This window comes from Rutidosis leptorrhynchoides, chromosome 1 (assembly GCF_046630445.1).
Source record: "Rutidosis leptorrhynchoides isolate AG116_Rl617_1_P2 chromosome 1, CSIRO_AGI_Rlap_v1, whole genome shotgun sequence".
In the NCBI taxonomy this organism is placed as follows: domain Eukaryota; kingdom Viridiplantae; phylum Streptophyta; class Magnoliopsida; order Asterales; family Asteraceae; genus Rutidosis; species Rutidosis leptorrhynchoides.
In genome coordinates, this window is record NC_092333.1 from 685,131,938 (window position 1) to 685,204,026 (window position 72,089).

At 32.3% G+C, this 72,089-nt stretch overlaps 1 protein-coding gene across 1 annotated transcript; it reads right to left on the reverse strand.

Moving 5' to 3' along the window:
• Positions 1-44,474: 44,474 nt before the first annotated feature.
• On the reverse strand, positions 44,475-45,074 carry LOC139852249 (uncharacterized mitochondrial protein AtMg01250-like). Its single transcript, XM_071841489.1, has one exon. It carries the CDS (start codon positions 45,072-45,074, stop codon positions 44,475-44,477), a length of 600 nt encoding a protein of 199 aa, XP_071697590.1.
• Positions 45,075-72,089: the final 27,015 nt, after the last annotated feature.

Sequence of the window (72,089 nt, forward strand, 5' to 3'; positions counted from 1 at the left end):
CGGCTAGAGTTTTATGAGCTAGGGTTTTAATATTTTCACTTAAGTCCTTGTATTTTAATTTAGCTTAATAACCCTTAATTATTCAAGTTTATTCATTTTAATTACACAAGTCTTTTTAGTTATTTATTTACTCACAAAAGTTTATTAACTTATTATTTTTATTAACTTGTCAATTAATGTACAAAGTTAATTATTGTATTTTATAATTCTTAACGCTTAACCTTTACCGATTAAAGTTTACTTATTAAGTTTAATTATTTTATTGGGCATTTAATAAGGAAAAGTATTGAATAGAAAAATGAGAAATATAGAATGAAAAAATGAGAGTCGTTATATATTTGGGTGGCATGTAGTACTGTTGAGGTGGTTGATTTTGTATTGAGTATTGGAATTGAGTCTGGTTCATGTTGGGTACTATTTGGGATTGTGCTGTCGGAAATCCAGGTGGTGTATCATCATTTCCCGCAGGATTTACCAACTCAAGCTCAATAATTTTATCCTGAGCTTCTTTTAATTTACTTTCTAACTCATGAATATAACTCTGTTGATCATCATCATCGGACTCAACACCCTTGTCTGCTGCTCTGTATGTTTCGGGGTTTGTCGGGCCGGTAGCATTTGCATCTCTGTTAGCCATACATGTGCTACAAAACAGCTCACAGAAAAGCTTAGTGGATAACTGGTTAGCTCAACACAACTAACGTACACGTATCCCTGCATTTACTTAGCCCCACCCACAGACATGTTTGACTTCTCTCAAGGTTTGAGAACAAGATACACGCATGTTATAACAACCCGGAAATTTCCAATTAAATTTAAGCTAAAACTTCGACTAATTCTGATGATTCACAAACCTTGTGTGTAAATAAATATGTATGTATGTATATATATATATATATATATATATATATATATATATATATATATATATATATATCTATATATGTATGTATGTATATGTATATACACATATAATTTCTAAACATAATAAATATTATATGTATATTGTAATAAATGTATAAAATGTATAAGTATTAAATATTCAAGATATGTTATATATAATATTAATATATTGCATTTAATTACAAGTTAACATATAAATGTTATATTAATTTCATTATTAACATTTGTATTATTTATTATTATTGTAAAAATAATATTATTATTATCATTAATAATATTATTTTTATAATCATTTTCATTATTATTAATATTACATATTATTAGTAATATAATTATTATTACTAGTATTATTATTATTAATATTATTAATATTATTAATATTATTATTAATATTATTATTATTTCTATTAATATCATTATTATTACTTTTATTAATATATTATCAAATTATTATCAATATATTTATTAATTAGTTATTAATTAATATATTTATTAATAATTAATATCAATTAAAAATAAATTAAAAGTCAAAAGATGTGTACTAAATTTTTTTTAAAAAAAACGTGATCCATTATCTGAATTTACTTTATATTTTTTTTAGATCATGAATCTGCATATCTGCTTTGTTATTTTTAATTAATCATGATATTTTTTTTATATTATCTGTCGCCATTTTTTTTATTTAATCAAATCATGATTATTTTTATCTTCTCTACTGGTTTTTAATTTGTTTGCTGGCTATAAACAATCAAGTAATCATTCAATACTCACTGCTAATTTGGAATTAAAACAAAATTTTTAAATGTATATATATATATCTATATATATATATATATATATATATATATATATATATATATATATATATATATATATATATATATATATATATATATATATATACACGCACCCTGTTCTTGAACTCAAATTATCAACAACTCGATTTTTAATGAATCCTCAAAATCTATTAAAGCAGTCCTGTTAGGAATCATCTAAACAAACTTCCTGTAAACTTTCAAAACCCAATTCTTTCTATCGAGTTGTTATTTCGAAGTCAAAGTTATTTTTTTTAAAAGTCAAACGATTGTTCATCATCAAATTCGAGTTCGATTTTTATGTTTCCGGTCAAATTAATGACTGATAAAGATTATACGAGTGATTTGAAACTTATTTCGTGTTATAATCTTGGGCTAAAACATTCTCAAAAGCAAAAATCAATTTTTTTTTTGAAGAACCACGAACAGTAGCAGTAGCTGTGTTCTTGTTTTTATTTTTTTCTTTTCGTGTTTAATAATTTATAACTATTATAAAATCGTTATGCATCAATTTCAAGTCCTAAAACTAAATATGTAATTAGTTAGAAGCTTGGTTTTGATCTTGGGCCAATATTGATTCCTGGTCGATTTTTTTATTTGAAGAAGGAGATAACAGAAACAGGAGTTAAGTGAATTTAGGAATAGATTAATTCATAAAAACTAAAATAGCGTGATGGTTAAGGGCATTTGCGAGTGAGCGAGTGGTCATGGGTTCGAGTCCTGGCGATGGCATTTTTTTTAAAAGCCTTTTCCTTTGGAGGTAGCTATTATTATTATTATTATTATTATTATTATTATTATTATTATTATTATTATTATTATTATTATTATTATTATTATTATTATTATTATTATTATTATTATTATTATTATTATTATTATTATTATTATTATTAAAAGTATCATTATAAATTATTAGTATTATCATTATTATTATTATTACTAGTATTATCATTAAGTATTGTTATTATTATCATAGTTATTATTATTATTATTACTAGTATCAAGTATTATTATCAAAAGTTATTATTTTTATTATCATTTTATTGTTAAAATGAGTATTTTTATTATTATTAAGAACTATTGTTATTATCATTTTCATTAAAAACTACTATCATTATAATTATTATTATTATTATTATTTTTACTACTAATATCATTATTATTATTACTATTACAATTTAAGATATTACAAAAATTATTAATATTAACATATTAACTATTAGACAAAACTTATGAATAGTACCAGGGGTATTTTTATCTTTTCACCTTTTTTTCCCCTTTTCCCTTCTTTCTTTCAAGTAACACCACAAAAGCCCCCCACACTTTGTTCAAAAATTAAAATCGACCCCCACATATTAACTATTAGACAAAACTTATGAATAGTACCAGGAGTATTTTCGTCTTTTCACCTTTTTTTTCCCTTTTCCCTTCTTTCTTTCAAGTAACACCACAAAAGCCCCCCACACTTTGTTCAAAAATTGAAATCGACCCCCAACACAGGGGGTTAAAGCGTCAAATCAAAATTTTCATAAAATATCTTAAGTAAACTCCACTCAAATATTCAACAGGTCATATCTTCTCACTTGCAACGAGTTAAATTTTTCCGACACCATCCTTAAACTCGAAATAATTTTATGAACACAATGTCACTAACTATACGCAAAACGAACACTTTTAAAAAAACGCTAAATATTTAGGGTACTATTCATATATGTTGATTTTTCACTCGCAGTCTCCGTAACTAAACACAATAAAATACATTAAAAATCAGATCCCGGCGCGAAGCGAGGGTTCGAAAACTAGTCATTACTATTGTAAACATATAACATTTTAATTATTTTTATTATTAGTATTATAAGAACTTTAATTTTTACTTTTACATTATTATGATTATTATCATTTTTACTACTAGTTTTACTATTATTACAAAATAATACAACTCTTTATTCATTAACATTATTAATAATATTTTATTAAATAAATACTTATATGTAGAATATATACATAACAGTATATATATATATATATATATATATATATATATATATATATATATAGAAATAAAACAACTAAAATATATATATAAACGTATTCGATTACGAGTATATGTGTTAATATATATACTTGATATAGGTTCGTGAATCCGAGGTCAACTCTGCACTTGTTCAGTGCCACTCATATGCATAATTACTACGAAATACGAAATAAAGTATCGTGAGTTTTCATATCTCCCTTTTTATATATATTTTTGGGCTGAGAATACATGCGCAACTTTTATAACTGTTTTACACGTTAAACACAAGTACCAACTATTAAACTGTGCTATATCTGGCTATGTCCTGCAAGTCCCCATTCAAACTGACAAGGACAGTACAACGTGTCACGGGGCAAACTTTGAAACCGTTTAGTTTAAATATCACAAACTTGGCATAACTTTTTGATCTGCGAAATCTACTTCTATAAAAATCTTGTGGTCTACATCTATTACTGAAATCATTATTTATGATAAACCTATGAACTCACTCAACCTCGTGTTGACACTTTAAAGCATGTTTATTCTCAGGTACTTAAATATTGCTTCCGCTGTATATCTGCTGCTTTGATGATGATTGCTTGCTATGCTTGGAGTCTTCATTATATATCATATCAATTAAAGACATTTAATGCGTTGTTCATTTAATACAATGCAAATGACTATTTATCTTCTGCTGCAAAACTCAATAAAACGTCTCATATAGAGTCGTTCTCATTTATACAACTGTGACTTGATATAATTAGTCACAAATACCTCAGGCCCTATTTGGGGGTGTGATATAAATTGGTATCAGAGAAGTTTTGTTGTAGAGAACCAGGATTGCATGTGACGACCCGGGAATTTCCGAACAAATTTAAACTTAATCTTTATATGATTTCGAAACGATAAGCAAAACCTATTTAATTGAATCTTAAAATCTTTGAACGGTTTACATGGTTACATTACCCTTTGACGCAGCTCGACGATTCACGAACCTTTAAACGTAAATAGAAATGTATATATATAAATAACTATATATGTAACTAACTATATATTATAAATTAAATATATTAATGAACTATTATGTAATTTAATTATTATGGAAGAAAAACTTAAACTGGTTAATTAAAACTGCTTACTTAAATATTGAGAGTAGATTTGTCAAAGATAACAAAGTATTAAATGTTATACACTGAGATTATTTATTTCAATATATGTATATATAGTTAATATATTTTTCTACTTGATACTATATATATATACACACATATGATATCCATATATAATTATAAATTGTATGTACATTGTAATATATTAAAATGAATAAATATTAGATATTCGATATGTGTTGTTATAATAATATTATTATTACCCTTATTAATATCAATACTAGTAATGTTAATAATAATATTATTATTATAGTTATAATTATAATTTTAAAGTTATCAAAATTTTCTATTACATATTATTATTTGATATTATTATTAATAATACAATTAATTTTATTAGTATTCTTATATATATATATATATATATATATATATATATATATATATATATATATATATATATATATATATATATATATATATATATATATATATATATATATATATATATATATTTATTATAATTATTATTTAATAATTTTAATGGAACCAAATTGATTGAAAATCAATAACAGTTCAATGGTACGAATATGTTATTTTCCCCTATCTACTTTTAATTTTTTTCTCCTTCTGATTATGACCTTGTCGACTTATTTCACTATAATCCAATCCAAGTTTACATATATACACATATAGAGAACAAATATACAGATATGATATATATGAGCATTATATACCACTTTCATATTTCCTTGTCCACTTTCAAGGTCACCACCAGTGAAGCCAACTACTCAATTACTACCTATCTCTGTTTTCTTTTTCTATTTCGTTTTCGATCAAGCTCCATGAACACCCACTTATGTTCACAACCGAAACATTTTTTTTCCTACAAACCCTATTCTTTCTCATCTTTCCTTCTGTTTTGTCAAGCATCAAACATAACCACCACCTTCACTCCATGACCATCGCACCTGCAATCACCAAAGTTATGTTTCTGTTTTTGTTTCAAACACCAAACAACATTACAACGATATTTGCTGCACATACAACTGCTTTGTCTTCATTGTTTCTGTCAAGTAACACCCATGGTGAAACTATTAGAACACCACACTCATATACGATCACCTCCTACAACCTGCTACACCTTCGTTTTATTTATTTATTTCTTTTATCACTGTTCGAATAGCAGGATCAACCACCATACACCACCACCCATACTACACCCATTAGACATCATCCTATTCGATCACACTTTAAATCTCCAACATCACCATCATTTTCCCCTACTAACTAATCCAATTATTTTAATTTTTTCTGTTTCGATTATAATATCAAGCCAACCACTAATACAGCTCGTGTACTGCTACAGCTGTACATCTGTTCCAGTTTCTATAGTGTTTAGACCACGATGAAGATGATTAAAATCGTTCCTGTATCTGCTGTACTAATATATTTTTTTTTGTTCCGGGTTCTGTTAAATAACGAAATAAATAATGAAGAAGATGAACAATGAATATTTTTCTCCTTTTCCTATTATGTAGACGGTTGTGCTGCAATCTCTTTTTGTTTCATGTCCAACAACGACAACTTCAATAAACGATTAATTATTTTAATTCCTGATTGGTGACCGACAACCCTAACATGGGTGATCTAGTGGGTTTTAAGAAATAAAATAATGAAAACTGAATCTTAATATTTCCTTTTGATTTTTGGATCGGTCATGTTGATTGGGCCGTGATTGTTGAGCTGTGTAAAGCCTGTTTTGTTGGGCCATGAATTACTTCGATTGGACTATTATAAAAGCACGATAATAATATGCTGTATTGATGAGCGAAATTAGAAAAATGGCAATGTTATAGGAGGATAATCGAATACTGATGAGATTAGAATTGAGATGGTAATGATGAAATGGTTAAATATATATAGGATGCGAATTATTTCGGAAATACAAAATAGCTCAGGTGGTCTGGGAGGGTTTGTGTGAAAGGGAGGTCGTGGGTTTGAGTCCCGGCTCGGGCACTTTATATTTTTCAAGCCTTTTAAGGTAGTCTTAACATTATTATTATCATTATTAATTTTATCATTTTTTTTATAAGTAATATTATTACTATTATTATATTAATTATTATTAATATTATTATTATCATTATCATTATTATTATTATTATTATTATTATTATTATTATTATGTTAGTTATTATTATGAAGATTTTTATTAATTTAGTTACATTATTATGATTAAAATAGGTATTATGAATATTATTATATTTAGTAGGAACATAGATATTAGTATTAAAGTTATTATTATTATTATTATCATTATTACTTTTATATTAACAATATTATTACAACAAATAAATATTTTCTATATATAAGAGTATATTTATTACAACTACCCTAATATTACATATAATTATATATATATTAACATTATTTATATAAATATTTACATATTACAAATTATTGATCTTCAATATAAAATTAAACTATATAAATATTAACCATTTTAAATATATACAAATTAAATATATAAGATACATAATTTAAGATATGATATATAAAGTTATTTGGTTGCGATTATATGTATTAATATATATACCTGATATAGGTTCGTGAATTCAAGGCCAACCCTACGCTTGTTAAATGTTGTCATATGTATTTTTACTACAAAATACATTAGGTGAGTTTCATTACTCCCTTTTTATATATATTTTTGGGCTGAGAATACATGCGCTGTTTTATAAATGTTTTACGAAATAGGCACAAGTACTAAAACTAATTCTATGTGGGTTTAAACCAGAAATATACCCTTAGCTTGGTAACATTAAACTACTTGTCTATGTACGGTAGGCACGAATCCTAAAGATAGATCTATTGGGCCTGACAAACCTCATCCTGTCTAAGGGATGCTTTAGTACTTCGAGGTTATTTTAAACACACCTGATCTGGTGTACTTCAGAGGGTAAAACATGAACGTTAAGGCTTGTTACCGGGTGCCTACAACTTATAGAATACTTTTATACACTTGCGAGTGTACATATATTTATAAACGGAAATCTTGTGGTCTATTAAGATATTGAAATGATTGTTATGATAAACCTATGAACTCACCAACCTTTTGGTTGACACTTTTAAGCATGTTTATACTCAGGTACGAATTAAGTCTTTCGCTGTGCATTTGTTCATTTCAAAGATATTACTTGGAGTCGTACATGGCATATTTAGGTCAGTACCTCGCAATGGGACCAAATGTTGATGACTACGTCCAGGTGGATTAGGACGAGTCGCTACAGGTGGTATCAGAGCGGTAGTCTTAGCGAACCAGGTCTTGCATTAGTGTGTCTAACCGATAGTTGTTTAGATGCATTAGTGAGTCTGGACTTGGACCTTGTCTGCATGTCAAAAGTTTTGATTATCATTCCTTGTCAAAAAATATCTACCTATCATTTTCAGTCTCGACACGTCCTATTGCAATTATTGCATAAATGATGTACAGACAAATTCATATCTCATCACATTAAACTTTGTCTGACACATTTCCGTAATTCCCTCCGTAATATACGGGATCTTTTGTACTATATATAGATATTCTATGTAAATAGAATATCATCTGATATCCAAAAATCATTTCATATCGAGAACCCTCTAACTGACCGTGTAAGATGGATCCTGCACAAAGTTCGAGTTCCTATACTTCCGAAGGCGATTCTGAAAACTCTGAAAGCAGTGTGACCGAAGTGCCCCAACTGGTTGACTATACTTCATTCTGGAGGAAATGGGGATGGGTTCGAGACATACTCACTCGCTGGAGAAATGAAGAGGGAGAACCCTACCGCGAACCCAACTTACCTCCCGACATCGGAGAACTTGACGCACTCACCGGACAACCAATTCGCAATACCATTTTCACACTCTTTGCCAGAATATTCTGCCTCGAAGAACGCATTCGTAGAGTTATGTTGGTGATTCAACCTCTACTCCCGACTACTAATCAAGTAGGATTAGTAGAAGAAGTCGGGGAGCTTCGTGCTAGGATTGAAGAAAGAATGGAGTCTCTGAAAAGTACAGTACGCAATTTGGAGGATAGACTTACGTCTACTACATCATCACCAACAACACACGCCTCAACACCACAATCTATATCTCGAGCATGATCTTCGTTCTACATATCGTTCTACATCGATTATCTTCGTTTTACATCTTATTCTACATCAATTTTCTTCGTTCTACATCTTGTTCTACAACGATTATTTTCGTTCTACATGACGTTATACATCATTTATCTTCATTCGACATGGAAAATATGTAATCTCTAATGTTTTAGAGATTATGTATCCTCGTTCTAACGGTAAATCAAATGATTTTAATATTATATTGACTCATTAAATCCATGATTTCATCTGAAGAAAATATATATGTACATATATTTTCATAAAGATGGTAATTAAAAATTCTTTTGTACAAACCGTTAATGGTGAAAATATTTTAACGGGTAGGTAATACCCGAGGAATATTTAGATTTCACATTAATAAGTTACACTGTACATTCTTCGAATCTGATTCAACGGTCATTTACTATCCTACTTACACCCACAGATATATGAATATGTTCACCACAGAATAACCATTTTCATTCAATTTCATATTTGGATTTTGACTTACCAGAATCCAACGAGTGGCATAATGAAGAAAACATTGGACAAAATAAAATTTGTTAGAAACAAACGAATTAACTAATTGGAATATTGTTAAGAATCCACGCTAACTGTTCCTAGCTAACTGGTTACATTTTATTTATCGCAATTTAATTATCACAATTTATATTCTCGCAATTTTATTTCTCATCATTTAATTTCTGTTATTTATTTTACGCACTTTAAATATCGGGACACATATACAAGGTTTTGACATATCATATCGACGCATCTATATATATTATTTGGAATAACCATAGACACTCTATATGTCGTAATGTACGAGTTCGCTATACAGGGTTGAGGTTGATTCTACAATAATATATATAGTTTGAGTTGTGATCGAGTCTGAGACATGTACACGGGTCACGATACATATTAATTAATTCGAATATTATATATTAAACTATATATGAATGATTGGACTGTTAACTGTGGACTATCGACTGTGGACGAATAATATTGGACAATTAAAATGAATTAAAATACTGATTATAACATATGAAACTAAATAGTTCTTCAAGTTTATCACTTGATTTCATCTTAAACCTCATTTGTATCTTGACGATTTCAATCTGCGTTCAAACATTTCATAATTCTTGAAAACGCTTCAATCGAGAGAATGAACCAACCGCATTTCATCTACGGAAGAAAAGATTTATGCATATAGTTATGCACCTGAAAAACTTTCGGAAATTGAGTAAACGTTTAGCACATAGCTGTTCTAATTCCTTTAGTATTATTATTACTCAAAATAACTTTGCAGTTCTTTTTCAAAATAGCCAATTTTGTCACAGCTCCAGCAAGACAGCTTCGACTTTTCGTTCGAAACAACCTTATTATAATCTTGATATATATGCGTACTCATTTATTATTACCAGAGAACCTTTTATATTCCACTATACTACCATCAGCGTTTAATCATCTAAAAACACACTTCTCCTGAAAACACCTCGGATTGATAACCGACGATTCAGATATGTCTGCATTAAATGCAGACGAAACAGTAAAATTTTAGATGGCCTAAATGGCCAAGAGTTTGATGATAAAGAATGGAGTGTTGGGAACGCTCGATAGAAAATTTGGTACTGAAAAACGGGTTGAGCTAACCATGAAGGAGACCAAGGACAAATACAAGGACCAAACCCTATATTCAAAGAATCCAGGTAATTCTGGATCCGATAAAATCTTTAGAGAATATCTTGCTCCGAAGTCATGTTAAAATCTTGCGGAAAATTTTTCTTCATCAACCTTCGAACTTAGAAATTCCAAAATATCATCATAAATATCTTCGATATTTCTGAAGATATTTTCATAAATATTCTCGTTCGAAGTTATATACCTCTTCGTGCTATCTGTATTACATTATATAAGAAATTTCTGTAAAACTTAAGTATAATTATGAATGAATTCTGGAGAAGTGTTAAGAATTTGAGCATGAGTTAGTATAATATAATGACACTTGGCCAACGTGATTATATTACAGTAAGTCATGCTGAGTTTCTATTGGAACATGATGATTCACAGACCCTACCGTCATCATGTGCCATGTTACATAACTCTTTCATTCTACTTAAACTCTAAACATATCAAGAGATTATTTTCTTGATAGTTCTATCCTTACCGTAGTTCTAACAGTTTATTAATGAATCGTCCCATTACATTTCCTTTCTGATTAGAAGATTTCTTTAAATTCCTTGAATTCCAGAAGAATAATCGTGACTACGTCAAAAGTCGGGTCAAATCTTATTTTCCTCATTTCACTATTTTGTGATAGCTTCACTCATACGCTGCGAGTAATTGAATTGTGTTATTCATATTACACAACGGTGATAAAACTCTATTTATAAACTCATATTTGTCATGAAAACATTTGTAGTGTTAGCCATGACGACCACACTCAAATTTCGGGACGAAATTTCTTTAACGGGTAGGTACTGTGACGACCCTGGAATTTCGAACAAATTTAAACTTAATCTTTATATGATTTCGACACGATAAGCAAAACCTATTTAATTGAATCTTAAAATCTTTGAACGGTTTACATGGTTACATTACCCTTTGACGCTGCTCGACGATTCACGAACCTTTAAACGTAAATAGAAATGTATATATATAAATAACTATATCTGTAACTAACTATATATTATAAATTAAATATATTAATGAACTATTATGTAATTTAATTATTATGGAAGAAAAACTTAAACTGGTTAATTAAAACTGCTTACTTAATTATTGAGAGTAGATTTGTCAAAGATAACAAAGTATTAAATGTTATACTCTGAGATTATTTATTTCAGTATATGTATATATAATTAATATATTTTTCTACTTGATAATATATATATATACACATATGATATCCATATATAATTATAAATTGTATGTACATTGTAATATATTAAAATGAATAAATATTAGATATTCGATATGTGTTGTTATAATAATATTATTATTACCCTTATTAATATCAATACTAGTAATGTTAATAATAATATTATTATTATAGTTATAATTATAATTTTGAAGTTATCAAAATTTTCTATTACATATTATTATTTGATATTATTATTAATAATACAATTAATTTTATTAGTATTCTTATATATATATATATATATATATATATATATATATATATATATATATATATATATATATATATATATATATATATATATATATTATTATAATTATTATTTAATAATTTTAATGGAACCAAATTGATTGAAAATCAATAACAGTTCAATGGTACAAATCTATTATTTTCCCCTATCTACTTTTAATTTTTGTCTCCTTCTGATTATGACCTTGTCGACTTATTTCACTATAATCCAATCCAAGTTTACATATATACACATATAGAGAACAAATATACAGATATGATATATATGAGCATTATATACCACTTTCATATTTCCTTGTCCACTTTCAAGGTCACCACCAGTGAAGCCAACTACTCAATTACTACCTATCTCTGTTTTCTTTTTCTATTTCGTTTTCGATCAAGATCCATGAACACCCACTTATATATATATATATATATATATATATATATATATATATATATATATATATATATATATATATATATATATATATATATATATACACGCACCCTGTTCTTGAACTCAAATTATCAACAACTCGATTTTTAATGAATCCTCAAAATCTATTAAAGCAGTCCTGTTAGGAATCATCTAAACAAACTTCCTGTAAACTTTCAAAACCCAATTCTTTCTATCGAGTTGTTATTTCGAAGTCAAAGTTATTTTTTTTAAAAGTCAAACGATTGTTCATCATCAAATTCGAGTTCGATTTTTATGTTTCCGGTCAAATTAATGACTGATAAAGATTATACGAGTGATTTGAAACTTATTTCGTGTTATAATCTTGGGCTAAAACGTTCTCAAAAGCAAAAATCAATTTTTTTTTGAAGAACCACGAACAGTAGCAGTAGCTGTGTTCTTGTTTTTATTTTTTTCTTTTCGTGTTTAATAATTTATAACTATTATAAAATCGTTATGCATCAATTTCAACTCCTAAAACTAAATATGTAATTAGTTAGAAGCTTGGTTTTGATCTTGGGCCAATATTGATTCCTGGTCGATTTTTTTATTTGAAGAAGGAGATAACAGAAACAGGAGTTAAGTGAATTTAGGAATAGATTAATTCATAAAAACTAAAATAGCGTGATGGTTAAGGGCGTTTGCGAGTGAGCGAGTGGTCATGGGTTCGAGTCCTGGCGATGGCATTTTTTTTAAAAGCCTTTTCCTTTGGAGGTAGCTATTATTATTATTATTATTATTATTATTATTATTATTATTATTATTATTATTATTATTATTATTATTATTATTATTAAAAGTATCATTATAAATTATTAGTATTATCATTATTATTATTATTACTAGTATTATCATTAAGTATTGTTATTATTATCATAGTTATTATTATTATTATTACTAGTATCAAGTATTATTATCAAAAGTTATTATTTTTATTATCATTTTATTGTTAAAATGAGTATTTTTATTATTATTAAGAACTATTGTTATTATCATTTTCATTAAAAACTACTATCATTATAATTATTATTATTATTATTATTATTTTTACTACTAATATCATTATTATTATTACTATTACAATTTAAGATATTACAAAAATTATTAATATTAACATATTAACTATTAGACAAAACTTATGAATAGTACCAGGGGTATTTTTATCTTTTCACTTTTTTTTCCCTTTTTCCCTTCTTTCTTTCAAGTAACACCACAAAAGCCCCTCACACTTTGTTCAAAAATTAAAATCGACCCCCACATATTAACTATTAGACAAAACTTATGAATAGTACCAGGAGTATTTTCGTCTTTTCACCTTTTTTTTTTCCCTTTTCCCTTCTTTCTTTCAAGTAACACCACAAAAGCCCCCCACACTTTGTTCAAAAATTGAAATCGACCCCCAACACAGGGGGTTAAAGCGTCAAATCAAAATTTTCATAAAATATCTTAAGTAAACTCCACTCAAATATTCAACAGGTCATATCTTCTCACTTGCAACGAGTTAAATTTTTCCGACACCATCCTTAAACTCGAAATAATTTTATGAACACAATGTCACTAACTATACGCAAAACGAACACTTTTAAAAAAACGCTAAATATTTAGGGTACTATTCATATATGTTGATTTTTCACTCGCAGTCTCCGTAACTAAACACAATAAAATACATTAAAAATCGGATCCCGGCGCGAAGCGAGGGTTCGAAAACTAGTCATTACTATTGTAAACATATAACATTTTAATTATTTTTATTATTAGTATTATAAGAACTTTAATTTTTACTTTTACATTATTATGATTATTATCATTTTTACTACTAGTTTTACTATTATTACAAAATAATACAACTCTTTATTCATTAACATTATTAATAATATTTTATTAAATAAATACTTATATGTAGAATATATACATAACAGTATATATATATATATATATATATATATATATATATATATATAGAAATAAAACAACTAAAATATATATATAAACGTATTCGATTATGAGTATATGTGTTAATTGAAGGTATTTCGTATGCCCGAGAGACGTATTAAATTAATGTGGCTAATATGTTTTGATCCAAGTCGGGTCATACCCAATAACAAGCTTACCGACACCTTAATCGTATTTTAATCTTAACGATTGGATCATTGATTAAATTACGCAACACTTGAGATTTAAGAAAAATGGTTTTCTTAAATAATATTACTTGATGTGTATATAAATTATGGTATAATTTATATAATAAGAATTTAATTATTTATAGGTTAAATAATTAATAAAGTTATGTTACATTTTATAAAATTGGTTTTATAAAATAAAGTAAACATAACTTATTATATGGAATTCATAAAAATGAGTTTTATAAATATGTATACATAATTTTATAGAATGCAAGTTTATTAAGTGTGTTTTATAAAATCTAATTTTATAAAAACAACTTTATAAAATGTGCAAGTATATAAAATGTGTCTAGTTTATAAAATCATTTAATAATATTGTGAGTGGCTTTGGAAGTGAAGTGAGCATGCTTGGATTCCTTTTCTTGGTCAATTACAAGGGCCATTCTTCTATAACATGCAAGGCTTGACTTATTCCAAAGGTACTCCTTCACATACACATCAAAAGATCAAAAAAAAAACTGCATAATCCTTTGTAGCTGCTGCTGAAAGCCGTGGCAGTTTAGGGGACAAAAGGGGTTCAAGTTTTGATCTTAGTAAGCCAAATTCAAGTGTTAACAAATCCTAACTAAGGTACAAGGTGTTGGTGAAAAGCTTGGGGTATAACAACTTGAGGTTTCATTGCTTTGAAGCTCCATTTTCGCATCATCTTCATCCACATTCTGCTGTCCATTTTCAGGCCTCAATCTATATTGAGGAGGTAAATTCTTATTCCCTCTTTTAGTTTGTAAGTATATGTTCAAGGCTTGATAACACATAATGGAATTCACTTAAAAGGGTTTAACATATACACTTGTTTATAAATAACATAATGCTTCCGCTTGCTTTAATATTCATAAATTGGTTTTGTGATTATGCAAACTTTAAGAACATGTTGTTAACAATCACAAGGTCTTGGCTATGATTGTGAACAACAACATATGAACAAAATATGAACTAAATCCCAAACCAAAACCATATTTGGAGCCCCAAACAATTCGGCACATAGATTAACCCACCCAAAACCAATAATTTTTGCATTCTATTTTCATGCATGTACATAAAATGCAAAGTTATGGTGAGTTCAAAAAACCATCTCGAAGCATATTTCAAGACTTCGGCTCTAGATACCATTAATGGAATTTAACATATACACTTGTTTATAAATAACATAATGCTTCCGCTTGCTTTAATATTCATAAATTGGTTTTGTGATTATGCAAACTTTAAGAACATGTTGTTATGTTGAATTCCATTAATGGTATCTAGAGCCGAAGTCTTGAAATATGCTTCGAGATGGTTTTTTGAACTCACCATAACTTTGCATTTTATGTACATGCATGAAAATAGAATGCAAAAATTATTGGTTTTGGGTGGGTTAATCTATGTGCCGAATTGTTTGGGGCTCCAAATATGGTTTTGGTTTGGGATTTGGTTCATATTTTGTTCATATGTTGTTGTTCACAATCATAGCCAAGACCTTGTGATTGAATGCATGTGTGTTTGAATGATTTGTATTATTCATTTGGTATGTAATAATTAATTCATTCATTTGGTTGTAATATTCATTCATTTGGTTATGTAATTTATTTTATATTTGGTATGTAAAATAGATTAGGTTGTAATTTCATTTTTAGACAAAATGTATTAGGATATATTTTGTAAAAATGAAGATACAAGATGAAGACTTGGAAGATGCATTTGGATGCAAGATTAAGTGGGAGATTTTGAAATCTCCTACTTAGTGTTATAACCCTTAACCGGTGACATTTGTTTTCGGCTAAACAAATGTCTACCAAAACGGCTTGATTGTGAACACATTGTTTTGCATGCATGGTTGTGTTGTTTGATTATGGTTTGTATGTTTGGTTACTACAAGTTATCACACAAGTAAAACAACAAGCAAAACTACATTTAATTGGTTAAATTAAAAATTGTTAACACATGCAAAACATCAATTTAAATGGTTAAATTAAAAACGGCTAAAAGGAAATTAATAAACGGTTATTAAGAACATGATAAAGATCGTAAATATAAAATGGTTTATATCAAGTAATTGGTTAAAATTACAAGATTTGAAAATGGATTTCAAATGAACCATACACTAAATGCATGTTGGTGTATGGCATATATGTTTTCTTAAACTAGAATTAACGAAAACTTAAAATCCCTTAATCGACAAGGCAAACAAGTGAAACGCTATCCTTTTATGTGACACTTAAAAATATTAGGGAACTCATAATGGGATAAAGGTCACCTAACCGTTATGAGCAAACTAATATGATTGAGGTAAATTTCGCACACTTGTGGGATAAAGGTCACCTAACCACTTGTATGTTAAATTTACACGTTTACATAAATAGGATGACTTGATTTGGGAATCATGAACTTAGGGTCACCGAAGCATGAGGAACAAATAGGCGTTGATGGGATAAATATGCCATGCAAAAGGATTGCATGATCCCATAATTTAGAAGTTGCAAAAGGATTGCAATTGTCATATAAATGACTACCTAGCTAAATCAAATAACGGGATAAAGGTCACCTAACCGAAATTTGATTTACCGTTGGATTCTAATATTTAATAAGTCAATTAATATTTAAAGGGTATTGTTTATTAAATTTAAAATCAATACTTAAATGAACTTTGTTAAATTTTGTAGATGGCCGCCAATAACAACAACATGCAAAACGCACCTATTAACCTAAACAACCTATCACTAAGGTCTCTCCTCGAGAAAGACAAACTCAACCATACAAACTTTATGGATTGGTTCCGCAATCTCAGGATTGTCCTCAAACTCGAGGATAAAGCGTATGTGTTAGAAGACCCCATTCCCGATCAACCCGACGAGGATGATACGGAAGGCATGGCTTATTGGGATAAGTATTGCGCCGATTCGGTGCAAGTTGCCTGCCTAATGCTTGGGACTATGATACCCGAACTCCAAAAGGATTTCGAACATCATAGTGCATATGACATGATTACGCAATTGAAGGAGATGTTCCTTCAACAAGCACATGTCGAGCGCTTTGAAACGGTTCGAGCATTACATGCATGTCGTATGGATGACACCCAATCCGTATCCTCTTATGTCCTCAAAATGAAAAGCCTTATTGATCGTGCAAACCGTCTTAATCTCAACATATCTAAGGAGCTAGCCACTGATCTTATCCTAAACTCCCTGTCAAAGAGGTTTGACCAATTTGTAATTAATTACAATATGAATGGGATGGATAAGACCATTGGTGAACTTCATGGCATGTTAAGGACGGCGGAAACTAGCATGGGTAAGAGGGCTTCACCCGTGCTAATGATCAATGATGGTGGGTCCAAAGGTAACAACACCTCTAAGCCAAAGGCGGCTAAGAGGAAAGGACCCGCCCATCAAGGCAAGGGAAAGGGGAGGATGGTTACCCCAACCAAAAACAAGAACAAGAAGCAAAAGGTTGCCGGACAAGCAAACCCCAAGGAAGACCCGTGCTTCGGTTGCGGTGAAATGGGTCACTGGAAACGCAATTGCCCGGTCTACCTTAAGGAGTTGAAGGAAAAGAGGGATGCGGGGCAATCCTCAGGTAACATATATATGGTATATATAGAGCTTAGTATTACTTCTTCTAATACATGGGTATTAGACACTGGATGTGGAACTCACATTTGCAATTCTTTGCAGGGGTTCAAAAGAAGTAGCAAGCAAACGGGAACATCAAGTCTCTTTATGGGTAATGGAGCCAAAGTGCTAGTGAAGGCTCAAGGAGACTTTGTATTAAAATTTCCAAGTGGTTTGGAACTTATTTTGAACAATGTTTTGTATGCACCGGATTTATGTCGAAACATTATTTCAGTTTCCCGTTTAAAACAATGTGGTTTTTATCTTAATTTTGTTAATGATGATATCCACGTTTATTTAGATAATGTATTCTATTTTAAGGCTTCGCCTTCAAATGGAATTTATGAATTGGTTCATGATGACACATCATCTAGTAGCTCAATATACCATACAAGCACCAAGAAACTCAAAAGGGATTTGAGTGATTCCTACTTATGGCATTGCCGCCTTGGTCACATAAACAAGAACCGAATGCATACACTTCAAAAGAATGGACTTTTGAAATCAAATGAACTAGACTCGTTTGATGTATGTGAATCTTGTTTACAAGGCAAAATGACTAAAGCACCTTTCAAAGGGACCTACGAAAGGGCTAAGGACTTATTGGGATTAATACATTCGGATGTATGTGGACCCTTTAAGCCCATAGCTAGGAATGGTGAAAGATACTTCGTTACTTTCATTGATGACTTCAGTCGTTTCGGATATGTCTACTTGTTAAGACATAAGGACCAAACTTTTGAAGCATTCAAAGAGTATCAAAACGAAGTACAAAATCAACTCAACAAGACAATCAAGGTACTTCGTACCGATAGAGGAGGTGAATACCTAAGTGATGCTTTCCAAGATCATCTTAGGAGTTGTGGGATTATCTCACAACTTACTCCACCAAGGACACCACAGCTTAATGGTGTTTCCGAAAGGAGGAACCGAACCCTAATGGATATGGTTCGATCTATGATGGCTAGAAGCACGTTACCTCTATCATTTTGGGGTTATTGTCTATGCTCCACGGCTCGTATTTTAAATATGGCCCCAACCAAGAAAGTGGAACGAACTCCTCATGAGATGTGGTTTGGAAAACCTCCATCTCTATCATACTTAAAGGTATGGGGATGTGAATCTTATCCTAAGCGTTGTGTCCCTAATAAGTTGAATGCTCGATCCACGAAGTGTATCTTCATAGGATATCCCAAGGACGATATGGGATACCATTTCTATGATCTAACCGAGCAAAATGTATTTGTTGCTCGAAAGGCTGAATTCCTTGAAACTAAATTCCTATTGGAAGGAAATAGTGAAAGGAGGATAGATCTTGAAGAGGTTCAAGATCAAGTAGATGATACACAATTGGTTAACACTAGCACTCAACATGAAAATGTTGAGAATGATCAAATGGATGATCAAAGTACACAAGACGTTCGCAGATCTGGTAGGATTAGTAATCCTCCTGAGAGATATGGGTTTCTTATGGATGGTTGCTATGTGGTTGATTTGGATGAACCAACCAACTACCAAGATGCTTTATCAAGGATTGATAAAGATAAATGGAAGGAAGCCATGAACGCTGAGATGCAATCCATGTATGACAACCAAGTTTGGGAACTTGTTGCGCAACCTCCTGGCTCTAGGCTAGTTGATTGTAAATGGCTTTTCAAAATGAAAACCGACATACATGGAAACTTGGATACATATAAAGCTAGACTTGTAGCAAAAGGTTTCCCTCAAACTCAAGGGGTTGACTATGATGAAACTTTTTCGCCTGTGGCAATGCTAAAGTCTATTAGGATATTACTTGCCATTGCGGCTCATTATGATTATGAAATATGGCAGATGGATGTCAAGACCGCTTTCCTAAATGGACATCTTGAGGAAGATGTCTATATGGTTCAGCCTGAAGGTTTTGTGGATCCGAAATATCCTAATAAGGTATGCAAGTTAAAGAAATCAATCTACGGATTGAAACAAGCATCCAGAATGTGGAATCATCGTTTTAATGAGGAGGCCAAGAAATTTGGCTTCATTAAAAATGGTGATGAAGCTTGTGTATACAAGAAGGCTAGTGGGAGCACTATCATGTTCCTTGTACTATATGTGGATGATATATTGTTATTTGGAAATGATATTCCGGCAATGGAAGGTGTTAAAACTTGGCTAAGTAAATGCTTCTCTATTAAGGATCTTGGAGAAGCACAATACATTTTGGGGATTGGGATCTACAGGGATAGATCCAAGAAATTGATAGGTTTGAATCAAAGTGCATACATTGAAAAGATCTTGAAAAGGTTCAAGATGGAAAACTCTAAGAAAGGTTTGGTACCTATTCAAAGAGGAACGATCCTTAGTTCATCTCAGTGCCCCACCACGAAAGATGAACAAGAGAAAATGAAGAAAGTCCCATATGCGTCTGCCATTGGGTCAATCATGTATGCAATGATATGCACTAGACCGGATGTGTCATGCGCTCTTAGCCTGACAAGCAGATACCAGAATAACCCAGGAAACAGTCATTGGATTGCTGTTAAAAGTATATTGAAATACCTTAGGAGGACTAAGGATATGTTTCTAATATATGGGTCTGGTGAGGAGGAACTCGCTGTAAGAGGTTACGTGGACGCGAGTTTCCAAACTGATCGTGATGATTCTCGATCACAATCCGGTTATGTCTTCACATTAAATGGAGGTGCGGTCTCTTGGAAGAGTTCAAAACAGGATGTTGTTGCATTATCCACTACAGAGTCGGAGTACATTACCGCCTCATTGGCAGCTCAGGAAGCTGCATGGATGAAGAAATTCATCGACGACTTAGGAGTAGTCCCTTCCATTCAGGACCCTCTTGAGATCTTTTGTGACAACGAGGGTGCGATTGCTCAAATCAAGGAACCTCGTGCTCACCAAAAGACCCGTCACATTGAGCGGAGATTCAACTACATAAGGGATGAAGTTGAAAAGGGAAAGATATGTATTCACAAAGTTCACACAGATCTTAATATAGCGGATCCTCTCACGAAGCTCTTACATGGATCAAAACATGCAGGACATGTTTGTGCATTAGGACTTCGATATTCTAGTGATTGGTCATGATCTGTTTAAGTATTTTAATGGAACGAAATCTGTTCAAACTCATTAATATAATTATGGTATTAATTTATTAATATTGAGTCATGTTCCTATTTTGCATATTTTATCCATGAATAAGTAATTATTCTAAATTCTGTAGTCGATCACATTTGTGGGAACAAGTGTGAGGTTTAGACAATTAGAACTCGGATTGGTATACATTCACGAGATGAATGTGATGCAAGGTCACAGCCAAGGTTCGTAGATATTTGTGGGATACAAATATTGGAAGACCCGCTCTTAAGACTTACTAAATGGAGCCTTGTGGTTGATCACATGTAATCTTGAGTAAAGGCGAAAATCATTGTATCCTCTGACCTGAGATACATATTGGGTTCAGATATTTACCAAGTATTGTGCCTTGATTCTTTCCTTCGCTATTCTGAAATATGGTAGCTCATAAGGAAGAGCTCAGGTACAATGCAAGGTACATATTTAGGACGTATGTAGTCAAGATGGAATTTGTCCCTCTTATTCGTTGAGAGTCAGATGTCTAAGGCCTGATAAAGTTAAATCTAGAAGAGAGTGATCACTCTGTGTCTCTTGGATTTAACAAGACATCTAGGACGAAAGGAAATAATGAAAGATTCACCTATTCATATTCGAGATGGGAACTCGAAAGGGATGATGTTTTTGAATGGCACTAAGTCATAACATATTGGGGGTGATGGACGGTCGTTAGGTGGTATCCATCACTTGCATTAATTTCTTATGTTTCTCGTGCAAGTGGGAGATTGAAGGTATTTCGTATGCCCGAGAGACGTATTAAATTAATGTGGCTAATATGTTTTGATCCAAGTCGGGTCATACCCAATAACAAGCTTACCGACACCTTAATCGTATTTTGATCTTAACGATTGGATCATTGATTAAATTACGCAACACTTGAGATTTAAGAAAAATGGTTTTCTTAAATAATATTACTTGATGTGTATATAAATTATGGTATAATTTATATAATAAGAATTTAATTATTTATAGGTTAAATAATTAATAAAGTTATGTTACATTTTATAAAATTGGTTTTATAAAATAAAGTAAGCATAACTTATTATATGGAATTCATAAAAATGAGTTTTATAAATATGTATACATAATTTTATAGAATGCAAGTTTATTAAGTGTGTTTTATAAAATCTAATTTTATAAAAACAACTTTATAAAATGTACAAGTATATAAAATGTGTCTAGTTTATAAAATCATTTAATAATATTGTGAGTGGCTTTGGAAGTGAAGTGTGCATGCTTGAATTCCTTTTCTTGGTCAATTACAAGGGCCATTCTTCTATAACATGCAAGGCTTGACTTATTCCAAAGGTACTCCTTCACATACACATCAAAAGATCAAAAAAAAAACTGCATAATCCTTTGTAGCTGCTGCTGAAAGCCGTGGCAGTTTAGGGGATAAAAGGGGTTCAAGTTTTGATCTTAGTAAGCCAAATTCAAGTGTTAACAAATCCTAACTAAGGTACAAGGTGTTGGTGAAAAGCTTGGGGTATAACAACTTGAGGTTTCATTGCTTTGAAGCTCCATTTTTGCATCATCTTCATCCACATTCTGCTGTCCATTTTCAGCCCTCAATCTATATTGAGGAGGTAAATTCTTATTCCCTCTTTTAGTTTGTAAGTATATGTTCAAGGCTTGATAACACATAATGGAATTCACTTAAAAGGGTTTAACATATACACTTGTTTATAAATAACATAATGCTTCCGCTTGCTTTAATATTCATAAATTGGTTTTGTGATTATGCAAACTTTAAGAACATGTTGTTATGTTGAATTCCATTATTAATATATATACTTGATATAGGTTCGTGAATCCGAGGTCAACTCTGCACTTGTTCAGTGCCGCTCATATGCATAATTACGACGAAATACGAAATACAGTATCGTGAGTTTTCATAGCTCCCTTTTTATATATATTTTTGGGCTGAGAATACATGCGCAACTTTTATAACTGTTTTACACGTTAAACACAAGTACCAACTATTAAACTGTGCTATATCTGGCTATGTCCTGCAAGTCCCCATTCAAACCGACAAGGACAGTACAACGTGACACGGGGCAAACTTTGAAACCGTTTAGTCTAAATATCACAAACTTGGCATAACTTTTTGATCTGCGAAATCGACTTCTATAAAAATCTTGTGGTCTACATCTATTACTGAAATCATTATTTATGATAAACCTATGAACTCACTCAACCTCGTGTTGACACTTTAAAGCATGTTTATTCTCAGGTACTTAAATATTGCTTCCGCTGTATATCTGCTGCTTTGATGATGATTGCTTGCTATGCTTGGAGTCTTCATTACATATCATATCAATTAAAGACATTTAATGCGTTGTTCATTTAATACAATGCAAATGACTATTTATCTTCCGCTGCAAAACTCAATAAAACGTCTCATATAGAGTCGTTCTCGTTTATACAACTGTGACTTGATATAATTAGTCACAAATACCTCAGGCCCTATTTGGGGGTGTGATATAAATTGGTATCAGAGAAGTTTTGTTGTAGAGAACCAGGATTGCATGTGACGACCCGGGAATTTCCGACCAAATTTAAACTTAATCTTTATATGATTTCGACACGATAAGCAAAACCTATTTAATTGAATCTTAAAATCTTTGAACGGTTTACATGGTTACATTACCCTTTGACGCAGCTCGATGATTCACGAACCTTTAAACGTAAATAGAAATGTATATATATAAATAACTATATATGTAACTAACTATATATTATAAATTAAATATATTAATGAACTATTATGTAATTTAATTATTATGGAAGAAAAACTTAAACTGGTTAATTAAAACTGCTTACTTAAATATTGAGAGTAGATTTGTCAAAGATAACAAAGTATTAAATGTTATACACTGAGATTATTTATTTCAATATATGTATATATAGTTAATATATTTTTCTACTTGATACTATATATATATACACATATGATATCCATATATAATTATAAATTGTATGTACATTGTAATATATTAAAATGAATAAATATTAGATATTCGATATGTGTTGTTATAATAATATTATTATTACCCTTATTAATATCAATACTAGTAATGTTAATAATATTATTATTATTATAGTTATAATTATAATTTTAAAGTTATCAAAATTTTCTATTACATATTATTATTTGATATTATTATTAATAATACAATTAATTTTATTAGTATTCTTATATATATATATATATATATATATATATATATATATATATATATATATATATATATATATATATATATATATATATATATATATATTTATTATAATTATTATTTAATAATTTTAATGGAACCAAATTGATTGAAAATCAATAACAGTTCAATGGTACGAATATGTTATTTTCCCCTATCTACTTTTAATTTTTTTCTCCTTCTGATTATGACCTTGTCGACTTATTTCACTATAATCCAATCCAAGTTTACATATATACACATATAGAGAACAAATATACAGATATGATATATATGAGCATTATATACCACTTTCATATTTCCTTGTCCACTTTCAAGGTCACCACCAGTGAAGCCAACTACTCAATTACTACCTATCTCTGTTTTCTTTTTCTATTTCGTTTTTGATCAAGCTCCATGAACACCCACTTATGTTCACAACCGAAACATTTTTTTTCCTACAAACCCTATTCTTTCTCATCTTTCCTTCTGTTTTGTCAAGCATCAAACATAACCACCACCTTCACTCCATGACCATCGCACCTGCAATCACCAAAGTTATGTTTCTGTTTTTGTTTCGAACACCAAACAACATTACAACGATATTTGCTGCACATACAACTGCTTTGTCTTCATTGTTTCTGTCAAGTAACACCCATGGTGAAACTATTAGAACACCACACTCATATACGATCACCTCCTACAACCTGCTACACCTTCGTTTTATTTATTTATTTCTTTTATCACTGTTCGAATAGCAAGATCAACCACCATACACCACCACCCATACTACACCCATTAGACATCATCCTATTCGATCACACTTTAAATCTCCAACACCACCATCATCTTCCCCTACTAACTAATCCAATTATTTTAATTTTTTCTGTTTCGATTATAATATCAAGCCAACCACTAATACAGCTCGTGTACTGCTACAGCTGTACATCTGTTCCAGTTTCTATAGTGTTTAGACCACGATGAAGATGATTAAAACCGTTCCTGTATCTGCTGTACTAATATATTTTTTTTTGTTCCGGGTTCTGTTAAATAACGAAATAAATAATGAAGAAGATGAACAATGAATATTTTTCTCCTTTTCCTATTATGTAAACGGTTGTGCTGCAATCTCTTTTTGTTTCATGTCCAACAACGACAACTTCAATAAACGATTAATTATTTTAATTCCTGATTGGTGACCGACAACCCTAACATGGGTGATCTAGTGGGTTTTAAGAAATAAAATAATGAAAACTGAATCTTAATATTTCCTTTTGATTTTTGGATCGGTCATGTTGATTGGGCCGTGATTGTTGAGCTGTGTAAAGCCTGTTTTGTTGGGCCATGAATTACTTCGATTGGACTATTATAAAAGCACGATAATAATATGCTGTATTGATGAGCGAAATTAGAAAAATGGCAATGTTATAGGAGGATAATCGAATACTGATGAGATTAGAATTGAGATGGTAATGATGAAATGGTTAAATATATATAGGATGCGAATTATTTCGGAAATACAAAATAGCTCAGGTGGTCTGGGAGGGTTTGTGTGAAAGGGAGGTCGTGGGTTTGAGTCCCGGCTCGGGCACTTTATATTTTTTCAAGCCTTTTAAGGTAGTCTTAACATTATTATTATCATTATTAATTTTATCATTTTTTTTATAAGTAATATTATTACTATTATTATATTAATTATTATTAATATTATTATTATCATTATCATTATTATTATTATTATTATTATTATTATTATTATTATTATTATTATTATTATTATTATTATGTTAGTTATTATTATGAAGATTTTTATTAATTTAGTTACATTATTATGATTAAAATAGGTATTATGAATATTATTATATTTAGTAGGAACATAGATATTAGTATTAAAGTTATTATTATTATTATTATCATTATTACTTTTATATTAACAATATTATTACAACAAATAAATATTTTCTATATATAAGAGTATATTTATTACAACTACCCTAATATTACATATAATTATATATATATTAAGATTATTTATATAAATATTTACATATTACAAATTATTGATCTTCAATATAAAATTAAACTATATAAATATTAACCATTTTAAATATATACAAATTAAATATATAAGATACATAATTTAAGATATGATATATAAAGTTATTTGGTTGCGATTATATGTATTAATATACATACCTGATATAGGTTCGTGAATTCAAGGCCAACTCTACGCTTGTTAAATGTTGTCATATGTATTTTTACTACAAAATACATTAGGTGAGTTTCATTACTCCCTTTTTATATATATTTTTGGGCTGAGAATACATGCGCTGTTTTATAAATGTTTTACGAAATAGGCACAAGTACTAAAACTAATTCTATGTGGGTTTAAACCAGAAATATACCCTTAGCTTGGTAACATTAAACTACTTGTCTATGTACGGTAGGCGCGAATCCTAAAGATAGATCTATTGGGCCTGATAAACCTCATCCTGTCTAAGGGATGCTTTAGTACTTCGAGGTTATTTTAAACACACCTGATCTGGTGTACTTCAGAGGGTAAAACATGAACGTTAAGGCTTGTTACCGGGTGCCTACAACTTATAGAATACTTTTATACACTTGCGAGTGTACATATATTTATAAACAGAAATCTTGTGGTCTATTAAGATATTGAAATGATTGTTATGATAAACCTATGAACTCACCAACCTTTTGGTTGACACTTTTAAGCATGTTTATACTCAGGTACAAATTAAGTCTTTCGTAGTGCATTTGTTCATTTCAAAGATATTACTTGGAGTCGTACATGGCATATTTAGGTCAGTACCTCGCAATGGGACCAAATGTTGATGACTACGTCTAGGTGGATTAGGACGAGTCGCTACAGGTGGTATCAGAGCGGTAGTCTTAGCGAACCAGGTCTAGCATTAGTGTGTCTAACCGATAGTTGTTTAGATGCATTAGTGAGTCTGGACTTGGACCTTGTCTGCATGTCAAAAGTTTTGATTATCATTCCTTGTCAAAAAATATCTACCTATCATTTTCAGTCTCGACACGTCCTATTGCAATTATTGCATAAATGATGTACAGAGAAATTCATATCTCATCACATTAAACTTTGTCTGACACATTTCCGTAATTCCCTCCGTAATATACGGGATCTTTTGTACTATATATAGATATTCTATGTAAATAGAATATCATCTGATATCCAAAAATCATTTCATATCGAGAACCCTCTAACTGACCGTGTAAGATGGATCCTGCACAAAGTTCGAGTTCCTATACTTCCGAAGGCGATTCTGAAAACTCTGAAAGCAGTGTGACCGAAGTGCCCCAACTGGTTGACTATACTTCATTCTGGAGGAAATGGGGATGGGTTCGAGACATACTCACTCGCTGGAGAAATGAAGAGGGAGAACCCTACCACGAACCAAACTTACCTCTCGACATCGGAGAACTTGACGCACTCACCGGACAACCAATTCGCAATACCATTTTCACACTCTTTGCCAGAATATTCTGCCTCGAAGAACGCATTCGTAGAGTTATGTTGGTGATTCAACCTCTACTCCCGACTACTAATCAAGTAGGATTAGTAGAAGAAGTCGGGGAGCTTCGTGCTAGGATTGAAGAAAGAATGGAGTCCCTGAAAAGTACAGTACGCAATTTGGAGGATAGACTTACGTCTACTACATCATCACCAACAACACACGCCTCAACACCACAATCTATATCTCGAGCATGATCTTCGTTCTACATATCGTTCTACATCGATTATCTTCGTTTTACATCTTATTCTACATCAATTTTCTTCGTTCTACATCTTGTTCTACAACGATTATTTTCGTTCTACATGACGTTCTACATCATTTATCTTCGTTCGACATGGAAAATATGTAATCTCTAATGTTTTAGAGATTATGTATCCTCGTTCTAACGGTAAATCAAATGATTTTAATATTATATTGACTCATTAAATCCATGATTTCATCTGAAGAAAATATATATGTACATATATTTTCATAAAGATGGTAATTAAAAATTCTTTTGTACAAACCGTTAATGGTGAAAATATTTTAACGGGTAGGTAATACCCGAGGAATATTTAGATTTCACATTAATAAGTTACATTGTACATTCTTCGAATCTGATTCAACGGTCATTTACTATCCTACTTACACCCACAGATATATGAATATGTTCACCACAGAATAACCATTTTCATTCAATTTCATATTTGGATTTTGACTTACCAGAATCCAACGAGTGGCATAATGAAGAAAACATTGGACAAAATAAAATTTGTTAGAAACAAACGAATTAACTAATTGTAATATTGTTAAGAATCCACGCTAACTGTTCCTAGCTAACTGGTTACATTTTATTTATCGCAATTTAATTATAGCAATTTATATTCTCGCAATTTTATTTCTCATCATTTAATTTCTGTTATTTATTTTACGCACTTTAAATATCGGGACACATATACAAGGTTTTGACATATCATATCGACGCATCTATATATATTATTTGGAATAACCATAGACACTCTATATGTCGTAATGTACGAGTTCGCTATACAGGGTTGAGGTTGATTCTACAATAATATATATAGTTTGAGTTGTGATCGAGTCTGAGACATGTACACGGGTCACGATACATATTAATTAATTCGAATATTATATATTAAACTATATATGAATGATTGAACTGTTAACTGTGGACTATCGACTGTGGACGAATAATATTGGACAATTAAAATGAATTAAAATACTGATTATAACATATGAAACTAAATAGTTCTTCAAGTTTATCACTTGATTTCATCTTAAACCTCATTTGTATCTTGACGATTTCAATCTGCGTTCAAACATTTCATAATTCTTGAAAACACTTCAATCGAGAGAATGAACCAACCGCATTTCATCTACGGAAGAAAAGATTTATGCATATAGTTATGCACCTGAAAAACTTTCGGAAATTGAGTAAACGTTTAGCACATAGCTGTTCTAATTCCTTTAGTATTATTATTACTCAAAATAACTTTGCAGTTCTTTTTCAAAATAGCCAATTTTGTCACAGCTCCAGCAAGACAGCTTCGACTTTTCGTTCGAAACAACCTTATTATAATCTTGATATATATGCGTACTCATTTATTATTACCAGAGAACCTTTTATATTCCACTATACTACCATCAGCGTTTAATCATCTAAAAACACACTTCTCCTGAAAACACCTCGGATTGATAACCGACGATTCAGATATGTCTGCATTAAATGCAGACGAAACAGTAAAATTTTAGATGGCCTAAATGGCCAAGAGTTTGATGATAAAGAATGGAGTGTTGGGAACGCTCGATAGAAAATTTGGTACTGAAAAACGGGTTGAGCTAACCATGAAGGAGACCAAGGACAAATACAAGGACCAAACCCTATATTCAAAGAATCCAGGTAATTCTGGATCCGATAAAATCTTTAGAGAATATCTTGCTCCGAAGTCATGTTAAAATCTTGCGGAAAATTTTTCTTCATCAACCTTCGAACTTAGAAATTCCAAAATATCATCATAAATATCTTCGATATTTCTGAAGATATTTTCATAAATATTCTCGTTCGAAGTTATATACCTCTTCGTGCTATCTGTATTACATTATATAAGAAATTTCTGTAAAACTTAAGTATAATTATGAATGAATTCTGGAGAAGTGTTAAGAATTTGAGCATGAGTTAGTATAATATAATGACACTTGGCCAACGTGATTATATTACAGTAAGTCATGCTGAGTTTCTATTGGAACATGATGATTCACAGACCCTACCGTCATCATGTGCCATGTTACATAACTCTTTCATTCTACTTAAACTCTAAACATATCAAGAGATTATTTTCTTGATAGTTCTATCCTTACCGTAGTTCTAACAGTTTGTTAATGAATTGTCCCATTACATTTCCTTTCTGATTAGAAGATTTCTTTAAATTCCTTGAATTCCATAAGAATAATCGTGACTACGTCAAAAGTCGGGTCAAATCTTATTTTCCTCATTTCACTATTTTGTGATAGCTTCACTCATACGCTGCGAGTAATTGAATTGTGTTATTCATATTACACAACGGTGATAAAACTCTATTTATCAACTCATATTTGTCATGAAAACATTTGTAGTGTTAGCCATGACGACCACACTCAAATTTCGGGACGAAATTTCTTTAACGGGTAGGTACTGTGACGACCCGGGAATTTCGAACAAATTTAAACTTAATCTTTATATGATTTCAACACGATAAGCAAAACCTATTTAATTGAATCTTAAAATCTTTGAACGGTTTACATGGTTACATTACCCTTTGACGCTGCTCGACGATTCACGAACCTTTAAACGTAAATAGAAATGTATATATATAAATAACTATATCTGTAACTAACTATATATTATAAATTAAATATATTAATGAACTATTATGTAATTTAATTATTATGGAAGAAAAACTTAAACTGGTTAATTAAAACTGCTTACTTAATTATTGAGATTAGATTGGTCAAAGATAACAAAGTATTAAATGTTATACTCTGAGATTATTTATTTCAGTATATGTATATATAGTTAATATATTTTTCTACTTGATAATATATATATATATACACATATGATATCCATATATAATTATAAATTGTATGTACATTGTAATATATTAAAATGAATAAATATTAGATATTCGATATGTGTTGTTATAATAATATTATTATTACCCTTATTAATATCAATACTAGTAATGTTAATAATAATAATATTATTATAGTTATAATTATAATTTTGAAGTTATCAAAATATTCTATTACATATTATTATTTGATATTATTATTAATAATACAATTAATTTTATTAGTATTCTTATATATATATATATATATATATATATATATATATATATATATATATATATATATATATATATATATATATATATATATATATATATATATATATATTTATTATAATTATTATTTAATAATTTTAATGGAACCAAATTGATTGAAAATCAATAACAGTTCAATGGTACGAATCTATTATTTTCCCCTATCTACTTTTAATTTTTGTCTCCTTCTGATTATGACCTTGTCGACTTATTTCACTATAATCCAATCCAAGTTTACATATATACACATATAGAGAACAAATATACAGATATGATATATATGAGCATTATATACCACTTTCATATTTCCTTGTCCACTTTCAAGGTCACCACCAGTGAAGCCAACTACTCAATTACTACCTATCTCTGTTTTCTTTTTCTATTTCGTTTTCGATCAAGCTCCATGAACACCCACTTATGTTCACAACCGAAACATTTTTTTTCCTGCAAACCCTATTCTTTCTCATCTTTCCTTCTGTTTTGTCAAGCATCAAACATAACCACCACCTTCACTCCATGACCATCGCACCTGCAATCACCAAAGTTATGTTTCTGTTTTCGTTTCGAACACCAAACAACATTACAACGATATTTGCTGCACATACAACTGCTTTGTCTTCATTGTTTCTGTCAAGTAACACCCATGGTGAAACTATTAGAACACCACACTCATATACGATCACCTCCTACAACCTGCTACACCTTCGTTTTATTTATTTATTTCTTTTATCACTGTTCGAATAGCAGGATCAACCACCATACACCACCACCCATACTACACCCATTAGACATAATCCTATTCGATCACACTTTGAATCTCCAACACCACCATCATCTTCCCCTACTAACTAATCCAATTATTTTAATTTTTTCTGTTTCGATTATAATATCAAGCCAACCACTAATACAGCTCATGTACTACTACAGCTGTACTTCTGTTCCAGTTTCTATAGTGTTTAGACCACGATGAAGATGATTAAAACCATTCCTGTATCTGCTGTACTAATATATATATTTTTTGTTCCGGGTTCTGTTAAATAACGAAATAAATAATGAAGAAGATGACCAATGAATATTTTTCTCCTTTTCCTATTATGTAGTCGGTTGTGCTGCAATCTCTTTTTGTTTCATGTCCAACAACGACAACTTCAATAAACGATTAATTATTTTAATTCCTGATTGGTGGCCGACAACCCTAGCATGGGTGATCTAGTAGGTTTTAAGAAATAAAATAATGAAAACTGAATCTTAATATTTCCTTTTGATTTTTGGATCGGTCATGTTGATTGGGTCGTGATTGTTGAGCTGTGTAAAGCCTGTTTTGTTGGGCCATGAATTACTTCGATTGGACTATTATAAAAGCACGATAATAATATGTTGTATTGATGAGCAAAATTCAAAAGATGGCAATGTTATAGGAGGATAATCGAATACTGATGAGATTAGAATTGAGATGGTAATGATGAAATGGTTAAATATATATAGGATGCGAATTATTTCGGAAATACAAAATAGCTCAGGTGGTCTGGGAGGGTTTGTGTGAAAGGGAGGTCGTGGGTTTGAGTCCCGGCTCGGGTACTTTATATTTTTTCAAGCCTTTTAAGGTAGTCTTAACATTATTATTATCATTATTAATTTTATCATTTTTTTTATAAGTAATATTATTACTATTATTATATTAATTATTATTAATATTATTATTATCATTATCATTATTATTATTATTATTATTATTATTATTATTATTATTATTATTATTATTATTATTATGTTAGTTATTATTATGAAGATTTTTATTAATTTAGTTACATTATTATGATTAAAATAGGTATTATGAATATTATTATATTTAGTAGGAACATAGATATTAGTATTAAAGTTATTATTATTATTATTATCATTATTACTTTTATATTAACAATATTATTACAACAAATAAATATTTTCTATATATAAGAGTATATTTATTACAATTACCCTAATATTACATATAATTATATATATATTAAGATTATTTATATAAATATTTACATATTACAAATTATTGATCTTCAATATAAAATTAAACTATATAAATATTAACCAATTTAAATATATACAAATTAAATATATAAGATACATAATTTAAGATATGATATATAAAGTTATTTAGTTGCGATTATATGTATTAATATATATACCTGATATAGGTCCGTGAATTCAAGGCCAACCCTACGCTTGTTAAATGTTGTCATATGTATTTTTACTACAAAATACATTAGGTGAGTTTCATTACTCCCTTTTTATATATATTTTTGGGCTGAGAATACATGCGCTGTTTTATAAATGCTTTACGAAATAGGCACAAGTACTAAAACTAATTCTATGTGGGTTTAAACCAGAAATATACCCTTAGCTTGGTAACATTAAACTACTTGTCTATGTACGGTAGGCGCGAATCCTAAAGATAGATCTATTGGGCCTGACAAACCCCATCCTGTCTATGGGATGCTTTAGTACTTCGAGGTTATTTTAAACACACCTGATCTGATGTACTTCAGAGGGTAAAACATGAACGTTAAGGCTTGTTACCGGGTGCCTACAACTTATAGAATACTTTTATACACTTGCGAGTGTACATATATTTATAAATGAAAATCTTGTGGTATATTAAGATATTGAAATGATTGTTATGATAAACCTATGAACTCACCAACCTTTTGGTTGACACTTTTAAGCATGTTTATTCTCATGTACGAATTAAGTCTTCCGCTGTGCATTTGTTCATTTCAAAGATATTACTTGGAGTCGTACATGGCATATTTAGGTCAGTACCTCGCAATGGGACCAAATGTTGATGACTACGTCCAGGTGGATTAGGACGGGTCACTACATTGCATTTTATGTGTGCCTTATACAATTAGGTACCTTAGCAATGTAGGACTACAACTTTCCTTGACCATAGTGCCTTTAATTATGCATTTAATTGTTAAATGCTACACTATGCCTTAGAAACTATGCTTATTAAATTCTTTAATCTTCCTTAGAATGCCAAACCAATCTAAGAACTCTGCTCACTTTCCTAAGTAGTATCCAATTACGCCACCGCATTTAAATGCAACACCATGATTTCACACATTCTTGACATTCCTATGTCATTTATCATGGTTTTGTGGATTACATATGTATTACCTGAAATATTATCCCTGATTTTTAAAACTCATATAATTGTTACTATTCATACTCAAACGTATATAACTCCCTATTATATATCACGTACCTATATGCCTTATGCCTTTATGCATCGGTTTACAAACTAGAAAATATCATTGGGTTATTACAGTATACGAATTGAAAGTCTTTAATCGAAAGATTTTTACATACTTATCATTTTATGATCTCGACACATCATACTGCCATTATTGGAGTATAGACAAATCATATCTTATCATATCTCATCATATCTATCCCAATAGACTTTGTCTAACACTTTTCCTAAATTTCCTCCGTAAATTACGGAAATCTTTTGCTATATATACATATTCAAGGAGACAAATATATCATTCAGTATTCAACAACTCATCTCATATCGAAACCCTTATCCGATAACATAATATGGATTTATCACTTGATTCCTCAAGTTCCTCGAGCACCACAGGCAGCGTAACAGGAATGAATCAACCAATTAGTCATCATCTTTTCTGGATGAATTGGGGATGGGTTCGTAGTCTACTTAATCAATAGAGAAGTGAAGAAGGTGATCCTTTTCACCCACTTCATTGCCCTATTGGCGAAGAACCAGAAGCACTTACCGGCGAACCAATCCGGAACACCATTTTCACCCTCATTTCCAGGATATCCCGCCACGAGTATATAATATCTAGAATTCTAGATCTTATTCATCCCCTTGTCCGAACTGCCAATTATCCCGGAATAATAGAAGAAGTCAACGAGCTTCGCGCTCGAATAGTGGCTCTGGAGAATATGGTGCGAATTCTACAAGCATCAGCAGCACCAGCAGCATCACTACCAGTACCATCAGTACCACCAACATCACCAACAACATAAGCACTGTAAGCACCAGAATCAGCAACAACATCAACAGCATCAGCTTCACCAACAATAACATCCGCATCCCATGCCTCAACACCACAATCTGTACCTCAAACATCAACATCATATGCCCCTAGATATCAAGGAATATTAGTAATAATGAGTTAAGATGTATTGACTCATTCTTCCTGGAGAATTATATATGTATACTTTATATATATAAATGGTTTGGAACAATAATAAATCTGTTTGTACTAAGCTATTACGTGTGAATCTTAACTAGTATGTACTACTTGGTTAAATAATATCACTAATATGCTATGATGTACATCCTTCATTAATGACTTAACAATCATTAATCACTGCTCCAGCACAATAAACTCCATTTCATAATAAACCAAGTGTATTATTCAAATACATGTTTGATCTTACACTCCTATTTTCGATGTACTCGAAACTTTCTAGAAAAACATCATTCGTGCCTTGCGAATTTCACAAGAAATCCACGAGCACCAACATCATATACCGAGATATATCAATAACAATGAACGATGAATTATTGATTCATAACTTCATTAGAGAAATATTCCCTACGATTATGTAATCTCTCAAGTCTTGAAGATTATTAATTCTCGTTACAACTGCAAATCAAATGAGTTTAATATTATATTAACTCATTAAATCTATATTATATCTGAAGAATACATATATGAACATATATCTTCATAAAGATTGTAATTAAAAAAAAATCTTTTGTACAAACTGTTAATTGTGAAAATATTTTAACGGGTAGGTAATACCCGAGACATATTTATATCTCACAGTAATATATTACATTGTACATTCTTCCATTCTGATTCAGCAATTATTAACTATACTACTTACATTCATAAGATATATATATCCGTTCACTAAAGAACAACCATTTTAAATTACATATTCTGATTTTGACATATCAGAATCCAAGTAAAACTTTAGCAGGTATTATCTTCCTAAAGATCACTACATTCATGAATTATATTCATTCATATTTTATGATGAATTATCACATCAAACCACCGAAATTATCATTCATTACTTTTGAAATCAACAACGCCTATTCGTCAACCATTAGATCCGTTGATGATTACAATCAGCGTTTAATCATCTAAAAATAAAATTTCTTGAAACCATCTCGGATTGATAATCAATGATTCAGATTCGTTAACCTTGAGAATGCTGACGAAGCAGAAAAAACTATAGATGGTCTTAATGGCCAAAAGTTTGATGATAAAGAATGACGTATTGAAAAAGCTCAGATCTGGAACTAAAAAATGGATTGAGCTAACCATGAAGGAGACCAAGGACAAATACAAGGACCAAACCCTATATTCAAAGAATCCACGTAATTCTGGATCCGATGAAATCTTTAGAGTATATCTTGCTCCGAAGTCATGTTAAAAGCTTGCGGAAAATTTTTCTTCATCAATTTTTGAACTTAGAAATTCCAAAATATCATCATAAATTTATTCAATATTTCTGAAGATATTTTCATAAATATTCTCGTCCGAAATTATATACCTCTTCATGCTATCTGTATTACATCATAAAGGAAACTGTTTTAGTTTCTATATTCTGTAAAATTCAAGTTTAAATTATAAATGTTTTGAAGAAGTGTTGGGAATTGAAGTATGAGTTAGTATAATATAATGACGTAAGGCCAACGTGATTATATTACAGTAAGTCATGCTAAATGTTTAATGGAAGATGATGATTCATAGACTTTATAATCATCATTTTCCATGTTACACCACTCTTACATTCTACTTAATCTCTGAATATATCAAGAAAATATATTCTTGATAGTTCTATCCTCAGTAATTCTTGTAATTTACCAAATCAAATCGTGATATTACGCTTAGAACAGTAGGTCCATTCGAAACTTCATACCTACAAATTCTGGACCATTACTCGCTTTACTTAGAGTCGAGAAGAGAATAAAAAGTCAAAGAGCTCCGACATATAATAGAAAATATAAAGCCCGATAACAACACCGAAATTACAAACCGTGTATATCAATACGTATTGCAACGTAAAGACACGGGAGAATTAAAAACATTATAACCCCAAGGGCATAGTAGAAGTAAACAGATTCATCTGGTGATAAATGAAAAAGAAGAATTATTGCATATATGGTCAATATAATAACAAGTATCAATACGGGATTGAGCATATTAACAAATCTTTTGGAAGTATGAATTTAGAAAGAAAGTATAGAAGTGGTGAAGATGATGAATTGGAAAAAGCTAATTTATAGCGAAATTTCAGACACAGCAATCGAGGCAATTCACCGCATTTAATTAAAGAAAATCCTAATTTCCTTAATTACCGAAGAATCAAATCTTATAGATTACGAAGATTTCCTTTAAAATCCCTTGAAATCCTGAAAACAACTATAACTATGTCAAAAGTTAAAGCAAATAGATATTTCCTTGTTTCAATCTTTTACGATAGCTTCGTTTATACTCTTCCTATAATCGAATCATTCTATCCATATTATTCAATAGTGATAAAACTCTATTTTTCAACTCATATTCATCATTAAAATATTCTTGTTGTAAACAATAAAGATCTCTATCAAATTCCATGACCGTGATTTTCACGAACTCCTCTCTGTTTTGTCTGCCCTAATATTGTGGCATAAACGCTCAAAGTTTTAAATGAGCTCAACACTATTCATAATACATTTCATGTGTTCAGTTTACTGAGATGCTTGTATAGCACCATCATCCCTTCTGAGGATAACCTAGTCAAATGACACCCTTGTTAATCTTTAGATAATCAACGCATTAATGATAAAATGCACTTCATCGAAGAACCTGTAGAATTTATGGTTCGTATGATTTAAACTCTTGAAACAAAACAATATTCTATTAGTTGGAATTCACGAAAGGCCCCAAGTATACCTGGGAACATGAAGACCAAATAAAACGTAAATATTCTCGTCTATGTACGAACAACACCGATTGATGGCAACAACTAAATTTCGGGACGAAATTTCTATTGACGGGTAGGTACTATAACAACCCGGAAATTTCCAATTAAATTTAAACTAAAACTTCGACTAATTCCGACGATTCACGAACCTTGTGTGTAAATAAATATGTATGTATGTATGTATATTTATATATATATATATATATATATATATATATATATATATATATATATATATATATATATATATATATATATATATATATATATATATATACATATAATTTCTACAAGATATGTTATATATAATATTAATATATTGCATTTAATTACAAGTTAACATATAAATGTTATATTAATTTCATTATTAACATTTGTATTAATTATTATTATAAATATAATATTATTATTATCATTAATAATATTATTTTTATAATTATATTCATTATTATTAATATTACATATTATTAGTAATATAATTATTATTACTAGTATTATTATTATTAATATTATTATTATTTCTATTATTATCATTATTATTACTTTTATTAATATATTATCAAATTATTATCAATATATTTATTAATTAGTTATTAATTAATATATTTATTAATAATTAATATCAATTAAAAATAAATTAAAAGTCAAAAGATATGTACTAAATTTAAAAAAAAAACGTGATCCATTATCTGAATTTACTTTATATTTTTTTAGATCGTGAATCTGCATATCTGCTTTGTTATTTTTTAATTAATCGTGATATTTTTTTTATATTATCTGTCGCCATTTTTTTATTTAATCAAATCGTGATTATTTTTATCTTCTCTACTGGTTCTTAATTTGTTTGCTGGCTATAAACAATCAAGTAATCAATCAATACTCAGCTGCTAATTTGGAATTAAAACAAAATTTATATATATATATATATATATATATATATATATATATATATATATATATATATATATATATATATATATATATATATATATATATATATATATACGTACCCTGTTCTTGAACTCAAATTATCAACAACTCGATTTTTAATGAATCCTCAAAATCTATTAAAGCAGTCCTGTTAGGAATCATCTAAACAAACTTCCTGTAAAGTTTCAAAACCCAATTCTTTCTATCGAGTTGTAATTTCGAAGTCAAAGTTATTTTTTTTAAAAGTCAAACGATTGTTCATCATCAAATTCGAGTTCGATTTTTATGTTTCCGGTCAAATTGATGATTGATAAAGATTATACGAGTGATTTGAAACTTATTTCGTGTTATAATCTTGGGCTAAAACGTTCTCAAAAGCAAAAATCAATATCTTTTTTTTTTGAAAAACCACGAACAGCAGCAGTAGCTGTGTTCTTGTTTTTTTTTTCTTTTCGCATTTAATAATTTATAACTATTATAAAATCGTTATGCATCAATTTCAACTCCTAAAACTAAATATGTAATTAGTTAAAAGCTTGGTTTTGATGTTGGGCCAATATTGATTCCTGGTCGATTTTTTTTATTTGAAGAAGGAGATCACAGAAACAGGAGTTAAGTGAATTTAGGAATAGATTAATTCAGAAAAACTGAAATAGCGTGATGGTTAAGGGCGTTTGCGGGTGAGCGAGTGGTCATGGGTTCGAGTCCTGGCGATGGCATTTTTTTAAAAAGCCTTTTCCTTTGGTGATAGCTACTATTATTATTATTATTATTATTATTATTATTATTATTATTATTATTATTATTATTATTATTATTATTATTATTATTATCATTATTATTATTATTATTATTATTATTATTATTATTATTATCATTATCATTATTATTATTATTATTATTATTATTATTATTATTATTATTATTATTATTATTATTATTATTATTATTATTATTATTATTATTAAAAGTATCATTATAAATTATTAGTATTATCATTATTATTATTACTAGTATTATCATTAAGTATTGTTACTATTATTATAGTTATTATTATTATTATTACTAGTATCAAGTATTATTATCAAAAGTTATTATTTTCATTATCATTTTATTGTTAAAATGAGTATTTTTATTATTATTATTAAGAACTATTGCTATTATCGTTTTCATTAAAAACTACTGTCGTTATAATAATTATTATTATTATTATTATTATTATTATTATTATTATTATTATTATTATTACTACTAATATCATTATTATTATTACTATTACTATTTAAGATATTACATTATTTTTTACACAAATATGCATACTCCAAATCCTGCTTAAATTCGGCATAATGCAGCGGAAGCTTTTAATTATCACCTGAGAATAAACATGCTTAATAAAACTGCATATCGGAAGATTTGTAATGTGAAATATATTAGAAATCGTATTGTTATTATCAAATGTAAAGTTTGTAAAACTAAGATTATCGCTAAACGATAATCATTATTATGTTGTTTGAACCTTTGATTATAATAAAGGTTATGGTTTGTATTATAAAAACGTATGCATATTTTGAAAAATGTCACATATAGAGGTCAATATATATATATATATACATATGTATATATATACGTATATGTGTATATATATATATATATATATATATATATATACATTTTAATTATTTTAATTATTAGTATTATAAGAACTTTAATTTTTACTTTTACATTATTATGATTATTATCATTTTTACTACTAGTATTACTATTATTACAAAATAATACAACTCTTTATTCATTAACATTATTAATAATATTTTATTAAACAAATACTTATATGTAGAATATATACATAACAGTATATATATATATAGAAATATAACAACTAAAATATATATATAAACTTATTCGATTACGAGTATATGTGTTAATATATATACTTGATATAGGTTCGTGAATCCGAGGTCAACTCTGCACTTGTTCAGTGCCGCTCATATGCATAATTACTACGAAATACGAAATACAGTATCGTGAGTTTTCATAGCTCCCTTTTTATATATATTTTTGGGCTGAGAATACATGCGCAACTTTTATAACTGTTTTACACGTTAAACATAAGTACCAACTATTAAACTGTGCTGTATCTGGCTATGTCCTGCAAGTCCCCATTCAAACCGACAAGGACAGTACAACTTGTCACGGGGCAAACTTTGAAACTGTTTAGTCTAAATATCACAAACTTGGCATAAGTTTTTGATCTGCGAGATCTACTTCTATAAAAATCTTATGGTCTAAATCTATTACTGAAATCATTATTTATGATAAACCTATGAACTCACTCAACCTCGTGTTAACACTTTAAAGCATGTTTATTCTCAGGTACTTAAATATTGCTTCCGCTGCATATCTGCTGCTTTGATGATGATTGCTTGCTATGCTTGGAGTCTTCATTACATATCATATCAATTAAAGACATTTAATGCGTTGTTCATTTAATACAATGCAAATGACTATTTATCTTCCGCTGCAAAACTCAATAAAACGTCTCATATTGAGTCGTTCTCGTTTATACAACTGTGATTTGATATAATTAGTCACAAATACCCCAGGCCCTATTTGGGGGTGTGACACATGTACTTGCCGTCAAACCTATGCTCTGATACCAACTTGTAATACCGGCCATTTTTTTTTATAACACATCGGAAGTCTTTGTTAATAAAACACCACATTAATTACATTAATACAAAAGCTTAAGTTTAACTTTACCAAATGGTGTTACTTTATTACAAATACGGTTACAAAAGCCTACATCAGAGTTCCAAGTCAAACATGTCTTCTACATCATGTTCCGATCCCAGTAGCTGTATCTAAACCTGCAAGGGGAGGAATGTGGGGGATTAGCGCACCGCTAAGTGAATGGAATCTATCTACAGATTAAGCTTAAGCAATCCATCATACAACAGTCAACTAACATGCTTACAACCATCAAGCATATAAACAACGACAATATGAGGATCGGCGGCTTGTACGGGCACACGAACCTAGCTGATCGGACTAGGATCTACCGATTATCCTTCCTACCAGTCTCTGCATAACTATCCAAATGCAATACATGCGTTCTTCTATGCTATACTAACAGGCTGTAGGACGTGGACTCAACCTCCCTTGGAATGGTTGACCTCATACGGACTTCAACTTCCCTAGGAATGGTTGAAAGTCCCCAACCGCCCTAGGAATGGCTGGTGACAAATACAGTGCACATATACAACATATATAGATCACATAGCATGCAACTATCCACCAAGCATGGCAATCACTACACTACATAAGGTAATCAGAGTAATCCACAGTAGCAGGATTTGCTACTTAAACTCTATCCGAAGATAGACCTACTCACCAATTACCATCAATTGAAGATTCTTAGAGGTCTAATATTTTTGAGTCTTCTCTTTCTCTTTTCCACCTGAGAATAGACATAACACAGTCAGTAATCATGTCTTGATATTAAATCAACAACAAGACAACAACACATAGATAAACACTTAAAACTGATATGCCAACCGTACGAGTAACAACCTCACTCACAAGTTTGAGAACACTCAACCGTACGGTTGACAACTCACTCGTACGTTTGGTCTATGACTGAACAACCATCAATGAATCACCTGATCCGTACGGTTCGCCACCGAGTGACCAGTGACTCGCACGAGTCACATCTCAATAGTACGTATCAACTTAACCAAAATAATAGTTCTCCTTAACCACTCACTCGCACAGTTCATCACACGGTTGACAGCCCCAACCGTACGAGTGAAGACTCACTCGTGCGAGTGATGAAAAACCATAGCAGCAACTGTTTAGAGGGGTTTCAACCCAAAATGCACACATAAAACATCAATACATAATGTAATTTAACACATACAATCATGTATTCACTATATGATAGGTCTGCATCATAAATTCAATCAATAACAACATTCACATGTGCGCAAAACAAGACATACACCCTAAAACCCCTTTTTCTGACCAAAATAAAATTTGATCCAGATTCTTAAAACCTTATCATTAGAAATTAAATCTCAAGACGATTCCAACGATAGTTTATTCATCAAAAACGGAGTTACGGTTTGAAAGTTACGCCCTTTTTCAATTTTACCAAAAGCTGACTAGTGCTCAACCGCGTGGCTGAGATCTCACACGTGCGGTTGAGCCCTCAACCGTGTGGTTGAGCCCTTAAATGCGTGCTCAACCGTGTGGTTTAGTCCTCAAATGCGTGGGAGCTGATGAACAGCTACAGCTCGCTATTTTTCGCGTTTTTGACTCCAAATCTTGATTTTTGCAAGTTCTAACACCAAAACCACTTCATAAGCATCATATAAACTATATAGCAACTATTTATAATATCAACTAAGCATAACTAACACAAATCATGAAGATTCAAGCTTCAAAATACATAAAATCCATTTTACACCCCAAACCCAATTCCTATGAATTAACACACGAATTCAAGCATACTAACCTGGATAAATGCTTACTAGGATGATATGATTCAGTTCCTAAAGCCTCTTGATTCAATTTTTAGCTTGGATTAGATTAGGGTTTGTGAAGGTATGAAGTTTAGGTACGTTCTTGTTTTGAGAAATATCTAGAAATGAGAAGAAAGAAGCAGACTGTACTCTAAATGGGTTATTAAAACCCATACCCCACAACACACGGTATTTATCAGCTATCTAATATCTTTCGTACTTAATTTGGCAACTCTAACGGAGTCCAAATTCAATAAACGAACCATTTCTGTGACCCTTGTCACAAACTGGTCTTAACCACATATTCTATTAATAATAAACATATTATTAAAATAAAAGTATATTTTAAACACAAATATAAACCTAAGGGCAATTAAGTAATATTACTTTTAACCCCAATTTTGGTCTGTTACAGACACCGTACGTGCCTTCCACTTCGAAAAGCGTTTCTCAAACTTAACAATTACCGGCTTCCAACTATCACATTTATTATATTTTGCACCAACCGGAAGGCTCAAATAAGTAAACGGTAACGATCCCATATTGCAATCATAGCATTTAGCAATTAAATCTACCTCAGCTTTATCCACCCCGATACCATTTAAACTACTTTTGTGGTAGTTTACTTTGAGACCCAAAGTTAATTCAAAGCATTTGAGTAGTTTCATGAGATTACGGATATTCGAATCACACCACTTACCGAAGAAGATAGTGTCATCCGCATATTGGAGGTGTGAAATGACAATCTTATCACAACCTATCTCGACACCTGAAAACTTATTTCTACTCACAGAAGTTTTATTTAGCGCATTTAGACCCTCCGCCGCAAGAATGAAGAGGAAAGGTGAAAGAGGGTCACCTTGTCGCACACCCCGTCCTAACTTAAACTCCTCTGTGGGGGAGCCGTTTACAAGAATGGAGATAGAAGTCGATTTAAGACAAGATAAGATCCCATGCCTCCATTTGGATCCAAACCCCATAAAAGTCATTACCTCCAATAGAAAGTCCCAACTTAAGGAGTCAAAAGCTTTTTCGAAATCGACTTTGAAGATGAAGCTTTTTCGAAATCGAATTTATGAATATTCACTTGCTTTGTTTTTTATGCCTTAAAATTTATTCATCTACGTAATTCAATATGAACAAATATAATCAAAATATACGTACAAATGATCACAATGTAAAGTTTGTTATACTCGATGATTGTTTCTTCAAAATATTAATTACTAATGTACACTGATTTATCAGTCGAGTCTTTAAGGTTTTTTTTATGTAGATTCTTTCCCCAATAATCAAACGTTACGGTAATGGTCCATCTGCCTAAAAACGTGTGTATACAACTAAATAGATATTGAGATTATATATTTATATTTGTCAAATCTATGTTTAGTATTAACTTTAACAAGTGGTGTTCTAGTGACGTAATATTACAGTTTTTTTGGATGGTTTTAACTTGGGATTTTTCAAAAAATTTTGAAACATCATTAAAGGGGACTTATTAGAAGCGGTTAATTGGTTTTGGACAAATGGAGAGTTTTCTAAGGGATGCAACGCTTCCTTCGTTTCACTTATCCCGAAGAAAGCGGACCCGTTATGTTTTGGGGTTTATAGACCGATTTGTCTCATTGGAAATTATTACAAAATTATCGCGAAGATGTTCTCTTTGCAATTTCGAAAAGTAGTTCCTAGTTTAATTGGTCCAGAGCAAAGCGCGTTTCATGGTGGAAGGTATATTCTCGATGGGGTTTTAGTTACGAACGAGGTGGTGGATGAACTTAAAAGAAATAAAAGGCACGGTATCATTTTTAAGGTGGATTTCGAGAAGGCATTCGATTCGGTTAATTGGAATTACTTATTGGAGGCTATGAAGTGCATGGGATTTGGTGAGAAGTGGCGGAAGTGGATTAGTGTAACAACCCGTTTTCAGTTACATGTTATTTTGGACATCATGTGAGTACAAGGTGGGTAATCGTATCTTTTGACCCCAAATAAAGTTGGAGTTAATGTTTTATAACCTTACCATTGGAAAATAGACCTTATTACGTTTCCAACGATATTTGATTCATCAAAAATGGAGTTACGGTCCAAAATTTACGACCAAAGCAAGTTTCAACAAAACAGTCTTAGAGTGGCACGCCGTGCCAAGAAGGTGGCACACCGTGCCAAAGAAATATCACCAAATTCAGAAGATAAGTGGCACGCCATGCCAAGGCCTGCATCAGCACCTTTTCCGACTCGTTTTTGAGGGTATTTTAAGGGCATTTTGATCTTTTCGCGTGTTGGTCAGATTCTTGACCACAAAACCACCTCCCCACTCATTTTATCTCATTTCCATCTTATCTCATTCCATCTTTTCTCTCTACCAAATACAAAACCCTAACATAATCAACGAGCAAATTGGGTAGGATGAAGGGTGAATCGATCTTTGGTGCAAGAGTTAAAGTGGTTCCTCTCGTCCGCGGCTACATTTTGATACTAGTGGTAATTCTCGAATCCGAATTTCATTTTCTTGATTATTGTTCATAATTAGGGCTTTTGCCTTGAATGTTCTTGAGTAAACCCCACTAGTTCATAAATGGGTGATTTAGACTAGTGTCGGGTGTGATTGACCCTCGTTCGTGGAATTTAGGTTGGTTAATATTTTAACCTAGATTAGAGTTTGTAATTGGTGTTTAATCACTAGTTTAGGTGATTATGGAAGTATGAAAACTAGTTGGAGGTATTGATTTGGTTAATTTTGGAAACGGCTCAAAATAAGGGTTTGTGAGTGGACTTTTGGGGAAACCGAGCGTTTAACACTTGTGGTTGGATAGTTGGCATTATTGGAACCATTATCACTCTAGTTAGTGATTATTGACGAGTTTGGACATGGGTTGTGCTTGGAAGTGCAATTGGGTCAATATTGCACTAGGTGTCAATATGGGTTGGTTTGTAATCCACCCTAATCGTGTTGTTTGTTATGTGTTAAATGGGATAGGTACTTTCTATTGGCGATTGAGGATTGTGATATTGCGTCCATCTAGACGACAAGGTGAGTGTCAATATACTATGTGCATATGTATGTATAGGATGGGTGCGGGTTGGGTGAAGTGATCCTCGGCTATAGAGCTCACTTCACATATAGGTGGATTTGATGGACTTGTGTAATAGGTCCAATTGGCACGGTTGTGCATTTTGGTTGACCACCTTTGGCGAGGTGCACACTTTATGTGTACGTTATCACATGGGCTTATGTTTTGGATAACCCCGATGATGTGGATTTATATAATCCTGAGACCGTGGTTTATGGTTTGGGACGTGAATATCAGGTTGTTCGTATTCACAATATTTCGGGTAGTTACGATTGTCCCTTTTGGTTGGACTTGTAGTTTGGGGTAGTGAATATCGGGTAGTTCGAATTCACTAAGGCTCGGTTTGCGCATCCATCCTCGGTTATACTATGTAGTGAAGGTAGTGAATATCAGGTTGTGCGTATTCACTAAGGCCGGGTTACACGGCTATCCTTAAGGTGATTAAGGTTAAGTGGTTAACCTTGGGTTGTAGGTCCGTTGATTATATATTTATAAATATGTTATCGATATTGTTGTGATGTAGCTAACCCTACGGGCGTAGCTTGATGGTGTTGTTCATATCGTCGTTGGTGTACTTACATTGTTGATATATTAGTTTATTGTATAGCGATCGTACGGTATGCTTAGATTAGCTTGCCCTTATGCCTGGACTCCGGTATGTGCTATTTGATTGTTATTGTGTGGCGTGTCCATTTTATGCATATATATGTATGTAGTATATTCTCACTCACTAAGCATTAGCTTACCCTCTCGTTGTTTACATTTTTATAGATTTGCAAGGCGGATGTGGCAAGGGTAAGCGTGGGGACTAGTGAGCTAGCGTGTTATGCTTAGAAGACTTGGCTTTTGGATTACATAGGATTGGGTAGTTTATTCCCATTCACCATGCTCGGACTTTTGTCGGAACTTACGTAGTGTCTCTTAATTATGTAACCGGATTTGATAATTATGAAGTTAAAATATGTAGTGTATGATGCTAAGGTCTTTTGAACTAGTCGGTGTTTTAAATGTTCGTGGAAATTATAATCATGATGTCGAGCTAATAGTACTAAATCACTATGAAGAAAATAAAAATTTTTATGGGACAGTTTAATGGTGGATTGGGTTGTTTCAAGTGGTATGAGAGCATGGTCTAAGGATTTAGGTGACTTGAGATATGTGTCTAGACTTAGACTTCTATGTGTGCTTATTTGCTGCGGGACTTGTAGGAGTACGGGTCGGAACGGGAATTTGGTTAGTGCCTTAGCATGTAGGTGAACTAACTTGGATTATGGCTTGTATCATGATATTATATTGTGTATGTTTATATTACGTTGTATAACAACCCTCATTTTTCTGTTCTAAAATGACCAAAATGCCACTAGGGTTTCATTGACTGATCCGGTGGATTTTCATCAGGGTTGTTATCCAAAACATATTAAATGTTTATTAATTAATGCTCGTAATTGAAAACTTTGAACCATAACCCTAATATTAAATTAGTAGTAATATTATAAACCCTAACTCTAATTAAATTATTTTGTATATATATAACTCTGTAACAAAACTATATAAAGTTATATAATTAGTTTCATAATTCAGATATGGTGTGAAATATCTAAATTACCAAACTTGATGTAATAAAACTTAAAGTGGTAAATTAAAATAATTAATTAAATTAATTGTAAAAAAATATATAAATTATATATATAAAAATAAAAGCCGTATAAAATAATAATAATAATAATAATAATAATAATAATAATAATAATAATAATAATAATAATAATAATAATAATAATAATAATAATAATAATAATAATAATAATATGTATATATAATGATAAAAAAAAGGCGGCCAAGTTAAAAAAAAAAAAAAAAAAAAAGAGAATAGGCAAAAAAAAACTTGATCACTAAGCTAACCACTAATCCTAATCTAATCCTAATACTTCTACATTAATCCTTGATCACCAAGTAATTCCTAGAATCCTAGTGTGATTACAACTTGCTAAACTCATCTATAAATAGCCTCATGATTCCCCATAATTTGCATCACAAATAAACCACAAAAATCCCTCTCTTGTTCCCTTGTTTGGTCGACTAATTCCTGCAGCCTCCAAACCCTTTTAGTCGATAGTTTTTAAACCCATCATCATCCTTTTTAGTCGACTACAACAACACCCAAATCCACCTGCTGCAGTCGACATCTAACCCTCCACCAAACAGCTCCTTTTCGCCATCTTTGTGCAGTCTAAAATAGCCCATAAATTCGACTGTTTTGCCTCTGTTGTGTTGTGATTTTCGAGCCACAACACCTGCTATTTGCAGCTATAAAATCGCCACTCAACAGCCCAAAGTGCTCCTGTTTATCTGCTTGTTTTGCTCCTGTATTCCTGCTGCAATTCGTGACCCAAGTCAGCCCAAAAAGTCGATTGTTGCTGTTGTGTTCCTGCTATTTCTGTGCAACGAAAATAGTCCAAGAAAAACTCCTTGTTTGATCGTGATTTGTGCTGTTGGGAGTCTGTTTCCATTCGAGTTATAATCATCATCTTTTCTTGATCTCTACCTTATTGAGGTATACCTAAAATCCTAGCTTAATCTTGCTTTTAATCTATTACTTTTAAGTTGTTTATAAGTATTATGTTATAAGTATTATGATTATGAATTATGAATTAAGTATGATCATGAAATTGGAATGGTTAATGATAATGATTATTTATAAAGTTAAAAGATATAATGAAAGATTATGATTATTGATTAATAAGCTAGTTAAATAAATGAAGTATTATATTTATAAGATTAAGGTTGTTAAATTATGATTATGAACTAGTTTATGAATATGATTAATAAGATTGAGCATGATTGAATTAAAAGTATTATGAATAATTATTAAGATTGATGATTAAAGGTTTAGGAAGTTATGATGATCATAAAACTAGTTTAATAAGTTAAAGATTATGATTTTATGTGATAATGAATATGAATAAGGTTACAAGTATGATAAAAGACTATGAATATGAATAATTATTATGAATCGTGATTATGATTAGATTATGAAGTATTAATAATTTGAATAAGGATGATGGTTAATAAGATTAGGGTTAATGGTAGAGGTTTAGGATTATGATTAATTATTATAATAAAAGGTTATGATTTTATGTGTTAATGATTAATGAGATAATGATTATTAAAGGTTAAAGATTATGAATGTGAATAATTAATATGATTCATGATTATGATAAATAAGTTGTGATTTTATGTACATGAAGATTAGTGATAATATATGAAAGAGGATTAGTAAATAATAATGATAATAATACACACATGCATGCATGCAAACATACGTACATATGTACATATATATATTATAGGTATATGCTTGTGTATATATGTATATATATACATACGTGTATATGTATGTGTGTATATGTATGTATAAGTACGCGTGTGTGTATGTATGAGTGTTTGTGTATGTGTAGGTATATGAAGTTATTAAAACATAAAAAGTAAAGTAATATAAGTGTATATTTATGTACCATCTTTTTATTTATATATATATAACACTTACATATAATATATACATATATATCATATAAGTATAAACATATACATATGATACAATAATAAGATATACATATAATGTAGTATTTAATATACGCATGTATCGATAAGATTACTTAATGGTTGATTAATTAAAGAATAATACTATTATTATTATTATTATTATTATTATTATTATTATTATTATTATTATTATTATTATTATTATTATTATTATTATTATTATTATTATTATTATTATTATTATTATTATTATTATTATTATTATTATTATTATAACTTATAAACCTATGTATATGGTAACACTTTAATCACACTAAGTTATATTATCTCCTATATATATAACTATTAAAGTACATAAATTAATTCGTTATGTGTATACACCTATAACGTGAAGGTTATATTTAAAGATAACGTACAAAGTCTACAAACATCACCGCTACTTGTGGCCTAGGGTGGTCCTTGTTGCCTTATGGGAACCGCTTGTAGATTTCGAATGCCATGACTTAGATTCTGGTCAAGAATTCTGGGCGCCGGTAACAACAGATCATTCAAGTGACTTGCATGATAGCAACGAAGTTTGGGCAAGATTGTACAACATATTTGTGAAGAATTATAACCCGAACTTCCTAAACTAGAAACTTACTATAAGTGGAAGCTTTCCATAAATAGTAGGTTTTCAAAATAGAAACTTTTGAGAAATAGGAACTTTTCTCGAAAACCGTCACTGTTAATATAGTTGCTATATTAATAAACAAACTTTATGTCTGTTAGACATTAACTAATCAAAGATTATATCTCTAGGTTGAGATCTCCGATCACTTACTCCGTTCATTCTTCTTTGCGTGGAATAGCTTACTTGCTACTAAGGTGAACTTCATAGCCCCATTTTTACTATTTATTAACTGTTTTACAACTTATGGGGTGAGACACATGCTTGCTTTTAAATGATTTACAATTTAGACACAAGTACCTAAACTATTTGATATGCAACTTCGTGAGACTTTTGTTAACTTGTATTAATTATATCTTTACATGCAAATCCCCACCATAATATCGTTAATTGCTCGAATTGAAATGTTGCAAGCTTAATTATTGTAAGTAGGCCTATTGAGAGTGACGTCTCTACCCATTGACCTATCGTCAAGGGGGTACATAATAATGATTATCGACACCTGTACAGTGTCAGGGGTTTCTATGTTTAGCTCGATATTATAACTCATGGCATGTCAATATTTTGATGTTTTGAACTAAACCTTGTGGTCTAAAAACTTATTGACTATATAAACCTATGATGTTCACTCAACCATTGTGTTGACATTTTAAGCATGTTTGTCTCAGTTGAAGATTAGCTTATGTGCTGCCCTATGATGCTTAGCTAGCTGTTGCATTGGAGTCCACATATTTAGAACTTATCATTTGTTATTTACATATGAATTTCATTATGTAAAAAATTATTATGTTTCCGCTGCAAATCAAATTTTGTTAAAACGTCTCATGTAGAGTCGTTCTCGCTTATATATACTTGGGTTGTGGTATTGTGAATTCATATTTACCCCGACCCTATTTGGGGGTATGACACGTTGTATTTTGCGTTTCTGAATATCATCGAGCAAGATAGTCATTGTACTAACGAGTTGAGACGGCTTGTGCACGTAATAATGACTAGCTGCCATTGTTACGAGTACAAATCGTGTCTAACAAGTGATGTAAGACGATTGTTGAGCAAGATAGGGCGATGTTGCGTTTGTGGTTTTACGCGTTCGTTGTTTAATCGTTTGCATTCTTTAGAATGAATACGAGAAGCGGGACTTCGAGGACGAATCAAAGCGACGACGATGAGTTTAACGCTAGAGTTGAGGCTGCCGTTGCGGAGCAATTGGGAGCGTTACAAGAAGAAATGGATAGGAAGTATTCCGAATTTCGAAGTAGTGGTGAAATGGAGCGTTTTCATAAGAGCTTCATGACGACTAACCCTCTAATGTATGATGGGAAACCAGATCCTTTGATAAGCACAACTTGGACCTCGGATGTCGAAGGATGTTTTCGCACTATTGAATACCCTCCCGAGAAGAGGACAAGACTCGCTGCTAGCTTGTTGTGGGGTAGGGCGAAGGATTGGTTGGATGGTAAAATTGATATTGTTAGTGGTGAATTGTTTATAGGGTTATCGTGGGACGATTTTAAGAAGGAATTCTTCGAGGAGTTCCGGACACAAGCTGATTTGTCGGATTTGTGTGATGAGTTATGAAATTTGCGACAGGGATCTATGGACTTGAATACTCTTAAGACGAGCTTTATGGCAAAGGCTCGTTTTTGCCCGGAGTATATCGGGAATGATCGTATGTTGATAGGAGATTTCTATCGAACGTTGAATGATGACCTGCGGAACAAAATTAGCAGAGGTCAAGTGAATTCGTCTGCGGAGTTATTCTCCATGGCTAGGGGTTTCGAATCACATTCGCGATTGATGGTTAGTGAACCTTCAAGTAAGAGAAGGTTTGATTCGTATGGTGCTCCAAGTAAGAAAACTAAGGGCGCAAGCTCAAGTACGGGTAATGTGGGGAAAGGCACGACGAGTTCTCGTGCACCTAGATGTTTCAATTGTGGTGTTAGGGGCTACAAGTTATGGGAGTGCACAATGCCGAGAAGTAATGACGGAATGTGCTACTATTTTCATGAAGAGGGACATCGCAAGCCGGATTGTTCCGAGTTGGCGACGGCGAATGCCGCGAGGAGACATTAAGCTCCTTTTCGTTTTTAATAAATATGTCCTTTGATTATTTATTATGTGCCGGTGAGTTCGGGTTTGTGAATGCATTGTGTTGTGCGTATTATTGTTATGGGTGACATTCCTAATGGAATTACCCTATGGTGACGTTTTGATTGACAGACGAAGGGCGTAAGACTTGGTACAACCAAGCCTTCCTTAGTGATTGGGAAAAAGTTTCTACCAAGCCATGGAAACGGGCTTTGGTGTTCGGATGTCAGTGCGTGTTCGCTTTCATGTTAAAGTTCGGGTGGATGGAACCCATGAGATCGAGTGTTTTGATCTCAATGAAAGTTGGTAATGGAGTCTACGGGACGCATTGTTAGGTGACTCTTTCATACCTACTAGCGTGGTATTCGACTCCGATGGTGTTGCGGTTACATTGAACTTAGGGTACCGGCAAGAAACCCTTAGGTGCTTGAGTGACGGTGTGGAAGTTACAAGTGGTAGCAACTCAATGATTTGCTAGAGTGATACTTGTACGGTTGGGTAAGTACTTCTGTTGAGGTAGCGAAGTGTAATCCGAAACCCATCGTATGCTCAAGGTTGGAGCAAGGTATCGTGATGGGTATATTATGCAATACAAGACGGATGGATCTTGTCTTTCTTTAGCATGTTGGTTGTATGAGTCTTGGTGAGACGGAGACGGACTCGACGGTTGACTAAGTCAACAGTGAGTGGATAGTGGTTTCACGGGATACTTATATCTCAATGATATGGTTATGGAATGGAGTTCTAAGTGGGGGAGTCTGTACTCCCGCACAGAGAAGTTTTTAGTGAGTTGATGTTGGCTGGAGCCCGTACAGATTCGGGGCTAGTGTTGACATCTACATGGTCGATTGTGGTAAGAGTACGATTTGGATCAAATTGTACCTATGAAGTTGGATTTAAATTATCACCGTGGTGGTAAAATGGTGAACATCATTGAGAGATGATGGACGTGTTCGACGAGCAAGGTGAGATCCCCGGTTAAGGGATGTGCGTGTTGGATTCTCTTATAGAGAATTATTGTTTTGTGCCTATGTGCGATATAGGTGGTTCTTGCTCGATTGTGATGGCGTTGTGTACGCGTACGTATAATGCGTGTGCAAAGATTCCAAGTGAGTGGAATGTTTCTAAGTATGTGTATATACTTGTTGCTCGGGGTGGATGGTTAGTGTATTCCGTTAGGATTCACTATGGTGTGTGCAGTGCGCGATGCTACACTACTCGTTGAGTGAGGCCAAAAGGGCGTGTGTGAGATTGGTGAGTTACGGTCGTTGACTCGGTCCGCTAACTTCATCTTGGGAGTAGTGTTATATCGGCATGGTATAACATTATCGGGAAATGAGAGTACTGGTGGGAAATGAGAGTACCATTCCTTGTGTTGTGATTTGGGAAGTGAATATCGGTTTGCACGTATTCACAATGACTCGGGTTGTTGCGGTCATCCCATTTGTTGGAAATATGGATTGGGTTGGTGAATTTTGGGTTGTTGCGAATTCACTAAGGTTCGGGTTGTTTCGACCATCCTCCATATATGTTTGGGCTCAGGTTGTTTTGACCATCTTTTGTGTGATTAGTGATGCAATAGCCGTGTTTCGCTCACATGTTGTTGAAGGTGTGACAATAGTCATTTTTATGCACCTTGGGATTGGCGTTGCCATAGCCGTTTTGGATGCTAGCGGTTTTAGCCGTTACTTACGATTTTACGATAGTTGCGTATTAGCTGTGTTTGCACACTACAAGGGATGTTAAGTGGTAAGTCTTATCCGTAAGGATTCACTTTTATTTCGGTCTTCATCGGTTAGGTTGTTGACCTTATTTTGGTATGTGGTTATTTTTAGCATTGTACTTGGTATGGGTACGCTAAGGAGTTGATATCTCGGTATGAGATTGGTTGAGTTTTTCCCGATGTGGGTGATTGAGCAAGTTTTAGTGCTCGGTTTCATGGGTTTGATAAATCGTGGATGACGATTTAGTTGTCAATGGTGATTCATTGAAAAGAATTGCCTAGAGAAGTTGGAAGGAAACACGATGATCCCACGTATGCAAAGTGATCATAGTAGACTTCGGATGTTGTGTGCATTGCATGTCTCAGAATGCGTGCAAGTGTGTATATGGTAAATGGAATAATCTTTGAGTTATCGGTAAACGCGGTGGAAATCAGAGTAGAACGTTGCGTTGCAAGAAAGTATGACCGATAGGATGCAATGGTGACATCAAAGGGGGTGTAGAGTTGTGTGAGAACTCGAAAGGTTGAGGAAGGAGAATTTCCCTTGTTCACGATGAGGATTAGATCACGAGGGCGTGATCCACTTTAAGTGGGGGAGAGTTGTAACAACCCGTTTTCAGTTACATGTTATTTTGGACGCCATGTGAGTACAAAGTGGGTAATCGTATCTTTTGACCCCAAATAAAGTTGGAGTTAATGTTTTATAACCTTACCATTAGAAAATAGACCTTATTACTTTCCAACGATATTTGATTCATCAAAAACGGAGTTACGATCTAAAAGTTACGACCAAAACAAGTTTAAGCTAAACAGTCTCAGAGTGGCACGCCGTGCCAAGAAGGTGGCACGCCGTGCCAAAGCAATATCACCAAATTCAGAAGCTAAGTGGCACGCCGTGCTAATTGAGTGGCACGCCGTGCCAAGGCCTGCATCAGCACCTTTTCCAGCTCATTTTTGAGGGTATTTTAAGGGCATTTTGGTCTTTTCACGTGTTAGTCAGATTCTTGACCGCAAAACTGCCTCCCCACTCATTTTATCTCATTTCCATCTTATCTCATTCCCTCTTTTCTCTCTACCAAACACAAAACCCTAACATAATCAAAGAGCAAATCGGGTAGGAGGAAGGGTGAATCGATCTTTGGTGCAAGAGTTAAAGTGGTTCCTCTCGTCCGCGGCTACATTTTGATACTAGTGGTAAGTCTCTAATCCGAATTTCATTTTCGTGATTATTGTTCATAATTAGGGCTTTTTCCTTGAATGTTCTTGAGTAAACCCCACTAGCTCATAAATGGGTGATTTAGACTAGTGTCGGGTGTGATTGACCCTCGTTGGTGGAATTTGGGTTGGTTAATATTTTAACCTAGATTAGGGTTTGTAATTGGTGTTTAATCACTAGTTTAGGTGATTATGGAAGTATGGAAACTAGTTCGAGGTATTGATTTGGTTAATTTTGGAAACGAGTCAAAATAAGGGTTTGTAAGTGGACTTTTAGGAAACCGAGCGTTTAACACTTGTGGTTGGATAGTTGGCATTATTGGAACCATTATCACTCTAGCTAGTGATTATTGGCGAGTTTGGACATGGGTTGTGCTTGGAAGTGCAATTGGGTCAATATTGCACTAGGTGTCAATATGGGTTGGTTTTTAATCCACCCTAATCGTGTTGCTTGTTATGTGTTAAATGGGATAGGTACTTTCCATTGGCGATTGCGGATTGTGATATTGCATCCATCAAGACCACAAGGTGAGTGTAAATATACTATGTGCATATGTATGTATAGGATGGGTGCGGGTTGGGTGAAGTGATCCTCGGCTATAGAGCTCACTTCACATATAGGTGGATTTGATGGGCTTGTGTAATAGGTCCATTTTACAAGGTTGTGCGTTTTGGTTGACCACCTTTGGCGAGGTGCACACTTTGTGTGTACGTTATCACATGGGCTTGTGATTTAGATAACCCTGATGATGTGGATTTATATAATCCCGAGACCGTGGGTTATGGTTTGGGACGTGAATATCGGGTTGTTCGTATTCACAATATTTCGGGTAGTTATTTTTGTCCCTTTTGGTTGGACTCGTAGTTTGGGGTAGTGAATATCGGGTAGTTCAAATTCACTAAGGCTCAGTTTGCGCGGCCATCCTCGGTTATACTATGTAGTGAAGGTAGTGAATCTCGGGTTGTGCGTATTCACTAAGGCCGGGTTGCACGGCTATCCTTAGGGTGATTAAGGTTAAGTGGTTAACCTTGGGTTGTAGGTTCGTTGATTATATATTTATAAATATGTTATCGATATTTTTTTGATGTAGCTAACCCTCCGGGCGTAGCTTGATGGCATTGTTCATATCGTTGTTTGTGTACTTACATTGTTGATATATTAGTTTATTGTATAGCGATCGTACGGTATGCTTAGATTAGCTTGCCCTTATGCCTGAACTCCGGTATGTGCTATTTGATTGTTATTTTGTGGCGTGTCCATTTTATGCATATATATGTATGTAGTATATTCTCACTCACTAAGCATTAGTTTACCCTCTCGTTGTTTACATTTGCAAGGCGGACGTGGCAAGGGTAAGCGTGGGGACTAGTGAGCTAGCATGTGATGCTTAGAAGACTTGGCTTTTGGATTACTTAGGATTGGGTAGTTTATTCCCATTCACCATGCTCAGACTTTTGTCGAAACTTACGTAGTGTCTCTTAATTATGTAACCGGATATGATAATTATGATTTTAAAATATGTAGTGTATGATGCTAAGGTCTTTTGAACTAGTCGGTGTTTTAAATGTTCGTGGAAATTATAATCATGATGTCGAACTAATAGTACTAAATCAGTATAAAGAAAGAGAAATTTTTATGGGACGGTTTAACGGCGGGTTGGGTTGTTTCAATTAGATCATGTCAGCCTTGTGCTCAGCCTTGTGTGCTAAATAAACTTGAATGTGTGAGACGCAATTTCTTTTGGGGCGGGTCGGGCTCTAATAATAAATTATCGTGGGTTAAATGGGAAAAAATCCTTCTTCCTCACGAAGAAGGAGGCTTAAATATAAAATCTCTCAAAAGCAAAAATTTGTCTCTTTTTGTAAGTAGTGGTGGAGGTTTAAAGCCGAGACCAACACTTTATGGTACTAACGGTGGGCTAGTGGCGGGAGATGGGCTTGCTCGTCTCCCCTCTTCTAATCTTTGGTTTAACATATATATTGCAGGGAAAAGGTGGACAAGTTGGGAATTCCTTTCTCCAATTCGTTAACTCGGGTTATTGGAAACGGGGCGGGCACACGGTTTTGGGAAGACACATGGATTGGGGACACAAGGTTTAAAGAAAAGTACAAGCGGCTTTACTGGTTGGAATGCGACAAAAATGTCTCGGTACAAGATAGATGGGAGTCATGGGGTTGTCCTATGGTATGGAGGTGGCGATGGCTTCGGGATCCAGTGGGCAGAACGGCATCGGAACTCGCCACGCTAACTGCTCAATTCAGATGGGGCTATGATCGATCCACATAGCTCGGACGGTTGGAAGTGGGGTCTAGACGGTAATGGTGTATATACGGTTAACAAGCTCGTAGAAATTATTGATGGTACGGCTCTAGCTTCGCATATGGATTCGATGGAAACGCTTAGAAATCGAGTAGTGCCTAAAAAAATTGAAGTGTTTATTTGGCGGGCTAGAAGGGGTAGAATTCCGGTTAGGCTTGAATTGGATAAACGTGGCATCGACCTCCATAGTACTCGATGCCCGGTGTGTGATGGTGACTTGGAATCGGTCGAGCATATCTTGTTCTTGTGTAGGTTTGCGAAAGATATTTGGGGTAAAGTTCTTAATTGGTGGGGATATTCATCGGCTAATTTCATTTATAGTGACATTTTCGAAGGTACATTTGGCTCGTTTGCTTCCGATAACAAAAGGTCTATATGGCAAGCTTTATGTTAGTGCGTTAGTTATTCGCAATGGAAATCAAGAAATTCAAAAGTCTTCAAAAACAAGACGGATTCGGCTTCGGTTTTGCTTAGTGAAATTCAAGTGATGTCGTTCGATTGGATTTCGCGAAGAATTAAAAATCATAAGTTAGATTGGCATATATGGTTTAATAATCCATTGTCGTGTTAAGCTTGGTCGTGTTAGTTTTTCTTTGTAGCTTTTCATGTTGCGATCTTAGCAACGGGTTTTGTCAATATGTATCTCGTGTAATTGTTTTGTGGTAATAAATATAATCTCTTGCTTTTCAAAAAAAAGAATGTTTTTGAATATTTAAGGAATATGAGTTAACCTCCTTAATTCATAAGAATTATTAAAAGTAAATAATATTGATTTACGAATATAAATGAACAAATAAATGAAAGAAAGTTCGTTAGATATAAATGTGAACATGTCATGATGACATTGTCATCCCACAAGTCCATATCAGGTGCCTTTTACTACAGTAAGTGTTGTCTTGAGAATCGGACGAAATGGTATTCAAAAGATAATTTGGTCATCGTAGCTAAGGCCCAAATATCCGAGGCTTAGGCCCAATTTGTTGCAAGTTAAGCTGTGGTCATCGGAGCTAAGGCCCAAATTTCTGAGTCTTAAGCCCGAATTTGTTGCAAGTTATATATATATATATATATATATATATATATATATATATATATATATATATATATATATATATATATATATATATATATATATATATATAGTGAAAGGATCCTGGAAGAACTCTGCATAGCAGAGAACTCAGCGAACCATCACCTGTGATTTTACCAGACATCACAAACAATGAAATTGAAAGTTAAAATCGATTGAAACAAGATTCTAAGACAGCGATTGTCAACTTCCTTGAAGGATTATACTCCAAATCATCAATAATTTCCTCAATTTCATGAGAAACAGTGAACGGATGATGAACGATGAACATGAATTCGTAACATCAATCAAATGCGCTTTAGATGATGATTCCAACATGAAAGTTGCTTAAATTGTTGCATCTAATGCTCGTCAATCGTCAATTTAAGCTAAAACATCATATAGATTATGAATATGAATTTGAGCTATGAAAAATTGTTGACTTTTTTCCCCCAAATCTTTGACTCACGAATTCGAGCTCAAATCTAGGAGTTAGAATCTGAAACTTTGCACATAGATTCACGAGATGAAACCTAATAAATCTGCGTTTTTAATTTTTGCTATAGGTTTGATTTTGAGAGATTCAATTTCTTACGAAGAACAGAGTGTGCATGCACCCAAAACAAGCTCAATCTGCACGCAGATTGACTCAATCTGCACGCAGATTGAAGGTCGAGCTGCACATAGATGAAGGTCGAGCTGTTGGTTCTCTCGGTTCTCTACCACCTCTGGTTCTCTCTGAATCCTCACCATATATATATATATATATATATATATATATATATATATATATATATATATATATATATATATATATATATGTTTTAGAGCTCGTGCGTTGCACGTGTGAATAAATAACCTTGCAAAATCAATTGAGTTTATCAAACAATTACAGAGTATTTTTTAGAGCTGATATTTTCAATAAAATGATAATAATTGATAAAATTACTAAATTGCTAACACTTTATAAAATAGTTAGTGTATGGAGCCCGTGTAATAGGTTCTAGAGTCTGTGCGTTGCACAGTTGATAAAATAATGGTGAAGATTAATTGATTTTTTCAAACAATTATTGTTTGAGTTTAAGAGTCCGTGATATTGAGTAATTTAAAACTTTATTTTTATTAATAATATTAATTAGTAAATAACTAACTTATTTATTTAATTAATTGAGTTATAATTTTATTATTAACAATTGCGTATTAACTAAATTAATAAATAGTAGGATAATAAAAAAAAATTGCAAATGGATATATAATATGCGTTAATCATATTAGTAAAAAAAAACCAATCTATTAATTTTACTAACACATTATGAACACCAATTTTTGATTGTGGTATCCATCGAATATACAGAGTAAAAATTAGGTGTACTTGTGGTATCAACGAATTTTTAATATATGTAAACAAAAACTATATACATATGTATATATATGTATATATATACACATATATATATATATTAATTTTACTAACACATTATGAACACCAATTTTTGATTGTGGTATCAACGAATTTTTAATCTATATACATATACATATGTATATATATGTAAATTTATATCTATACATCTATACATATATATTAAATTATAATTGATAATTAATTCAATTTAATCACAAAATGACACATAAACAAAAACTTTTTTTGATTTATATATATGTATAGATATATAGGGTCATAATCAAGAGGGAAACACTTTTTTTGGGAAAGTGAGGGGAAGTAAATTAATTGTGCTTTTTTCCGAACTTCAATTTCCATGAATGCAATAAAAGTAGAATATTGAATGCTAATATCACCATAAACTAGGATGTATAAGGTCACTCCCTATCGTAACTAAACTATTCATCCCCTTAACCTTCCACATCAGCTCCACATCAACACCAATATTCTATAACTAACTCATAACTAAACACTCCCTATCATGGCTAAAACAATACTCCTCTTAATATACAACGTACAAGCAATAAAACATCAAGTCCAACAATAAAAAGTCACTGGGACCCACAATTCCTATAACTAACCAAAACTCTTCCATTAAATCCATGGTGAGTGCGGGTAACTAATGCGGGTAACTAAGCCGTGCCTATGGTTCATTCCGGGTAACTACGGGTAATGAGCGGGTAACTAACTATATGGAGTGGTCTAATCGTTACATGTACCTACAGTTATAAACATAAATGATGACGCATTAATATATGAAACTAGTAGGATTTTCTTCTTGACGAGAAACTTATTTGTTAATTACAGAATCCTTATAAAACTACCGTTTGAAAATTGAAATTCAATTGAACGCCAGCGTGGATGTATTACAAAGTTCGGGCTATAAGCATGGATGAACATAGGTGAGTCGGAGACTATTAGTAGCAGGAATCAGGGATGCAAACAACGTTAATAAACGTGGGATGCTAACAATGTTAATGAGCATCAAGCCACCAATCTTTGTTCATCACATCACTAGGATTGTCATCGATGGTAGTTAAACTATAAATGACGGTTGCTATGTTTATGGGGTATATGTATGAATTTGATGAGAAATTTTAGGAAAGTCAATTTTCAAATGAACCCGTAGTTAATTAATTATAACCGTTAATGACTTGATAAATTTATAACTGTTAGATTAAAATATCTAAGGCTCAAAAGTGTTCTCACTTAAGTTGAAAATGAGAATGTTCTCATTTGAATGCTTTTCTATATATATATATATATATATATATATATATATATATATATATATATATATATATATATATATATATATATATATATATATATATATATGGATAGGATCAATGAGGAAGTAAAGTAACCAATCGGGGAGAAACGTGGGGAAGCAAAATTTTTTTTTTTCGTTTTTTTGAATTTTTTTTTTTCCGGCATCAAGATCACACGAAAATATGAACATTTAGAAGAGACACTTCGTGATGAATGTTATTATTTAGGCGGGAAAACGATTGACAAAAATAACATTTAAGATAATATTGTTCGTAAAGAATATGAACGTTTTTTTTTTCTTTCATGTTTTGTGAAGTAAAATTTAGCCCGATTTAGAGTTTAGAGTTTAGGGTTTAGGGTCTAGGGTTTGGTGTTTTGGGTTTATTCCATAAATCCAAAACACCAAACCCAAAACCCAAAACCCTAAACCCTAAACTCTAAACCGTTCATGTTAAAAACCCAATCTAAATCCTAAATCTAAACCCTAAACCCTAAATTTCTAAACCCTAAAATCTAAACCCTATAAACCCTAATATCTAAACCCTAATATCTAAACCCCAATAGCTAAAACCTCAAAATACGCTCGAAAAACACGATAATTGTTATATATTACTTCTTCGAGCGTTTTTCCGCCAAAATAAAAACATTTATCACAAAGTGTCTCTACTAAATGTTCATATTTTCATCTTATCTATAATGTTCGTGAACAAAGTTTTTTCAAAAAACGAAAATAAAAATAAAAAATTTGCTTCCCCCCGATTCGTTACTTCCCTCTTGATCCTACCCCTATATATATATATATATATATATATATATATATATATATATATATATATATATATATATATATATATATATATGGTCACGGTCCGTAGCTAAGCTTAAAATTAGTACAAACTGGATAAGTAAATATGAACCACAAAATATCATAAAATTTCAATTTAGCTTAAAATGCATAGAAGGGTAAAAGAGTCATTTTAATAATTATAATTAATAAAAATTAATTATAAAAAAGTTAACATATTATCAACCACCTTCATCACCACCACCCACCACCACCATCCACCACCACCAACCACCACCCCCCACCACCCACCACCACCACCACCAACCCCACTAACCGCCACCACCACCCACCGCGACCACCACCAACCACCACCCACCACCACCCACTACCACCACCTCTACCAACCACCTCCACCAACCACCACCACCACCCACCCATCACCACCACCCACCCACCACCCCCCACCACCACCACCCACCCCCACCAACCACCACCACCAACCACCAACCCCACCACCACCACCACTAACAGCCACCAACACCCACCACCACCACCACCCACCACCACCTCCTCCACCAACCACCACCAACCACCACCACACAACACCACCACTCACCCACCACCACCCACCACCACCACCAACCACCACCACCAACCACCACCACCACCCACAACCACCATTCTCCACCACCACCTACCACCATCAACTACCACCACCACCACCAACCACCACCACCAACCACCACCACCACCCACCATCACCCACCACAAATACCAACCACCACCACCACAACCACCCGGCACTACCAACCACCACCCACCACTACCACCACCAATCACCACCACCATCTACCACCACCACCAACCCCCACCAACCATCACCACCAACCACTACCCACCAGCACCACGACCCCCCCACTACCACCCACCACCACCACCAACCACCACCAACCCCCACCAACCACACCAACCACCACCACCAACAACATCAAATATCACGGCATACCGATTTGATGTCCGTTTCTGGTTGTGGCTGTTGATGCATTTTCTGTAAGTCTCTAGACATCTATCCTACATTTGTGATTAGTACTTCAGTTTATGGGCTACCATGATCGCTCGTTATTATCCTATCTGTGTTTATATGTGGTTACAGGTACTGCAGGAACGCGATATGGAAGTTTGACTATCTTAGACTCAGTCAGACGTACGAGTGAAGGCTCACTCGTACGGTTGACAAGCTCATACGCACGGTTGAGCTGAGCTGAGTCACAAATCTAATCTGAGTATACATACACGAGTGAGTGATCACCCGTACGGCTGAGGCAGCCCACTCGTACGAGTGACGGCTGACTCGCACGGTTGACTCAACAGCATGGGTATTTAAGTGTTATGTTCTTCATTTTAGGTTAAGCCTCTCATTACACACACATCACTCAGATCTGGTAGCCTTGTCCGATTCTCTCTCAACTCAAATCACTCAAGAGGTGAATAATAGCTCTAGGTGTTAATCTAATCACATATCCATTGTTGTGGTTTGACTAAATTAATCCTAAAAGGCACAATATTAACTAGAATGGTTTGATTCACTAATTCCGCCTTTGTGTGAATTAAACCTGTTGATTTCGAAGTTCCTAGTCATGTTTCATCATTGGTATCAGAGCATTGGTTGTGATTTCAACATCATCTAGTGATTTTTGGTGATTAAAGAGTTTGTTATTTTGGGTTTTTGAGTTTAGAGTAATTTTGATCAAAAAGGAATCATTTTTACGTGTGTAATTGTGATTAGAGAGTGTGTTTATGTTAGTTTAGTGCAAATCCAACTTATGGACGAAGAAATTGAGGTTTAACATCAATTTCTGGGGTTTTTGAGTGAATTAGGTTGAACAACAACCCACACGAGTGGGGCAGTGAAATTTGCTCACTCGCGCGGTTGACCGAGCGGTTGACATCACTCGTGAACTCACACGCACGGTTTAGCATAACCTAGTTAGGTTAAGTGATTACAGTATGATCACACGAGTGATCATACGGTTGACTGTGACACGTAAGAGTAATCACACGGTTGATCCTTACTCGCATGTCTGAGACTTAGTGATTGGTTCTTTTGTTTAAGTTGTGACACGTACGATTAAGTAGTGACATGTACGCTTGAGGTTATGACACGTACGTTTGAGATAGTCACTCGTACGGTTGATATCCTGAACCACATGGTTTACCTTTTGGTAAAATTTTCAAGATGTTTAATTCAAATGATTACGGGTTAGCTGCACCATTAGTTCAGAGTATTACGAATATGACTCAACGATTACTCCTTGCTGAGAGTGAATCCGGAAGTGGTACGAAATGTCCAAGGTTAATGAATATGGATAATTATTCTACTTGGAAGTCTAGATTTAAGATTTAGTCTGATGGTCAGGATACGAAGCTTTGGAAGTACATTGAAACCGAATTTCAATGGCCACGTTCACCAGTTACAAATGAATTGCATACATTGCATAATATGCCTTCGGAAGAACGTGAAGAATATAACTTGGAGAAGAAGATGTACTGTAACTTGACAAGTGCTCTTGATGGTCCGATTTTCCATCAATTTCTGTGTCATGATAACTCATTCAAGATATGGGAAGCACTTCGTACTTTCAATGAAGGAAATACATCTTACAGAACTAGAAAATGTTTAGAGTTGAAAGCTGAGTTTGATCGTTTTCACTGACAAGTCGGAGAATCTATTATGGAATTGGTTGAAAGATATCGTCATTTGCCAACTGAACTACACAAGCATGATGTAACCATTGCTGAAAAAGATAAAATGACGTGTCTAGTTGGAGCATTACCACTAGAATGGAATGGTTTCGTATTAACTATGAAAAAAAGTGGAGAACTTGCTACTGCTACAATGAAATCATTTGTCGCAAGACTTCAGGAAGAAGAATTAGAACTGTTAAACAAAGTCAAGAGGTCTAAACAAGTTCAAGATACCAAAATGTATTGTCCGAATGGCTATACACCTCATAAGTCAGCTCATGCACCATTTCAAACATCTTTTGCTACAAACAATCAGAATATGTATGGTTTGAATGTTAGTAGTACACCTATTCAACAACCTTTGTATCCACCACAAGTTTCACCATGTTCTCTCAATACTTAATCACAGCCTACTAACAATACTACAGAGTCATCTACACCGACTGCATCAGATGTTCTATCTGCACTTAAGATCGAGAACATTAGGAAAGCTGGGAAAGAAAAGATTAGTGAAGATATAGCTTTACTATCAAGCCTTGTTAATTCCTATGATAGTTATCTTGATGGTCGTGTGGGTAACATTCATCTAACAACTGAAGATTATCATCAACTTGATAAAGATGAAGCAGAAAAGATGGATATTATGTGGGGTATGGCAAATCTTGTGAGAAGAGCAAGATATTACGAAGAGCGAATTGGAAAACCGATCAGTCTGACCAAAGATACAAAACTGGGATTTGATATGAATACTGTTACTTGTTACAACTGTGGAGAATTAGGTCATTTTTCAAGACAGTGTACAAAACAGAAGAAGTAGGGTAATCGTAATCCGTTCAAGAATCAGAACTACAGTTCTCAGAGTCAAACAACTAAGCATGGGATTTACATTACTGATAAAGTAAATGAACCAGAAACAGCTGAGACTCCTAACAAAGCTTTGGTTGTCATTCATGGAGATGATGATGATTGGTCTATCAAATTGAATGTAGATGATCAACAACCTAAAGCTAACATGGCGAAGATCACCAAAATTGAAGAAGAGTGTGTCACTAATCGAAATTTAATTGAGAAGCTGACTGCTCGTGCTGAAAGAGCTGAAGAATTGTCTCGAACCATTTGAAAGGAGAAGATTCAGAAATAGGTTAAAGACAAATTCAAGAAGGCACATGATTCAGTTCCTCGCACACCTGAATCTGGAAGTGTTTCACCAACATCGTCAGAGGACTACTACTACAACAGTTGGAAGGATAGATATGGTGATACCTCAATGTTTGAAGACAGTCTTGAAGCTGATCAAAGTGAAGAAACATTCGTTGATGCTGACAAAGAACTAGACGAATGGGGTAGAATGATTGCCGAAGAGTTGGAAATGTTAGTTCTCATGGGTGAAGGTTCAGATCTTGAGAGTGTAAATTCAGAAGATAATGATTCAGATGAAATCTCAGATTCAGAAGTTGAAGTTAAAGCTGATCATACTGGACTTGATCAAACTGATTTTGATGCACTGAATAAGAAAGCAGTAGATTTACTAAAGATGTGCTTATCAAAAAGTGATCTTGAGAATGTCACCGGGTTAACAAAATCTAAGGATATTTGGGACAGACTTGAACAGATTCATTTGGGAAACGATGCTGATACATCATAGTTTCTTACAGATTCATCAGAATCAGAAGATGAGCTCGATGTTGGGAAGAAGACAAATTACTTTGCATTTATGGCTGAGACTTCTTCATCAAATATCGCTCAACAGGTATCTTCTGATCCATCTACTGATAATGAATGTGTTAAATGCGTTGAATCTAAAATAACCATAGATAATTTAACAAAGGCTTATGCGGAGATGAAAGAAAAATGGCACGCAGACCATGTGACCACTAAAGTTGAAAACGAGTTGAAAGAGCAGATCAAAGTTTATAAAAAACAACTTCATGATCTTAAATGTTATAACTTTGACATAAATCAAGCTTTATTTAAATGTGTTGACACAATTAATGAACTAAAGAAAGAAAATGAATGCAATAAAGCTGATTTAGAAGCAATTTCAATTAAAATGAAATGTTGGGTTTAAGACAAATGTTGTTTATGGAGATCCTAAGAGAAAGAATTTAAATAGATCTGTGTCACCTGTGAAAGGTAAAATTCCAAAGAGAAGTTTTGAGGAAAATGTGACAAGGGTTCGTAATCAAGAAAGACCTTTTGAACCAAAGGCACGATCACCCTCACAAAAAGCTAGTCATCGAAAATACTTTTCTTGTAACAGACCACAAATGAGTCTCTCCGAAGATGAGAAAAATGTGAAAAACCAGAAGAGCAATATTGCTACTTCTAAACTGTCTAAGTTTATGGTTTCAAATGATGAGATTCCACCGGACTCAAATAGGAAATGGATGGAATTTCAAGCTATGGGTGTTAATGGACAACCTACTGCCGTCTGGGCGTGGGTTCCCATTATCAATTAATATTCTTAATGTGATATGCAGGGAACCAGGGTACCTGCAAACAACACCTGGATAGTGGATAGCGGCGCTTCGACACATATGACTGGACAACTATCTCTTCTTTCGGATGTACACCCAATTAAGGGAGGTTATGTTGCATTTGCTGGAGATAAAGGAGGTCACATTTCAGCTCAAGGTTTATTGAAGAATGAGAAAGTCAGTTTTGACAAAGTTATTGTCAAGAGCTTGCAAACAATTTGTTATCGGTTTCACAAATCTGTGAAAAATCTTTCAAGGTAGTATTTGATGACGAATTCAGCTACATTTTGAAGTCAGAGTTTATGATTCCTCCAGAAATGATTTTGATGAAAGCTCCTAGACAAGCTGATTTATACATGCTAGATATGAATGTTGCTACTTCAACTGCTGAACATCATCAAGCTTTTGTTTCTAAAGCGACTGAACAAGATTTTATTACATGGCACAAACACATGGGTCATTTAAGTTTTCGGAAAATGAATCACCTTGTCCACAACAATCTTGTAGAAGGTGTTGATCTTCGATCTTTTCAGATTCCAGGAACATGTGTTTCGTGTAAGAAGGGTAAGCAGAGTGAAATGACCCGTTCATATACATCATAAACGATTCAAAATAGTTGATTACATCGCGAGGTATTTGACCTCTATATGATACATTTCACAAACATTGCATTCGTTTTTAAAAGACAAACTTTCTTTACATCAAAAATTGACGGCATGCATACCGTTCCATATTACATCTAACTATAATTGACTTAATATTAATCTTGATGAACTCAATGACTCGAATGCAACGTCTTTCAAAGTATGTCATGAATGACTCCAAGTAATATCCTTAAAATGAGCTAATGCATAGCGGAAGATTTCTTTAATACCTGAGAATAAACATGCTTTAAAGTGTCAACCAAAAGGTTGGTGAGTTCATTAGTTTATCATAATCAATTATTTCTGTAATAGTAATAGACCACAAGATTTCAGTTTCCATAAATATTCGTACACTCGCAAGTGTATAAAAGTATTCTATAAGTTGTTGAGCGCTTCGGTAACCATACTTAACAATTAATGTGGCATATTCCCTTTATTATGAAATCTCTCTACACTGTACCAAGTGTAGTAAAAACGAAGTACTATGCAACCGTTTACGATACTAGAGCGACTACCTCGGTTGGGGTTGTCAAACCCGATAGATCTATCAATAGGATTCGCGTTTACATGCTCTTACAACATGTAAATATTAGTTACCAAGCTATTAGGGAAAAATATGCAAAGTGGTACAACTTAACGTAGAATATGTTTCTAGTACTTGTGTCCATTTCGTAAAACAGTTATAAAACAGTGTATGTATTCTCAGCCCAAAAATATATATAAAAAGGGAGTAATGAAACTCACAATACTATATTTCGTAGTAATTATGTATATGACGGCACTGAACAAGTGCAGGGTTTTTCTCGGATTCACGAACCTATATCAATTATATATATTAAATAATATTATTAACATATAATATTGATAAAACAAGTTTATATATTAGTTATATAATATTTTTACTTGTTTAAGTTAGTAATTAGTTGTTAGTCTTATTTTAAATCTTATATAGATTTCCTGATTTTAAATAGTCAACTCCCAATAGGTATATCTCATAGTGTTCGACTTCTATAGGTGTAAGAGCCATCATTGGAAAGGTATTTGAGTCCTATAACCAGCCATAATCGGCAAATCTTCTGAATCGGAGTATAGGTTAGTTAAAATTTTATTTTGTCACAGGTGCGTAAATCTGTCCGCACAGTTCAATAATTCGTCATAGGAACAACCCGTAGGCTATGAAAAATAGCTAAACTCAATATTTTTAATTTTCCTTATATATTTTAGTTATTAACATATACACTAATAGGTTTTATCAAGGAAAATAGCCAAGGTCTTAGTTAGCATAGTTTTCTAGTTAGATTGATTAAGCATACAACATTAATCTTAGCCAAATCTTTCGGTTCATAAATTATTTGTTACTACATGGTTTTTAATGAATCAAGTTGCTGGAGACTACTTAATATGTTCTGTTTTCAAAACATAATCTAAAAGTTTTGGTTTCTTAGTCGAAGTTAGGCTTATGCCCTTAACTTGTAACGGTGGACAGATTCGGATAAAATCTGTCATCAGTCAACTAATGAATTTTTGAAAAATACTTTCACTTCGTCTAAAATCATGAAAAAATTACAGAAATCTTGATTCATATATATTAACATATATCCAGAGTTATATGCTCTAAAACAAAGTTTAAGATAGCTTTTAAATTCGTGTGTCAAAACAGTTTTCAAGAATCGAAAGAGACCAATTGTTGTATATAAAGTTCTAAGGTGTTATACATATATACAAGTTATAAATTCTTATAATAACTTAATATAATGTCATAATACATATAAATAAGTATTTTTAAAGTCAATTTAGTAAGGTTACATTAGTTTATAAACATGCTTGATTTCCACCAAAACAAGTTCTAGTTTTTACAAGTTTTATAAACTTATTAAGATAGCAATAGAGTAGGAATTTAACAAGAGTTTTAAGAAGTGTTCTACCTTGATTTTGAAGATAGATGATGAGGAAAATGCTTGGTGATGATCTAGTATGAAGATAGAAGTATTTTGAGAGAGTGATTTGGAGTAGAGAATGAGAAAATGGAATGGAAAAATGGGGTGGTACATATGGACGAATTTTAAGTTAATAATGGAGTCATATGTTGCCAAAATGGTTAGTAAACTTGTGAGTTTTTGTCTCATGACTCATTAACAAGAAAAAAGATGCTAGGATCCAAAAATAGGGCTGCTAAGGAGGGGTTTTTTCAATAGTTATACATCTATAAGCTGCGTATTAGACGGGTAAAAATACCGTAAAAATACGAATGAAATTCATGAGGAAATAGAATGCGAATATGAGTATAGCTATCTTTGTTGAATATACTTATGTTAATATATGTATTTAAGTCTTTCAAATGTGTATTAATATATCTTAATACAATACATATATATTCATTTTAACATAAGGGTTATTACGTCATTAAATGTTACATATATATATTGTTTTCGAAACCCCTAAGTTAGTAGTCTCAATTTATATATATATATATATATATATATATATATATATATATATATATATATATATATATATATATATATATATATATATAACCCATTATTAATATACTTAATGAGATACTTAACTATCATATATTCAAGTTAGATATAATCCATATATCTATATATATATATATATATACATAAGTATATATTTAATATAAGTTATGACGTTCGTGAATCGTCGAACAAATGGTTGGTCAATTTTTTGTATGAAACTCATTTCAAAAGTTTTAAAACTTGTCAAAATTTATTGCTTATCATGTCAGAATAATGTTATCATATAAAGATTAAGTTTAAATTTTGGTTAGAAATTTCCGGGTCGTCACAGTACCTACCCGTTAAAGAAATTTCATCCCGAAATTTGGTTGGGATCGTCATGGCTGACAATAAGTATGTTTTCATGATGCATAAGAGCTGAAAATTAGAGTTTTATCATCATTGGGTAATATAGATAAA

Excerpts from the sequence above, each read along its gene's own strand:
- LOC139852249 (XM_071841489.1), bottom strand. The coding sequence starts at position 45,074 with ATGACTTTTATGGGGTTTGGATCCAAATGGAGGCATGGGATCTTATCT.